Genomic DNA, 72089 nt, shown 5'->3' on the forward strand with positions numbered 1-72089 from the left:
ATGGCTTTCTAACATCTAACTCGCTTATGCTAACATAGCAATGTATGTATCTAAATCCCTGCCTTCACTACACCCCCCCTTGATCGGACCACTAACCAATAGGGATACAATTAAGGAACGCAGAGTTCAAGTTCGATAGAACGGAACTAAGGGCACAAATTGGAAATCCATATAAATGACAGTGAAGGGTCGAAAAAAAAAAAACGATAAAAGGAAAAAAAAAATTTGAATTGAAAAATTCACGGCAAGGCTCAGAGAGCCCGAATGTCAAATGAAAAACCAAAAATTTTGTGCAAAGGAAAGTTGGACGACACCCAAGTTAATCCCTCAATGTATAAGCACAGTAAGTAGCAACAGCTTCCAAGAGGAAGTAATTGGAATGTTCTGTAAAAGTGTCCGCCATCCAGTCAAGCAAGGTAAACGAACATACATGTTCTTCGACAACTGGGGCCTCTAGCACAATCAGAGGACAACTGGCGTGTTCTTCAAGATAACTTCTTGCCAGGAAATCATATGCAGCCGTACTGATGTCCCAATTCCCTAGGACTCCATGTGCCGCTCCACAGGCCATAATCCTGACACCAGAACAGTCCAACTCATGAGCCACTAAGGGACTCATTAGTCGATCATAATCCGGGGCAGGAGACACCGAGTTTGACAAGCACAAATCCAGAGCCCATTCGAATGGACAATCTAGGCAATGAAAAACAGGTTGTACGCATGTAAAGTAGGAAAACCGGAAGGACAATCCATAGGCTATGCTCAAGGTTGCCAGTGGTAATGTTCCATAGTATTCAAGCATCCAGTTATGAAGATGGAGCAGCCGGGACAGGCTGTCGTGTGACACAATTTGTGCAGCCATTGCGTAGTAAGCAGACCAACAACAGCACCCCAGCCATGAGGGCGAGAATCAACGGGAGACCGCCAAAGACGCTGGAAAAAATAGAATGAAAAAATGCCGGGATTACACAAAAAATAGTTTGGAAGGAGGTCACGAGGCCGGAGCCCACAATTTTGAAAAAATGCGCCAAGCCCGTTGTTGACAAGGCATTAAATATAGTTTGAATCAGGGCACCAAAATGAAGTGGGAGATCAGTATTCAAAAGCGCATGCACCTCGGTGCGCGTATTTGCTACGTGAAGGACAAATGTTTCCCGGGAAGAAGTCAGTGCGACTGCTTTTTGAGACAATAGAGCCCTTATTCTGCTCATCTTGCTGAACTCTGCTTTCAAGGTTGGAATGGAAGGCCAGTTGAATACATCCAGCCGCCCACGCGGGGGTGGGAAAATGACATTTTTACAGTAGACTACTCTCTGTGATACAGTCACTATGTAGGGAATTCCCACTAGCATCCCGCAGCAAGCCTCATTATTTAAAAGCAAATAACTACCGTTAGCCAGCAACGTGAAAGAAGGTACCGGAATCCCTTTCAGGACGCATGCTAAATTAGGAGCTAACACATTGCACGCGCCATGCAATTGAATGTGCCTACAGACTACAGAGTGATCAGGTGTGGAAGTGCATTCCTCACCTTTCAAATACACTTCTTTACCGTCTCTCATGCACCTGTATGTAAATGGGAGTAACCAAACTTCATGCAGGAAAGCAGTACCCAACGGTTCATATCTGCCTAGGGCATAATGTTTCATGCATGAACTGAATTTAAACAAAGGAAATGGCAATGTGATTAACCCGTGGATAAGCCACACAGCGGAATTCAATTCGGCCACCGAGAAAGGCAAAGGTTCTAACTTTTCAATATGCAGTAATGAGTATGTTGCATCTTTCATGGCCATGAATTGTTGTTTCGCAGTAAGAATAAAGGGAAGGAATAAAGATGATGTATTCATGTAGTCCCAGGGGACTTTCCCAGCCATTAACGTTTGCAAAGTCCATGCAAACTGCATCATAGAACGCAATTGATTTTGACCATGATATAAAACAGACATATCATCCTGCACAATATCAACAACAGAAGAAACAATATTGTCTAAAGTGTAAATTCTGGAAGAAAGGGTGTTAATGCTATTATCTTTGACAGCTAGGACTTTTTCCATATTGGCTTGATCAATAGCCCTCAATCTGGAAGCCGCTTCGATTTGTGATAACTTCCAATCTTCGTTATAAATAGCATAAACCCATCTTTTGGACCTGCCACCCACAGGACCCTTAACAAAATCATTCAAATCTATTTTGTCATGTAATTTAGATAAATGAAGTTTAACAGATGCCAAGGTGGAATGTTGCAGCCAAGATTGGCATAACTTCCCTACAGAGTAGGTAGTTACAGAATGAGAAGATTCAAAACGGGGGTCCACACGAACCTGCGTATACCCCGTTTTCAAACCCAGAAATCGATGTTGGCAGGAATCCAAGCTCGTCTGCCATAATAACCATCCTTCTGGATCTAATTTGGAAATATTGAAGGATGTATTAGAGATAGATGTCTGCAAAGCATCAAGGGACAGATCTGTATGATTATCCCAATTTGGATAAGCACCCAGATCCGGAGTAGAGGGAAAATTTAGTTTTTTCAAACTAGACAATCCAAAGCAGGTGGTCTGAAAGATTGTTGAATTTAAAATCAACATGTGGTTCGGGATGAGGCAGGCACGATGCAAAGCTTCTGTTCCTTGTACCTGCCACTGTTTGGAACCCCAAACTGATTTAAGATCAATAGTATCCTTCCACAGATCATAACCTCTGATTGACAAATCATCCATAAAGGATTTGGAATATAATAATTTGGTGTGTGTCAGCCTAACCTTCGAGGCAGACTCTGCTGCCACTTTAAAATAAAAGGAGGCAGGATTTGAAACACTGAAATCAGAAAAATAAGTGAATTTGTTCACCAATGTGGTGGAGCTGCCTAGCATTGGTGTTGGACAATGTTCCCATTGCATGTAATTAACAAAATTTCGATACGTATTGGCTTTATGTAGGAAATGATTGCCATAATGTTGATAGCAAAACTGCTCACCATAATTACCAGTATCTAAATACAAATCCTCAGCATCAAACGCAGCATAATGTTTCAAATCAGAACATAGTGCTTCTATGGCCTGAACGTCCCAATCATCAGAGCGGATGTTTTGCTTAACCACATCACCCATAGAAACACGAAATACATTTGGTACATTGATAACCTCAGTTAGACCATGAATCTGAAATTTAACAGCATCCCACGCCATACCATCTAACATGGGCCAGGCAGTAATATTCACAAAAGTCTGGTCCCTCTTCATGATGTGTGATGAGGAGTGGGGGGCCAAAGTTCCATCAATTAGTCTAATTGTAGATCTTTCTTTAAGGTAGTGTCCATTCACAAGACGAAAAAATACCACCACAAATCCAATGGACATGAACAAAAAAAATACATACGAGCATTAGCTAAATGTAAGTCCAAGGGGGAATCAAAAAATGTCTTTTAAACCAAACAGCAAAAATAGAAATTTTTGATGGGGCATTGGAAGTCATAGAGTTAGTGTCAAAGGAGAAACGTGACTGATTAACTGCGGTGGATTGTAAAATAGGCAATGGTACATCTGCAGGATAAGCATACTCAGTATCTTCAGGTGGACCACCAGCCGGTGATAGTAACAAAGGATCAGTAACTGTATGCATCTCGATGGCAATATCAGACACAGTGGTAGAGACTGGAGCCAAAACAGAATTTCTCAGCATCGCAGGGCAAGAAACCGCTGGAGTCATACTAAGAAAAATCGTCCACTCGCTGTAGTTTGACATTGTCAATGGAGATGTACCTGTTATCCTTGCGACCAGGAAGTGGAGGTAAAATGACTGTTCTTGTACCCTGCACGCCAAGCACTGGAACCAGGGCAAGATAAGAGGGGCCGAACTTCTTTTTGTTCTCCACCTTCTCATAGACCAGGTCACCAACTCGAGGTAGCCAGTCGACTACCGGAATCTGAACCGCAGCATCAGATGTGGAGGGCAAGTGTTCCTTCGCGAGACTGTCTCTGGCTTCTTGTAGAGTCTGCAATACAGCACAGTGATCATCTACGTCAAAGGGTGCGGCAGACGCCGCCATGTCTAGACCATCAAGGTCCGGGACAAACATTTTTATGCCAAAGAGCATCATGTATGGGGGCCGCCCACCCAGAGACCTTCTAGAGAGAATATTAAGTGCACGTTGGACGCTATACAAATGGGCTAACCAGTTCCGGCCAGTGCCTAAAACCCTAACTGTCAAGGATTGCTTTAAGTCACGGTTCATTCGCTCCACCACACTATTACCCTCTGGTCGGTAGGGAGACGAAAATTTGACTTGAACCCCCACATTTTTCATGGCTTCTTTGTACGCCTTAGAGGCGAACGCAGGGCCCTGATCAGAATGAAAGGTACCACACGCAAAACTTCCCACAAAGACACGCAAATCCCTGATGACAGTACGGGCATCAGCACTCCTTTGTGGCCATACCCACAGAAAACGTGTGCACAAATCCACTGCAACTAAGATATACTTGTTCGCAGTATCAGAGGAGAAAGGACCGCAGTGATCTAAATAAACACACCCAAGCGGTTTATTAGATATGTACAACTGAGTTTGTGGTGGGCGCGCAGCAGTTGAAGGTTTAATCTGCTGGCAAATGTCACAATCAAGAACATAAGTGCGAGCCTGTTTATATAACCCATGCCACCAGTAACGTTGTTGTAACAGAGTAACAGTTGCTGCAACGCCGGCGTGGGCAGAGGCCATACCCTCGTGAGCTGCTGTTATCAAGGATGGTCTGCAGTCCGTGTTGGGAATCAATCTGTCACCAACGTTGTTAATTCTCACTAATGGGACGCTATCAGGACTTAAGTGATAATGGTAATGAGAAGGGAAACCTCTCGGGTAATTACTTCCCTTCTCTGTAGCAGCAATAGCTGCCAAGATGTCATCATCGATCTTACTTTTGGATCTTGTAACTGCTTCTACTATAGATGTCGCCACTGCTGTTTTCGCTGCTTCATCAGCTAAGCTGTTGCCTACAGCGTGGACACCAACTCGCTGGTGCCCAAGAGTGTGAATTACATTCACGAGAGGCAGATGTTCTTTAAGTTCTGCCACTCAAACACAAAGCATTTTATGCTTAATTGTGCTACCTTTGGAAACACGATATTCATTTTGAGACCAAAAGAATAGATTGTCGTTGAAGGACTGAACACAGTAAAACGAGTCACTTACTATAAGAGTAGTGACTCGAGGATCAGCAAACTCCAGTGCAAGCACCAGAGCACGGAGCTCCGCCAACTGTGCGGTACAATCACCCAATGACTGCGTATGCACGACATCAGATTGGAATTCACCCTTTACGAAAGTACCCGCCACAATTGCGCAGGCCGCTGAATAGGCTTGCTTCGATCCAGTCGCCGGTTGCGCTGAACCGTCAGTGTAAATGACACAATGGTAATCTTCGAGCGGGCGCAAAGACAAAGGAGCAGGATGAACAAATTCATACTGTAAAAACTCCTGAGTCTGCAATGAGGCATCAAAGATATAGGTGACATCGGGCGATGTCAAGGAAGTGGCCCATTGTATCCAACGTGGATGCAACGCTTTAGAATTGGGTACACTTGCTTTCGTCACTGCCTCTAGGGCAGGATACGGTGTGACCACCAACATGCGTTTTCCTTGCGCTCGTTCTTTAAGAATCGCCATCTGCACTGCAGTTAAAACGTTCTCGACAGAGAAAAAGCGCAGTTCAGCCGAAGTGTACAGGTGTGATTTGTATGCAATGGGGACGGTGTCACCCTCATTGAACGTTAAGTACGTGAAACCCACTGTGCCTGGCACAATTCTTATTACCAGGTTAGTGTGGTTATCACGTGTCAATAAGTATTTTGAAGCAAGAAGATCAGCTTGCAACGATTACAAAATAGCTGAATGCTCTGGCAGCCAGCTCGATTTGGAAAAAGTAGGTTGTACCAAGGCATAAAGTGGCTTGATACGCTGGGCATAATCAGGAATGTACGTACGACCGAAATTCAGAAAGCCCAGCAAAGATTGCAATTTTTTCAATGTTGTAGGAGCACGCAAGCATGCGCACTTCTCCAGAAAGTGAGGAGCTAACCCTCGACCCTCATTGTTGAGCTCGTAGCCCAAGAACAACACTGTATACTCTGCAATGTGAGACTTCGCAAAGTTGAATTTGTACCCGACGACTGCAAACATAACAATGATGCGATCAACGCGACACAGATGCGGCCACAACTCGTTGTCTGTGAGATAGATATCATCAACATACGAGTACGCATCAGGGTCAATGCTCTCTAACAGAGAGACAACACGTGCGGCAAAGACGCCAGGGCTGTTTTTATAGCCCATGGCTAATCTCTTAAACTGTTTTTGATTGCCGCCAGATGTAAACGCTGTCCATTGACTGCTAATAGAGGACAGGTTATGGCTGTAAAAGCCATTGGAAATTAAACCTTTTTCTCACAAGACTATCAACGAGAGCAGAACTGTGGGTATTCTGTACAGCACACGTCCGGCAATGAGAGTTCAAATGCCGGTAATCCAAAAGTAGGCGGTACGACCCATCAGGCTTCGTTACAGTGAATAAAGGATTATTCATCGGTAACACACATGTTTCAATAACACCCTGATATTCCAATTGCTCAAGGATTTCCGCGACGTGAGATCTAGCTTCGCGACGCATGGGATATTGGGGCTGTGGCTGGGGCATAGACCGCAATGGAATCTCATGGCTGGGGGACAATTTATCCCAGCCCACCTGAGTACGATACAAAGCCGGAGCAAGCACCTGAGCCCACTCTTCGGCAAACCTTTCAGCATGCTCCTTTGGCACTGTGTGCGCAAAGGACGGGAGGATTACCTCCTCCCCTCTAGGAGCATCTAAAATGAAAGCCGGGGGCCAGTCTGCCTCTGCTAAGAGAATGTCATACGAAGAGGTCAGATTATCCCAAAAAATCTCTTGAATTGTACGTTGTATGTCACCTTCAGTTAAGAGGACTATATCATATAGTCTGTCAGGGGGAGCCACTCTAGTGTCAGCAGTCTCTACAGTAATGAACGTGTCAGTTGCTGTCGCCTCCAGATATGGATGCAGTGCTTGCCACACTACTGTAACCTTCGCTGCGCTGTCGAGCAGCGTTAGTGCCCATGTCAGGTTCCAAAGCTGCGTTCTCACCATCTGTGGCATACCTCGCTGTTAGTGCAGCAACTTTCTTCTTCTAAAACGGGGGACGTTGACGTGCAAACTTGTCTTGCTTGCCTTTACCGTCAGCCTGACGGGGTTGCTCACGTCCTTGTTGGGCACCCCGACCCTTGCCACGTTCTCCGCCACCGGACTGTGAGGCCGATGTTTCCTGTGAAGAACAAGGAGAGCATTGTTCAGTAACCTGAAATCTATCAGGTGACCTTATACTAGTGCGATCGCGCAAATCGTATGTGCGTTCACTAGTCGGCTGTACGGGAGACGCAGGACGAGACCCCTGTTTCTGTTGCTGCTTCCCCTGTTTCTTTGTTCGCCAATTTTGCTTTGGAAAAGTTGGACGATCATCTTTAACAGACGAGCTCACCTTAGTGTGTTGTATCAAGTCGGGAATGACTATAGTCGGTTTAACCCCTAAACTACTGCAGCCAATAGTTCTATAAGCCTCTGCAATAATTTTAGGCAACTCTTTGGGCTTATCGAGTTCATCGACGCGGGCTAAGCCATTAACCACTTGGAATTGTACCGCATCTCCCTTGAGATTACCAAGGGCGAGAGAGGCAACTACGTCGAACACTCCGACAAGCCGCATTCCCAACTCTACAGCCGCCTCCGGACCGTGATTATCTTGAACACGTTGAACACGTTTAATAACGGAGGGAAGCACAGCCATAGACGGAGTGCCAAAGCACTTTGAGTAGACCGCGGCAAAAACCTTACCCCAGTTGTCACAATCGGACACTTCTGGGACTAAGTCTTTCGGAAAACTAATGGTGAGGATCCTGTGTTTCTCCACAGCAGTAGAGTGTGGAAACACTGCTTCCAGTTGGTCAAATTTCTCGGCAAGCCAATAAGGCAAATCGTCCTTATTCTGGGGGCGCTTGCCCATCACCGAATTAACTATGACAGGGCTAATAACAAACGCAGGGTGACCAGCTGGTAGTCCCGCAACAGCAGGTGCCCCCACCTGCACGTTGCGTGAAACGTATTGCACTAAAGCCCTATATACTGCAATAAGGGCTGTACGGAGTGTACGCAATTCATCCACCGCAATAGTCAAATAGCGGGAGTGAGGCGTAAATCCGGCCAGCACCGGCCATGTGGCCACTAGAATTGACAAAGGGCCCAGTCTAGCCGGTGCAACCACATGGGGAAGGGCACCATTAAACCAAATGCTATGCTGCCAGGCTGAAAGGGGAATCTCTAGCGTCCTATATGGCGTATAATTTGCTGGGACCCGTGTGTGAGTATACGAGTGAAACGTCTTATCATCCGCATTCACTGCCGGCAGCGTCACCCAAGAGTAAAACAACTCGTAAGGGTGGGACGCGTCCGCATTCACCACAAAAATTACGGCCATCCCATCGTCCGGTACCACATACTGCGTCAAATGACGCCGCAAAGGCGTACGACTATGTGCTGCAATTTCGACCGCCATAAGAACACAGAGAAGAACAACAACGGATTTTACAGTAGCACAAGGGTTCAGAAATATAAGAAACCTTTTTAATTAAAAAGCTTGAAAGAACCTATTAGGCTACTAACAGGCAGGTGAAATCCATCACTCCCATTATCCAGAAACAAGAGTGAGGGAGTTGTGGACTAATATAAGCACTACTAAGGTGTTTCAAATCAAAAGACCAAACGTTAGGTGTGCCATGTTGCAGGGATTCTGCTCATGCACAGATCTATGTGCAGGAAACCAGGACCTCAGTGAATTGTGGTGTACCAAAAACTTACCTCAGAACCCAGAACCCCTATCCGACCAGCCTCAGTGTCCCATTCGTTATCCGTATTCTATCGGAGGTCCCAATGTATAGACAACCCAGAGCAAGTGACTTAGAGTACTCTCAGGAATGGTGGGAATCAAAAATACATGTTCGTTATTATTCTCATATCAGTCCACAACAAGAGTAATCAGAGACACTGTAAAGTTTAAAACGTTTATTTTATAAACTACGTGTCCTAAGATGCAGTACTTTGGCTAACATAAGCAGACAAATGATTAAAATTAAAACCATCAGCATTGTTACAATACCATAAAAAATGAAAGGAGAAATCATAGTATAAATGACAGTGGAATACAGCCACCTTCCTTTCGCTAGTAAACTAATATTAATAGACTAATAGAAGGTCTCTAGGCTTGAATGGGGAAACCCATACCGTAAAGATCAGCTTAGTCGAATCACATCACAGGATCAGCTTTTCTCTGCTCCTGGGGAAAGCTCATCTCCAGAATGTGTGTGTAAAGCATGCAGACTGCAATATTAAAAGCTCTCGACTCTCAGGTATTTGCAGCTGTGTGCGTGTTATGGCTAAATAGTGGGCCGATCAACCTGAACTCAAAAACATGCATTGTCTGGCGATCCAGACTGTTTCTTTACACAATGTTCAGACCAAGGTCGCAGTGCACGTCTAGGGATGTGAACAACAGACAGTTCTCATGTGAAGAAAAGGCAAGCAAGCAGTTTTCAAATAATAACATGTATCTGCAGTGTCATGTGCAAAAGCAGTAAAAGTGGCAAGATGGCTTTCTAACATCTAACTCGCTTATGCTAACATAGCAATGTATGTATATAAATCCCCGCTTTCACTACAAAATAGTAATGGCAGAACAGGGTTGGATTAGGATTTAAAATCGGCCCGGGCATGGTAAAAAAAGTGGCCCGCATTTGCATATTGCCTTTCCTCAAAACACTGCTTCGGCAAAATTTTATTTTAAAAAAGGGGGGGATACAAAAAAATGCATGGATTTGTTCACACTGGTGACTTAAAAACAAGTGAGGCCACTTTTGCTCCGGCCCCCTGCCCTGCTAGGTATGCATACATTAATGGGTCGGCCCTGCGAGAGAAAGAAAGTGACACCTCTGCCTGTTGCTGAACGTGAGGTAATGACGCCCATCTGCCGCCAGAAAGGCCATTCAGACACCCACTGGGCCGCTGGCTATATCCGAATAACAGCGACATCACCCAAATCTGCCCCCTAGACTGCTCCAAACAGCAGCCCACAGTTGGTACTGGGCACCGGCCCCTCGGGCATTGCACCACTGCCCGCGTTACCAATCCGACGCTGTAGCAGAGTATATATGAGTGCGTATGGCTAAATCGCTCTGCCGTCTTTCTGCATTCAGGCTGCTGTATCCCATCCACTCCCGCCTCCCAGAGGTATCTGCCCGATGCTGCGCACCAAGACCTCACTGCTCACCTTTTTGCGGTCACTGCACCCTCCACATCATGCAGCTCCGTTCTGCAAGGTAATAGGTCTCACATTTGGAACTGAGTCTTGATATCGCCATGGTAAAGGACATACTAGTGCACCTATCATCATCGCAGATTGTGTAACCGCTCAGTGCTTGCGGTGCTACTAACTCGGTAAGAAGTGTGGACACGCACTCTAAACTCTAAAATGGCATAGAGCACATGCGCCCGGTCTTTTATATTAGCAGGGTCACGTGTCTTGTGACGCCTGTGCTGGATGGGTGTGGGTGTATACCAGCCGTGAGGGACGGCTGTGGCATCAGTGTTGCCAGATTGGGCTAGCTCACGCACAATTGGGCTCTATTTTTCCAGTTGTGTGGTAAAATTTTGGTTTGTGTTAGTTGTGAGATTAGAAATATATATATAGCGCTCCAGCAAAGTAGTATGTTAAAGCGCTTTATTAGACAAATATTTACTTGGCATCCTGCTGCAACATCAATTCTAATGCATTCACCACGTGTGTGACGCGGTCCCCGCCCCTTCTTCCCTAAAGTAGCAACATTGGGCTACTTTGAGTTATAGAAAGCTTGAAAATCTGACAACACTGGATGCGGGTGTCCGTGTTGGACTGCTACCGTCACCCGGGTTGCAAAAGCCAAAGTGTCACTCTGTGAGCCAAGTCCAACAAAATGGCCAACATGGAAGGTACGGGGAATTACTGACCTTATATTCATCCATAGTTCCACACAAGAAAGATGGTGGACATGCGACATCTGTGTGGATAGGAATGTTTATTGCACATTCAGTGGATTATTGCAGCTGTAGCAATACAAGGCCATGGAAAGTTGAAGTTTCAGTTTTTGGCACATGGAGGGCAGCCAATTAGAGAAAAGCTCGTTGTCAGAGTTAGGCTGCGCCAACATATGTACTTATACAAACACTGCGACGATTCTCACGTACCTATAAATTCACTATACACTCTGCTTGCAGTACTCTAATGATGCAGTCTCTACGTGCGTACTTGTACAATAACCGAGACAAAGTTACATAACTAAAGTTTTCCCCCCACTGTCAAAGGTAAGATGGTTGCATACGCTGTCCAGAGCACTATGTAATGTGGTAGGTCCTAGGGGCAGCATGTTGCATAGATAATGAACACACAGACACAGATAGATAGTGGATCTGGGTACGGGCATGTGCGCTCGACTCCTTTTTACCAGTTATGTCATCAGTGATGTCACTGACCATGTCATGAATGATGTAATATGTGACGTCATTAGCAGTGCATTGCGGGGGCGTGAGTTATAGTCAGCTCAACTAACTATAACGGCTGAATTTCTATGGTTTTGTATGAATGAAATGTCCAACTAGCTATAACATCCCTGAAACCTTTGGTTCTTTCAGTGAATATATATATATATATATATATATATATATATATATATATATAGCGAGTTACTGCGTTTAAAACGCATATGCAGCAACAACAATGACCTACAATCAGCACAATTGGAATGTCTAGCCAGATTTCAAGAAAGAGGATACAGTAATACATGTCTGGCCAAGGCATTAAACAAAAGTAATCTCAAACCAAGGAAGACTTTATTTAAACAAAAGATGCAAAAATGTGACCCTGATACAATTCCTATCAGTTTTAGATTTATCTTGGAATTTAATCGACAGGAGTCAGCAGTACGGAACATCATCAACAAAAATTGTTATCTGATTAGACAGGATCCTATAATTGGCAATACAGTTCCTAAACGACCCTCCATAACGTATAGGAGGAACGTTTCAATGAAAGATACTTTAGTGGACAATGATCCTTGTGGCCCTCTACTCAAGGGATCTTGGCTAACCCAAAGATTAGGGTTTTATAAATGTAAAACCTGCAAAGCTTCCAGTATGGGGTGTCAACCACCGACTATTCGACCTCCTTTGGAGGACCGGCAGAAAAATTACAAAGGCCTTAAACTGTAAAACAGACTATGTGGTGTATGTGCTGAAGTGCCCCTGCAAACTGAGATATATTGGGAGTTCCATCCTACAGGGACATAAGCGGATACTCCAGCACATACGAGCCATCAAAAATAATGATCAGGCCTATCCGGTGGCCCGCCATTTTCATGAACGGCATGATAATAATCCAAAGGATCTCAAATATTTCCTATTGGATTCTGTTCCAAAAAACAAAAGAGGAGGGAACAGGGAAAAGATCCTTCGTATACTAGAAATGAATTATATTTTAAATTTAGATACGAAGCAGCCCAATGGATTAAATAGTTCAGAAGAACTACATGCCAGTTTACAAAAATAATGGCCCGCAGATCTATTAGAGTCAACCCTACCAGCAGACTGTTTTCAGCTATTACTTGACCATAAAGAATGAATGAAATTCAAATAACTGGAGTCCAACGACATAACTTCTATTGGATTTATACCCAGCAAAGGCGATCAATCAACCGAAACACCACTAATCACATTTGTATCAGAGGTAATAAAGGAGCAGGTACTATCAATTTCCGACTAATTAACAGCTGGTGTATTAAAATAGCCCTCTAAATTGGAACACGTACCTGTCGGTACTCGTACAATTCCCGGCTCCCAGCAGAAACCCGGGTAACCCACTGTTCTCAATACTAAAATCGGCCCAAACTCGAGCCTGTGAAGGAAATGGTCAACCAGCAACAATGCATTTAGCCACGATGACGGAAGACTGGACCTGGCTGTCAGCTGCACTGTCCGGGGGAATCCATGATTGAAATAGCATCCATCTCAGTCTCACAGTATGTTCCTGGAACATCAGCCGCTTTGCTGCAAAATCCCAAGTTCCTGACATGATAAAATTTTTAAAAAACTATGAGATCATATTCCTCCAGGAAACATGGTTGGAGGCAAGCATCCCAATAGAAGGTTATTTGGAATTTTGGTCCCCTGCTGTAAGACTGCATAAGAATGGCAGACCCAGGGGTGGTCTTTCGATATACGTCACCGGCAAGCTAAACATAAATATCAACCAGCTTGAATTTGAAGAGGACTGGATCACCAGCATCAGGATCAGGAGCTTTAATTCCATCAAGTATATGCTCCTGATTAATGTATATATCTCACCAAATGCCAGGGAGAAAAGGTCTAAATTGGAACACCTGATCCGGATCATGTGCAACCTAATAAGTGAACACGGAAGCACATCCTATCTAATTTAAGGCGACTTCAACACAAATCTTTTTCAAGATGCCCCAGAAGAGCTGAATGATATACATTTGGGGGATAACCAACATATCATGGATCAAATAAAGCCCCCTGGCAATAGATACATTAAACTAGGAGAATAAATGGCCCTACAATTCTGCAGCTTGGGTTATACGTTATAGAACGGTCATTTTTCCTTGGATACACCGCCAAACTGGACAAGAACAAATGGACATACTCAAACATTCTTAGATTATACTTTATGTAACAGCAAAATGTTTTCTTTGATAGAAAATTACACTATTGTTGAATGAGGAAAGAGCGACCGTCACCCCCAAGCAATTATTCCATCTGCCAGTGTCGTCCAGCATGCGACAGCAAGTTATACAACAAGCAGAATCTATACAGAGAACCTCAAAAGGTTAAAATGGTCAGACTCTTCCATACTGAGTTTAATGATAAAGTGCAGAGGCAAGGAGATCCGTCCATACTGTGCCCACTGTCGCATGAGGGTAATTCTAAAGTCAATTACTCAACAAATTCCCATCTACCTCACAAAAAATCCCAACTGGTAACCTATTATTTACTTCGGCAGAGACCAAAAAACTAAAAACCTTACGCAACTCAGCTATACAACATGCCCGGAGGTGCCTGGGGGACGCACAGTTACTCACTAATTATAAACAAGCACAAAAAGCATTCAGGCTTGCAATAACCCGAGATAAATAAAAAAGCTCTGACCAGTTTTGGTTAAAATTAATCCATGTAAGTAAAAACCCTAACCCAAAGGTATTCTGTTCTCTTGTGAATAGGAGGACAAAAGGCCCCAGAGGGCAAAGCAGTGCCAATATATGCGAAAACGAATGGGTATCATTTTTAACTGATCATTTTAAATTGACCAAAAATGAAGAGGGTCGATCTGCTGAACTTACATCATCTGCCTTCTCGACCACCCCAAACTATTCACAGTTCCCCTTGGGCACAACACGTCCCGGAATGCCAAAGCAACTAACAGACACCGCTGCAAAAATACAAGTTGCAAACATCAACAAAACCCTTTACCAGCAAGATGAGCTCCTGTCTCTGGCATCAAAGCACCAGAGGCACTGGTAATTCAAATGGCTCGAGTTATAAGCTACGGCGGGTCGGACGGACCCCCAGGCCAAACGGCCTATAGCAGGCCCTATACAAGGTGGATATCGATGTTTGGGCTAAACATCTGGCACCCCTGTTCAAAGAATATTTGTCCAGTCAGCATAATCCTGAGTCCTGGTATGGAGCCATCATCCATCCAATCTTTAAAGGGGGCAGGAGAGCTGACCCTAAAAACTACAGGATGATAGCTCTTTTGGAGGTTGAATCCTAATACTACGCTAGTCTGTTGCTTGAAGAGCTTTCGTCCTGGGCCACTGACAATCACCTCTTACCCTTTAACCAGACTGGCTTTGTGTCAAAATCAGGAACCAGAACAAACCTGCTTGCACTATCAGTACTGATGGAAAAAGCATTGGCCTTAAGAATGTAACTCCACTGCTGCTTTGTCGATTTCAAGGTGGCCTTCGACCGTGTGCCCAGGGGTCTTTTATGGCTTAAACTGCACAAATGGGGGATCCCCTCTGCCCTCCTAAAGGCCATAATCCAGCTTCACTCTAACAGCTGAATCCGTATAGAATTGGGAGATGGATCCCACGCCTCATGGAAAATATAAATATCTTGTGGGGTAAAGCGAGGGTGCGTGTTGGCACCCCTCCTTTTTTAACCTCTTCATCTCAGATTTATCACAGCTACTTGATAAAGTTAATTCCCACCCTCCAAAACTTGTCGGTATCCACACGAGCAACCCGCTATATGCATACGATCTCATCTTGCTCAGTTATACAAGGGTCGGCCTGCAGAGCCTTCTTGACCAGCTGCTCCCCTACACAATCTGCAACGGGCTAGAATTAAACCTATCAAAGACAATAACCTTTGGGAAAAGGAAGCTGCAAAGTAGAGGGTGGCATTTTAATGACAAAATGATTGAAAGTACTGCTGCTTACAAATATCTGGGGATCTATATGGATTCAAGGGCCACCTTCTCCAAACAGAAGGAAATGATCGGGTCAAAGGCTCTATCAATCAAGGTAGCACTTATGAAGCTTGCGAGGCAGTTATCTGGCCCAAGTGTGTCCCCTCTTTTAACTGTCATGAAAGCCAAAACTTCCAATTATATATCTTATGGCCAGGAATTAATGCTTTGGAAAGGCTCCTGTCAGGTGAACAAGATAACAATAAGAATCTTTCAGTGAGCATGGAGTCTACCGAAATCTTCATCCCCAGCTGAGATAAGACCTGAGCTCGGCCATAGAGACCATCGAGGGGTTGGGTCCGGCGCTTTTATCAAGCTGTGAAAAAAACTGATTACTTCAAGTGAAGGAAGCCTGGAGGCCATACTGTGGCAAGAAATATCAACCAGTCAAATGGGTCGAAAACAAACCTGCTATTTTGAACACTCATTGCAAATTGCTGGACGCGATTGGAAATTGAGGTATTAACCCATCCCAGCAGGCTGGCTTTGGTCCTTTCACTCTGACAGGGCACAATAGACAAAGCGTAAACACGCCTGGACAGTTTTATCAGGGTTTAAGCCAGGGACCATGACACCACATCTATCATGCACCTATGGAGCAGCATGGAAAAAAAGATTCCTGGCCCTCAGGATGGGTGAATGGCCTTTCTTGCGCCATCCACCGGATTGGTGCTGCTCAAACAACAACACAATGTGCAGTTGGTGTGGTTGCACTACAGAGTCGATTGAGCACGTTGTGTGCATTTGCCCTGCCTTACTCAACAATTGAAGGATGCTGCTATGGGACAAATGGAATAAACTTGGTGTTTGCTCCTGCCGCAAAGCCATCTTAGAAGCCATGAACCCAGAGCACCCGATGCTAAATATTTGGCTCACCAAGTTCGTCACAAGAGCGGCAAAAGGTTAATGCAGTGGGAGTGCCAGTAACCAAATCTTCTTCTTATTGCACTGGGTTGCCTCCCACTTATAAATGCAGTCAGACGCACCTTTTTCTCTGGATTAACATGGCTCCCCACTTCACTTCATGGCCAAAGTTTTTTTAGCCGAGACACCAGAGTCTCTTCCCTTCTCCATGTAGGGACTATACTCCTTTTTAGATGGAGCCTTAAAGTGAGCGGATCAGACAGTTGTACTTTTCTGGACTTGTGCCTTGTCTGGTTTTTTTCTGTGTTTTAATGGTATGGCTCCTTTTTAGCAATAATGTTATTCTGCCCCTCATGGCACACCTTCTTTCACTGAAATCACATGTCGTCAGGAAAATTATGAAAAATTAAATCTAGTACCCTCTTGGCTCTACGTAATTATGCTCTGTCTGACATTTAAAATTTTGTATAACCAAATCTCTTTTTATAACTTTTTATTATCAGACCGTTTTCTTATTGTAAAGATTTTATAATTGAGCAATACAGTTTATTTGTGTGTATTTGCCATCTACAGGCAGCATGACCATGTCAGAGATTGTATCAGCATAGAGGTCCAAAAGATGCTGGAGTTGGGAATCACTGAACCCTCAGATAGCTCTTTGGCTAGCCCAGTAGTCCTAGTACCCAAACCTCACACCAAGGGTGGAAAAAGGGCAAATGAGATTTTGTGTAGACTACAGAGGTCTCAATGCAGTCACTAAGACTGATGCTTATCCAATTCCCAGGGCGGATGAATTTTAAGATACCTTGCCCTCAGTCAAGTTTATGAATACATTTGACCTGACTGCTGGCTACTGGCAAATCAGACTAGCTGAGGATGCCACGCCAAAAACAGCATTCTCAACCCCAAGTGGGAATTTATCAATTTATTGTGATGCCCTTTGGTTTGAAGAATGCACCTGACGTATTCCAGATGTTGGTGAATAAAGTCCTAACAGGTCTGGAAGCCTATAGTGCATATAGCTGTCTTTAGCTCCACCTGGGAGGATCACCTGGTCCACCTCAAGAATGTTTTGGAGGCCTCACTATCAGGCCACTAAGTGCCAGATAGGGCAGAGCAAGGTTGTCTACTTGGGCCACCTAGTAGGTGGAGGCCAGGTTCAGCCATCACAGAGCAAAATCCATACCATAATGGAATGGATTTCTCCCACTACCCACACTCAGGTCAGAGTTTTCATTGGCCGGACTGGGTATTACAGAAGATTTATGAAGGGATATGGGTCCATTGTGTCCCCCCTGAATGATCTGAGATCTAAGAAAATGCCCTAAGAAAGTTCAATGGACAGAAAGCTGTCAAAGGCATTTGATGACCTCAAGTAGGCCATGTGCACTGCTCCCATTCTGCAAAGTCCTGCTTACTCTAAAACCTTCTTTGTCCAGACAGATGCATCTGAGTTAGGGGTAGGGGCTGTGCTATCACAACCAGTAGCTTTTATCAGTAGAAGGGTGACTCCCAGGGAGAAACATTGGTCAGCCATTGAGAGGGAGGCCTTCATTGTGGTCTGGGCTCTGAAGAAGCTGAGGCCATACTTGTTTGGCACTTACTTCATTGTTCAGACAGACCACAAGCCCCTCATATGGCTTAAACAGATAAAGGGCGAAAACACCAAACTTTTGAGGTGGTCCATTTCCCTAGAGGGGATGGACTATTCAGTGGAACATAGACCTGGGAGTAACCATGGCAATGCAGATGGACTCTCCAGATATTTCCACTTAGAAAATGAAGACTCAAATTGGCATGGTTAGTCTCATCTCCTTACGGTTGGGGGGGGGGTGTAGGAATGAAGGATCTGCATGTATTGTTACCCCCACTTTTTGCTTGATATGATGCTGTTTCTGACTAGTCTGACTGGGATCCTGCTAATCAGGACCCCAGTCTCTGTGCTTTCTCCCCTAAATTGGTTTGGTAAGTACTTAAGTACATCCCAGATTGGACACTGCTGTACCTATGTATATGACACTAAGGCACCCAGGGCATAGGTACACCAGGGGTCCCCCATGGGTTGAAGCTTGTATTATGCCACCCATGGGGGACCACTCAAATTGTAAGTACAGGCCTGCTATTGCAGCCTGTGTAAACTGGTTCCAGCACCACAAACGAAAGATATTGGTTTTCCTATATCTAATGTCACTGCACTTAAAACCTATAAGTCACTCCTAGAGAAATCCTTTCAATCCTGAAGGCAGTGTGCTTGATTCTAAGTGTGAGGGGGCCCCTGCATGAGCAGGGCACCCCTACAACCTACAGAGTCCATTCTCCCAGGTTGTAAGTGAGACAGCCAGATGACATATAGAGGGAAACCGCGTCATTGCGCCATGACCATTTTAAAACTGGCTGTAACTAATCCTATCATGTTTGGTATCAAACATGTTGGAATCATACCCTCACACTGTAGATGGAGTGGGAGGTATGACTCCATGCACCGTAAAGCTCCTTAGGGAGGCCCTCTGTGCTCCTGGTACCAGTCTTCCAGACCCAGATAGGAAGCCAGGGCTGCTGCCAGCCAGAGACATGTTTCTGACCTCCTGCTGCTGAGTCAAGCTCAGGCAGGGGAAGGCAGAAGAATAGGGATCCTGTTACAAGGAGGTGTGACCACCTCCCAGACAGGATTTAGTGAATTGGGGCAGGGTGGGAGTGCTTGAAAGCGCAACACATTGTGCCCTCCATGCACAGTCCAGTTCAAACCAAATCAGGGAGCCATTGGCTCTCACTCTGGGGTGAAATTGGACAATGGACAGGGGCATCCTCCCCCTTGTCCAGCCCATCCGATCCCTTTCCTTAGGGTATTTAAGGGCTTACCTGTGGGTGGGTCCCTAGATTCGTCTTGGGACAAGAGTCATTTCAGACACCACTTCTTCTTCAACCATCTGGGCACTCTGTAGTTCGCTCTGGGCATCAAGGCTGAAACTAGGAAGACTCCTGCTGCTCATTATCTTGTTGCCCTTCTTGTCTGCTGCAACGTCCATGCCTTTGCACCATACAGGAACCATCCAAGGCCTGTGGCCATCCAAGACAGGTGAAGGAATCTCCCTTGAAGTGAAGGAGTCCCTTCTCTGCATCCGTAGACACTGAAACTAAGCTGACCAGTCTGCTGATCCAGGGTTCCTCCAGACTCCAAAAGGCTCAGCAACTCAGGTTATGGTTCTTCACATCCCTCGAGGCCTGCCCTGTCCTCTCACCAAGTTTGAGGCCAGTATCCCTCGTCAGAGCCGCAGGAACCGAGCCCCTGTGCATTGCATCAACTTGCTGTTGCAAAGGCTTGTTGTCTTCCTTCCATCAAGATCTTCAGGCTACAAGTAGCCCCAACCTCAGGCATTTCCAGTGACCAAGATTTTCATGCTCACCACATCTCTTGCATCGTGGGCTTGCATCTTTTGGTGAGCAGCTCAAGGTCCACTTGCGACTCCAGTGCCATCGGCCTTTGGGTCCACTTGAGGGTCATCTTTGTATTCTTTGGGCTCCCCTGATTGCTTGGGCCTGCCCTGACACCCCTCCTTGTGGTGAGTCTACTGGACCTTGCTGGTCCCGACATTGCACCTTCTTTGACTTCCAAGTTGGTTGCAGTCGCCAAGGCTTGTTGGTGCTCCCGCTGGACACCGACCCCATAACTCTCGACATCCAACGTGGGACAGCACGTGTAAGGCTCCTGGTCTTCCACAGCATTGCCTGGTCCACACAGCTGCAAGTTCAAGCTCACCATCAGCTCTCCTGCATCGCTTGGCATCGGTGTGCATTCATCTTCTGTGCCTCCTGGTCACTCCTGAGTGGCATAGACTCTTCCCCTCTGCTTGTAGGTTCTTCACATCTGGAATCCACCTTTGAGTTACACAAGACCCTTTCTACTTCTCCAGCAGCGGCATCTTCCTGAAGTCCTCCATTTGGTTGGACTGCGGTTTCCGATGCCACTTCACACCTGTGCACCCGGCTCCCGTGGGGCAGGCATCCTGGTTCCTAAGGTATCCATGGGTGGGGTGGCCCTCCAACCTTCTATCTTACACAGGGTTTCTTCGGGGTCCACTGGGAAGGGTCCTTCTTTAAAATTGCAACCCTGACTTACCAATTGACTTGCATTGATCCTGCGGTCGTGTTCCCACTCTGCACATGGCCTCCGTAGGGGTCCTAGTTACTTACCTTGGGTGGTTACTTGGGTCCCCAGCACTTCTACCTCTTCTGGGTATTGTCTTGACTTGAGTCGTGGTTCGCAAACCACTATTTTAGTATATGGATTGGTCCCCCCTGGTGTCCTCTGTGTTTTAACTTGCTACTTACCTGTTTCCATTGACAAGTATTGTGTGCATTGAATGTATCTCCGGCTATGCTAGGAGATACCTGTATGTGTTAGTAAGTGTTACATAATAAATACATATTTTTATAAATACACTGTGTGGTTCTTTTTCACTTAATCGATGTCAATAACAGTATGTTCTGGTAAAACAAGCTGCTTTACACTCCTTCTGGGCTAAGCCTGAAGGCTGCTCTCCACAGCTACCACTTAGAGAGCTTTCTAAGGTTGTCTAAGACCATCAAAATCACCATAAGGGTTGTCTGGATTGGTGTAGGGTGCCCACTGCCATAAGCACCATATATCAAGCAAGATTTTCACACCCAAGTATATGCAACTCCGTCTTGACCCTGTGCCACATGGGAACAGTCCAGCCCGAACTGCCAAGTCAAGTCTTCCCGGGACCAGAAAAAAGCATCCTGGGACCGTTTTCAGGGTAACACCCCTCATCAGCCAGGCTAGCTTGAATCCAGTGGCAAAGTGAGCAAGGAACCCACGTCTGGGCATGCCCTGTCAACAAAGCAAACACAAGGAGATGATGAACGAAGCGCTGAAAGTTTTCAGACACTCACCCCCAGTCACAGATCTGGGTTGAATCCATCATTGTTCTTCAGCTCATACCGCCACCCCAGTTCAGACCCAGCTATATGCACATCAGTCTTGACCCTGTGTCTCATGAGAATAGTCCAGCCCGAACTGCCAAGCCAAGGGTGCATCCTAGATGTTTCCTTATGAACATACAAAGTGAGAGGACATCAATTCAGAGTACACTGTTTCGGCTATATGTCTGCATTTGTTCTTATATAACCTTGATCTGGTGATAAGTAGACACTAGTTACAGGTTGATGTTGCATCATGTGTTATAACTATGTCATTAGTCGAACGACTTGACAATTTCATAGTTCTTAGAAAGAAAAGGTCAGATGACTTCTGCATCAGATGGCAGACATGACAATAATTCTGCATAAATTGAAAAAGATGGTTACTTTCATTGCCTAAAATTGTGAAAACGGTGACCTTCATTACTTAGGATGGAACCTGGGCATACTTAAGATTGAGTCAGACCGTAAATGCTTCCCTTGTCTCATTTGCTGTGCATTAAAAGGCAGATGTGAAATTTCAGGCTCTGTTTTCCGAGGGAGCTTGGTGTTTACTTTCCTTTCTCTGACTTCAAAGTTAAAGGATTTATGGTGCAATATTGCTAGATACTGGGAGTATGAAAGGTGCTTTTTTCTACAACACAACAAAATATAAATGTATGCAAATGAACTGTACAAATATTTCAGAATATACCAGAATTAGGAAAAAACAAATGAAGCAAATTTTTTGTATTTATTTATTTTATTTAATGGATTTCTAAAGTGCAATTGTCACCTTACAGATATCCTAGCACTACTCAATAACTCTGAAGTGTGGTGGAATGAATATTTTAATTTCAATCAAAACAAATTAATACACTAAGTGATTACATTTCCACATATTATTGTTTGTGCACTATATAGTTTTATCTTTAAAACTGTATGTGCAATTGTAATGATCATTTCAATTTAAAATGTATCATCTGTAGTGGCAGTGCAATCCCACTCCCTGCATTCTCCACTTTATGCCACTTCACAATATGACACTCCACTGCACTCTCTGATACTCTACTCCAATTTATGGCATTCCACTTCATGCCTCTCCACTGAACGACACTCTATGACACTCCACTCTATGACACTCCACTATATGACACTCAATGCACTCCACTCTACGATACTCCATTTTATAACTCTTTATTCTACAACACTCCCTTCCATGACACTTCATGATACAACACTCCACTCTACACTCCTCTATGCCACTCTACACTACCCCAATCTACTCCACTCTTTGCCACTCTACTCCACATTTAAGACACTTCACTATGCAAAACCACGCCACTCTATGCCACTCCACACCATTCAACTATAGGACAGTCCACTATACAAAACTTCACTCTATGCCATTCTATGCCACTCTACACCACTCCACTCAATGATACTCCACACCACTTTACTCCACTCTACGCCACTCCACACTACGTCCACTGTATGACAATGTATTCTATTACACACTATGCCACTCTACTCTACTCCACCGCACTCTACTCTATGCCAATCCACTCTACTCCACTCTACCATGCTTTACTCCACTCTAGACCTTTCCACACTACACCACTCCACTCTATGATACTCTAATCTACTCCACTTTACATCACTCTGCTCCACTCTGCGACACTCCATGCCACTCTGCACCACTACACTCTATAAAAACGCTATGTCACCCCACTCTAGGCCTCTCTACTCCACTTTACAACGTTCCTTTATATGCCACTCTACTGTATGACACGGAAGCTGAAATAATGATGGCGATTAGGAAAATTAGGAATGGCTGGGCGCCAGGCCCAAAAAGCATTCCAGCCAAGGCTTTCAAAACAGTTCAAACATTCTTTTCCACAGTCCTCACCCCCTTATACAACTTTTCATATGCAAGGGCAAAAATTCCACACTCATGGAAAGGATCTATCCTCTTCCCTATTCACAAGAAAGGTGACCACTCTAACCCCACAAATTACAGGCTAGTGGCCCTTCTGGATGTAGAAGCCAAAGCTTTGCCAAACTACAATTGAGAGATCTACAGGACAAAATATTACCATTCTACCAGACCGGCTTCAGGATAAACAGCGCAACAACAGATAACATCATGGCCCTGGCCTACCTCTCAAAACGTGCTGTGAAAGTTAGGTACCTGCAGTTGTTCTTCTGTTTTATTGATTACAGCACAGCTTTTGATAAAGTCGATAGGGGCAAACTCTGGGGAAAATTGTTATCCTGGGTGGTACCTCCTAAGCTTTTGAAAACCATCATATCCTTTCACGAGGGGACCTGGGTACAAGTCAAATTAAGCCCCACAGCTCTATCAGCAAAAGTCGAAATCAACAATGGACTGAAGCAGGGCTGCGTCCTGGCACCCCTACTATTTAATCTTTACACAGCAGATATGGAGGGAGCCCTGAGAGAGGCAAGTCTAGTTCCACCGAGACTGGGCACGGTGAAAATGGCAATTCTACAATACGCAGATGATACCGTAGTGATGGATCACACAAGAGTGGGCCTCCAAAGAGCACTTAAAAAGCTGGGGAAGTACAACAAGGAGAATCACCTGACAGTTAATCAAGGCAAAACAAAGATAATGACATTTGGTAGATATCCGCATAAAAAACAAGCAGCTTGGAAGTTGGGAGATCACCAAATTGGGACCACCATAGCCTATAACTATCTTGGTGTTTGGTTAAACGAGAGGGCAACATCGGCAGCTCATACAAAACATCTAACTGCTAAAATCAACAGTGTAATTTTAGCAATGAGACGCCTGAGTCAACGCTTGACTAGCCTCACAGCAGATCCCATGCTGAAGGTCCTTAGGGCAAAATTAATCCCGGCCATTAACTACAGGCACTTGGCATTTCCAGGAGCTTTAGACAAACTTATAGCAGCAGCGCAGGTCAAAGCCCACAAGATTGTGCTGCAAGTACTCAGGAACGCAAGGAACACAAGATTACGGCTGGAATTAGGGCTCGGCAGACCCAAACTGGCCCTCCAGGGAGATCTAATAAAGTATTATATCAGAGTCCTTAAAGCACTGCACAACACTCACAAACATCATCTTGTAACAATTTTCAGAGAAGAGACTCCCCCTGGTACACCAAGCTGGGTAAAGCAATAGAGACCCTAAACATAGATCCCAACAGTCTGTCCCTAACAGATATCCCGCATAAGGCTTGGTCGAACATCATGAAACGGCAGGTCTGCACCATTTTGTATGAAAAGGATCTAACCGCACTCCGACATAACACCTATACGAAGGCATTGGACGAATCTTACACCCTGAGGAAAGCCCAACCACTGAAAATCCTTTTTATGAGGCTAACGGCCCTTAGAATTGGGGACTTCAATCCAGCATGGGCACGAACAGACTGAGCCATTTCATACCGCCTATGCAATTACCTTTTTACAGCAAACAAATGATTGACGGAATGCTGACAATGCAAACATTCTCCCCTAAGTGGGATGGGTATGCCCAGACTTGGGTCCCTTGCTCACTGTGCCACTGGATTCAAGCTAGCCTGGCTGAAGAAGGGTAACATACCCTGAAACCAGTCCCAGGACACTTGTTTCCGGTCCAGGGAGGGCCTTGCCTAGTAGTTGGTTCTGGACTGTTCCCAGAGGCAAGATGGCGGCTGCGTGACCTGTCCGAGAGTCACTCTCTGACCGCCGTGCTGCTTGATGGAGCTTTAGTGAAATTTACGCCCAGATGAGTCATGGAGGTGAAAAATGCTTAACCCGAACCTGAATCGAAATCAGAGTCCTGTGCCCGGATGATCTCTCAACAAGAGTTTCGTCAGCTAATACAACAAGCATCGGCATCGGCATCTGCGGTGTTTGTTATCGGCGCTGTGAGAAGCTTTACATACCTGTGGTCTTTGTGGGCGTTGTTTGCTGGGGGATGGCTCCGCGGAAACCCGCGCCGACCAGCACCAAGACCTTAGCAGCGTCCAAGAAGCTGTCTACCCCCAAGGAATCAGAGGCTGCTCGCACTCGCCAAGGAGAGGGTAGAAGGGGCGGGGAGCAAAGATTGAACTCCTGACGGGAAGCGGCATGTTACCGTTACTGACGGTACTACGAAAATGAAGACTCAGACGGTCCCTGGGATGTTTTCGGGGAAAGGGGTAAGCGGAAGACAGGTTAAACCCCTGTTAGAAGATAAAATATTAAGCAAATCGGGGTTGAGAGACATAGACATTGCTAGTAATATTGTGAGTAACATTGTATGCCACTGGATTCAAGCTGGCTGAAGAAGGGTGACATACCCATGAAACCGGTCCCAGGATGCTTGTTTCCGGTCCAGGGAGGACCTGGCCTAGCAGTTGGTCTGGACTGTTCCCATGAGGCACAGGGTCAAGACTGATTTGCATATGGCTGGGTCCAAACTCAGGTGGCATAGTGGGCAAAAGAAAAATGGATTTAACCCAGATCTTTTGAATGGGGGATCTTGTTTGCATTGTCAGCATTTCATCCATCATTTGTTTGCTGTAACACTTTTCGCCCTAAGTGGGATGGGTATGCCCAGACGTGGGTCCCTTGCTCACTGTGCCACTGGATTCAAGCTAGCCTTGCTGAAGAAGGGTGACATACACTGAAACCGGTCCCAGGATGCTTGTTTCCGGTCCAGGGAGGACCTGGTCTAGCAGTTGGGACTGGACTGTTCCCATGAAGCACAGGGTCAAGACTGATTTGCATATGGTTGGGTCCAAACTGGATGGCGTAGTGTGCAAAAGAACGATGGATTTAACCCAGATCTTTTGACTGGGGAATATTGTTTGCATTGTCAGCATTTCGTTGGGTCTGGACTATTCCCATGAGGCACAGGGTCAAGACTGATTTGCATATGGCTGGGTCCAAAATGGGGTGAGGTAGTGGGCAAAAGAACAATGGATTTAACCCAGATTTTTTTACTTGGAGAGATTGTTTGCATTGTCAGCATTTCATCCATCATTTGTTTGCTGTAACACTTTTCGCCCTAAGTGGTATGGGTATGCCCAGACGTGGGTCCCTTGCTCACTGTGCCACTGGATTCAAGCTAGCCTTGCTGAAAGAAGGGTGACATACACTGAAACCAGTGACAGGATGCTTGTTTCTGGTCCAGGGAGGACCTAGCAGTTGGGTCTGGACTGTTCCCACGAGGCACAGGGTCAAGACTGATTTGCATATGGCTGGGTCCAAACCGGGGTGGCATAGTGGGCAAAAGAACGATGGATTTAACCCAGATCTTTTGACTGGGGGAGATTGTTTGCATTGTCAGCATTTCGTCCAACATTTGTTTGCTGTAACGCCTATGCAATTACCAATGGGAATCCTAGGTTCATTTACTATGCTGTTGCCCCAAATTCACCAGCGAAGGACAGAGACTGCTTCGTCCCATTTTCATAGCCCTTGGCATCAGAACTTGCAAGGAGGCATCAGACTGGTACTTTTCAGAAATAAAAACACACCACCTGGCAAGAGCGGCAACATTTACTTACCAGATTGGTCAAGCTTTAGATGCTAGAGTATAATTGACTTTCCTCAAGCCCTTAAAATTCAGAGTCAGAATAATGCGCCAACAAGGTGTTACCGTAACGTCCATGGGCAAAGAAGACCTTGCCCGCCATTTCAAGTGCTTTGACTGGAACATTGCCGCATTAAAATTAAGTTCCCGGACTGAAAGCAGAAAGGTCCCTGCAACACAAGATTGACTGTCGGAAATGGGGTTTTAAATCTCACAGGAGGCCCTGGGAGGGGGAGGGGGGAATGGGTGGATGGGCAAGGGGGGTTGGGTTCTAATTTTAGCTTTTTACTGTAATGGTTTTAAATAATCGAACGGTCAACAATAAATCAATCAATACTGTATGCCACACTACGCCACTTTACTCTATAACTTTACTCCAATCTACACTACTACACAACACTCCACTCTACTACAGTGTATAACACTCCACTCTACTGCACTCTATGCCACCCTACTGTACGCAACTTTACTCAACTCTCTGCCACTTCACTCTATATTATGACACTTTACTTCACTCAAAGCCACTCTACTCTGATTTACACCACTCCATGCTACGCCACTCCATTTTACAACATACTATGCTACGCTACACCACTCCACTCTACGACTCTATTCACCTCTACACTACTACAGGACACTCCACTCTACGACACTCTGTGACACTCTTCTCTACTGCACTCTATGTCACTCTGCTCTATGCCAATTTACTCTACTCTATGCCACTCCACTCCACACCACTTTATGACACTTCACTTCACTCTATGCCACTCCAGGCAACTCCCCGCTATGACATGCCACTCTACTCTACGATACTCCACTTTACTCTATAACACTTTACTACAAACTATGTCCCTCCACTCTATGCCCTTCATTCTACAAATCTCCACTCTATGACGCTCCACTCCACTCTGATCACTCCACCCCACTCTATGGCGCTCCACTCCTTGCCACTCTGCACCACTCTCTACCCCTCTACTCTACACACCAGCACCCTACCAGCCTACACCTTGCCACCCTCCACTGAATGACACTCTACTCCACTCTATGACACTCTACTCCACTATATGGCACTCTACAACACTCTACTCCAGTCTACACAATTCCCTCTATACCACTCCATGCCACTTTACTCCACTCAATGCCACTCCACTCTACTTCTCTCTGTTACACTTCACTTTATCACCCTACAATCTCCCACACTTCACTCCACTCTACTCCACTCATTCAGCCTCCACTCGTTGCCCGTCCTTTGTACACCCCTCCACTCTACACCATGCACTCTATGACATTTTACTCCACTCTACACCGTCACTCCCCTCCACTCTATGACACTTTACTCCTCTCAATGCTGTCCCACTCCACTCTATGAAACTTCACTCTGCAACACTTTACTCTCTGCCACTCCACTCTACAACTCTCCACTCTATAACACTCCATTCTACCATGATCTACTCCCCTCAATGACACTCTACTCCACTCTATATCACTCCACTTTATGCCACTCTATCCCGCGATATGCAATTCTCTATATGCCACTCCACAGCCATCTTCTCCACTCTATGCCACTCCACTCTACTCCACTCAAGGACAGTCAACTCTGCAACACTCCACTCTATGACACTCTACCCTACAACACTCCACTGTACGACACTCAACTGTATGATACTTCAGTCCACTCAACAACACTCAACTCCACTCTATGCCACTCCAATCTATAACACTCTATTCCACTCGGCTCTACTCCTCTGCTCTACACCTCTCCACTGTACTGCACTCTATGCTACTCCACCCTATGAAACTCTATGCCGCTCCACTCTATGACACTCTACTCCACTTTATACTCATACATTCTACGCTCCACCAGCCTATACTACTCCACTCTTTGACCCTCCACTCTACCAAACTCAATTTTACAACACTCCACTCTACAATGTTGCACTCTATCTCACTCCACTCTACAAACCTCTGTGCCACTCAATACTAAGACACTCTACTCCACTCTGTGACACTCCACTCTACGCCCCTCCACTCTTTGTCCCTCCACTCTTTGCCAATCCTTTTACGCTACTCTACTCTACTCCACTTTACTCCACTCTATGCTATGTCCCTCCACTCTGTGACATGTCACTATTTACCACTCCACTCTATGCCACTCCACTCTACAACTCTCTAATTCACTCAATTCCACTCTATGACACTCTACTCTACCGAACACCACTCCACTACACTTCACTCTACTCCACTACTCACTCTGCACCACTCATTTGTATGGCACTCTATGCCACTCCATTCTATGATACTCTACTCCACTTTACTCTACTAGACTCTACTGCACTCTGTGCAACCCCAATCGATGCTGCTTCACTACACGCCCCTCCACACTAAGCCACTCTACTTCACTCTACTCTACACCACTCTACCTCATTTTAAACAACTCTTCTCTACTTTACTCTAATCCACTCCACTCCATGTCACTCCATGACACTCCACAACACTCCACGATATGACACTCCATTACATGACACTATACTCGACGACACTCCACCCCACTGTACAACACTCTACTCCACTCTTCACAACTTCAATCTATGACACTTCACACCACTCTCCTCTATGCCACTAACTTTTAGCCATGCTGAACAGCACCTATGCTGATGTACAATATGAACTACAAGAAATGTATAATCCCTCTAGACATATATTTCTTTAGGTAATGGCTTCTCAGAGCTCAATAATAGGGCATAAAGAACGTTCTTCTTCACACAAATCAAATTAGTCTTTCTTTCAAATTTGATTTCATTTTTTTCATTTTTACTTATTTATCTGGTATATCACTTTATATAGAAATACATAACTTTTAGCAATTAGTGTCACAATTTTTACAAAAATATAGCAATCTTCATTATCCAAATAATACAATATATACAAAGCAGTTTCTTGTAGTTTATATTGTTTTTTCCCCCCATGTTCCCTGACCACTAAAGTAATTTCCCTTTTAGGGGGACGCCTCGCACATTCCTATGCTGATGTACAACATGTCTGAAAGAGCGGGCAAAGCCAATAGCTCTAGCATGGGAGAGACCTACTGGCTTTGCCAATCAATCAATCAGTGACATTTATAGAGGGTCTCAAGGCGCTGAAGGGGGGGTGGTGCTGCTACTGCTCGAATAGCCAGGTCTTGAGGTGTTTCCTGAAGGTGAGAAGGTCCTGGGTCAGTCGTAGGTGTGTGGGGAGGGAGTTCCATGTCTTGGCTGCCAGGTAAGAGAACGATCTTCCTCCGGTGGTGGTTCTGCGAATCTGTGGGACAGTGGCGAGGGCGAGGCTGGTGGAGCGGAGCTGGCGGGTGGGGGTGTAGAACAAGAGGCGGTTGTTGAGGTATTCGGGGTCCATGTTGTGGAGTGCAACGCTTGTTCTGTAGTCTCTTTCTTTTCTAGTCTAGCATTGCTACCAGCACACAGATCTGCCAAACTACCCCAATCCTTCCTTGCAGCACCAGTAATATTCCTGCACCAGGATAACTGTCACGCAGAGCTCCGGGGAAGGTGCTATGGGACCCTAATGCAGGAAGGGTGCCTTTGGGGCCTCCACACATTAGGAAGTGAAAGAGAACCATTACTGGGGTACAGGGGGCTGCTCACATCATTGGGGACAGTTCCACTGCACCAGCTGCACTCCAAACAGCTATCATGTGCCAGTCGTCACACACAGAACTATTTTCTCTTCTAGTCCTAAGGCAGGATCAGATGCCGTTTTTTTTGGGGGGAAGTTACATCAAAGTATTTGAACAGTGGTACTGCTCAGAGTTTTTTTTTTATCTTTATTTATAATTTTTTGACATATACACAGTTTGAGTTTAATAATTCACTGCAATAACGAATCAATCACTATTAACATATCTGCATAATGACATTGTGTACATATAAATTCAAGGAATGAAAACTGGTAGCTATGGAATATATACATTTCTGATTGCGTTATAGTTTTTCCCTCACATCCAGCCATGCCTTAAACAACCATGTCTATGACCACAGTGTTTTTACCGGAGGTCTATTCAATGCTCTATTTTACGTTCTCAATTCAGCCCACCCCGGTGGGGACTATCCCTGTTGCAGCAGTGTGGGTGAGAGAGAATTTAAGCTCAGTAGATATTCTTTTAGCAGCCCCCATATGTCCTTTGGCCGGGAGGTAGGTGGCAGCATCGTGGCATAGAGTTTGCAATTTGTGTTTCAAAAAGTAAGGCTAGATAGCCAAGCGTTAGTTGTAGGGGGGAGTCTGCTGCCCCACTTGAGAGCAATCTCACGTTTAGCCAGTAATAGCGCCAGCGCAATAAATTCACGTAGGTTCTTTGGCATGTTGTATACATTACCTAGCAGAGCGGCCTTGGGAGTGGGCTCTATCTCCAAATGCGTCATCTGGGAAATTAACCTGAATGTAGCCTTCCAAAAATCCCCAATCTTAGAACAATTTCACATCGAGTGGGCAAAGTCAGCATGAGGGCTACCACATTTTAGGCAACTGTGAGGGCGATTGGAATCAATCGCATGGAGCTTCGCAGGCATCATTTAAACCCTACATAAATATTTAAGGTGCATCAATTTATGCCTGCTGTTGAGGGATACCTCTCTTGTCTGGTCGTCCAAAATTGGGTGTGCTAAATCACGCTCTCATTCCTCCCGAATTTTCTGCATCGTGGCATGGGGCAAGGGCCATGCTACCCTCATATAGTTTTGAGATTAATTGGTCCCCACTTGTGCTGGATAATAAAAGCGTCAGAGGAGTAAAGGACTCAGGCTCAAGTGGATAGTCCAGTACTTTGGCACGGAGTGCTCTACGGACTCTACTAAACACAAATTTGTCCATAAAGGATGAATCACTAAATTTTTCCCCCTCAGTGCTGGTGAATACATGTCCATCCGAGAACAAGTCTCCAAACTTAGTCATAGAGTGGGATATCAATGTGTGCAGACTAATTTCTCCTCTGTGATGGGGAGCCATCGATTTTTCGCAATGGGAATTTCCGAGGAGTAGAGGGCAGTGCCCCCAGTGACTAGCGACAATTTACACCATGCCCAACTCATTGTTGATACTGTCTGAATGTCACGTGGGTCCCGTGCGAACCCCTGAGGTAAGAGAGCATGTAGGGGTGTCGTGAGCACAAGATCTGCTTCTGATCTACTGTAGGGAATACGAGCATCGGGTGATACCAGGAGTGAGCGAAGCTGCCTTGTGCAATTAGATAATAAAGTCTAAAATCAGGTGCACCCAACCCTCCCCTCTCATGTGGTAGGGTCATGGAATCCCAGGGTATTCTCGGTCTCTTACCACCTCATGCAATCCTGATGAGATGTGATCTGAGGGTGTCAAAGAACCTATTTGGAAGTGGAATGGGGATATTATGAAATAGATATCGGAATTTTAGGAGCATAATCTTCATTAACGTGATTCTGCCTGTCAGTCATAGCGGGAGTCTCACCCAATGCTCGTTCTGCATTCCTAGATTATGTAAAGCAGGCCCGTAATTCCGCAGGATAATCTGTTCAGTGTCCCGATGAATCTGGGTTCCTAAATAACTGACTGATTCTTCACACCATGTAAACAGGAATCCACAATCCCATCTTGCAGTGCCAGTCATTAGAGGAAGGATTTCGGACTCACTCCAATTTATACCCAGTCCTGAGTAGCTCCCGAACCAGATTATCTCTCTGATGAGTGGATCCAAATTTACTTGGGGGCAGCGTACATATATTACAATATCATCCGCATATAATGAGACCAGGAACGGGCCTGTGTTGAACTGTATGCCTCTATGAAGGTGTTTTTCCTTGAAGTGTCTAACCAGAGGGTCAAGGGCCAATATGAAAAGCAGCAGGGATAGTAGACACCCCTATCTAGTTCCACACATGAGAGCGAATGAAGGGGACAATGTGCCCTTTAAATGGAATTTCGTAGAGGGAGCGGTGTAAAGTAGAGCGGTGAGGTCGATGAAACCCTTGGGGTACCCAATTTTCCCATCACAGCCAATATAAAAGGCCACTCCAAGGACTCAAAAGCCTTTTACGTGTCCAACAGGATTGCAGCAGCTGGCACCTCCAGCGCAATCCTTAGTCCAAATTTAAGAGCGATAGTGGCCGATAAGATCCACAACTCATTGGGTCTTACCGTGTTTGGGAAGGAGGACAATTACCGCTTTGCGTAGAGTTGGAGGCAGTAGCTTTTTTTCTAGGGCTTCATTGTACACTTTGAGGAGAAACGGGGCAAGTATGTCTTTAAATGTTTTATAAAATATGCCCGTGAAGCCATTGAGGCCAGGGGCAGTGGAGCTATTCAAGGCCTCTATGGCGCTAATTATTTCTTCCTTGGAGAATGGCTCAGCTAAAAATTGCTGGATAAAGTCTTCTAATTATACCGTTGCTGTCTCGTCCAGGTATGCCTTGTGGTCATCGTTGCTGTGCGTTGTGGGTGTGGAATATAAGTTAGAGTAGTACTTTAGGAATTCATCTCTGATCTCGGGAGTGTGGGTGTGTATTTGGCCAGTCTCAGAACTGATGGATGTGATGTAGGCTTTCCCTACGCAAGGCTTCAGAATTTGTGCTAGCGTGTGCCGTGGTCTGTCACCTTCGCCATAACTCCTGGCAGTGGCATACTTCCCAAGAAAGTTAGCTTTACTCTCGTCTGCCTCCCTGAACTCAGTCAGCAGTAATAATCGACGGCCAAGCCTGGATGGGTTAGGGTTCTCGAGTTGCTCAGCATCAAGTGCACTCCGTTTATTTTATTTTTTATTTTATTTTTAGAGTTTTCTATAGCGCGGACCAGACCCAGGGAAGGGTATCAGAGCGCTTTACACTGAGGGCACAATACGAATAAAACAATTTACAAGAGAAGAATAGCATACATAAAATCAACTTTAAGCAACAGGTCGAGAGCAGCGAAGGTGTCTATCGGGGGACAACAGGAGCACATTTTTAGGGTGTATATCTGGAATGGTCCAAGAGCTAGTTTATGGGAGGAATTTGCACATAAGGAATGATTTTGCTTCTTTTTTGAACAGAAGAGTAGAGGGGATTTTTCTGATGTAGGGAGGAAGCGAGTTCCATATTCTTGGTGCTGCTCCGGAGAATGCTCTGTCAGAGGTTTTTTTCTTTCTAAAGCGTGAGGGTTTCAGGAGTGAATTATCAGCACTCCTTGAATGTCTGATTCCTCCAGATAGGGTCAGTTTTTGGGATAGGTACTGGGGAGTATTGTGGTGAAGCGCTTTGTGAGTGATGCGTGCCATTTTTAGGTGGATTCGAGCTTCAAAAGGAAGCCAGTGGAGCGCTTTCAGGTGTGGCGATATGTGGTCAAATTTCCTGGATCCTGTTAGAAGTCTTGCTGCGGCGTTGAGACAGGCTTTTAATGGGGCGGATGAGATTTTGGGCAGTCCCGCGAGGGTGGTGCGTCCGTACTCCAGCCTTGAGATGACTAGGGATTGAACTGCGGTTTTGAGGTCCTGGTTATCGATAAAAGGTTTCATTTTCCTGAGATAGCTGAGGTGAAAGCGTGCGTTTTTAGCAAGCAAGTTGATGTGTGTTTACATGTTAAGGTTCTTATCTAGAGTAATTTCAAGTGATTTGGTGGGGTCCACCAGAGTTGGCATGCAGTTAAGTGCAGTGATCAAGTTGGACCATTCCTTTGTCTCCTGGGAGTTATTAGGGGGGGAGATTAGAAGAAATTCAGTTTTTTGTGAGTTTAGCTTGAGGAAGTTGGTTGTTAGCCAGTGGACGGTCTTTTCGAGTGCCATGTTCATCGATATTATGTCTTCAATGGAGGAGATCTTGATGTAAGGGTGAGTGTCGTCCGCGTACATGTGGTAGGCTATGTTTGCCTGCTGTAGAAGTTCGGTTAGCGGTTCGACATATAGGTTGAATAGAGTGGAGGATAGGGTAGAGCCTTGTGGTACACCCAGAGGGTTTGGTGATGAGCGGGAAAGATTTTTGTTCACCATGAAAGATTGTGTTCTGTTTTCCAGAAAGGATTTAAACCATTGAAGGACTGAGCCAGATAAACCCATCCTATTTTCCAGTCTTTTTAGCATTTTTTCGTGATTGACCGTGTCGAAGGCTGAGGAGAGGTCAAGCAGGACTAGTAGACAAGTTTCGTTGCGGTCAAGGGCAAGGAGAGCGTCGTCCACTATATGTAGAATGGCTGTTTCTGTGCTATGGCCGGGTCTGAAACCCGATTGGTGGGTGTTCAGAAGGTTGAAGTCCATGATGTGTTGGTTCAGTTGTTGTTGAACACATTTTTCCAGGACCTTGGCTAGCATGGGAATGTTAGTTATAGGTCGGAAGTTGTTGGGGTCGGATGAGTTCGCAGTCGGTTTCTTTAGTATAGGGGTGACCTGGCCTGTTTTTAGGCAGTCCGGTATGTGCCCTTGCGCTAACGAGGCTTTGATGATTTTGGTCCAGAGAGGGGAGAATGGCTTGATGGATGTGGGGAAGGCAATTTGAAGGGACTGGGTCATTGAATTGGTTCTTGAGTTTGGTGGTTGCTAATGTTTTGGTGATGTCAATAGGGTCGTAAAGTTTAAAAGTGGACCAGTGAGAGTTATTTTTTGGCAAGTTGTGATTTTGCGGTCAAGAGAGAGGATTTAGCCAATTTGTTAGATTGTTGTTTTAGAATGTCAAAGAGTTTCTTTGGTCTGTTCTTGGCATTGTCTAGTTCTGATCTAAAGAAGTCTTTTTTGGATTGAAGAATACTTTTGTTATAGGAGTTACTAGCTTGCCGAAGTAGTTTGAGATGGAGAGGGGAGGGATGCTGTCACCATTTCCGTTCTGATGATCTAAGTTTGCGTCTTTCTTCATTAAGGGCTCCTTTAAACCAGGGGTTTTTATCTTTGTCTGGAATTAGTTTGAGCTTAGGTGGGGCAGCTTGGTCAAAGATCTTGGTCATCGTGGAGTTGTAGTGGTTGGTGAGGTCACTGACGTTAGATATGTTGTTGGGTGGGAGGACAACTTTTTCACAGTGAGAGGCTAGGGTGTTCCAGTCGAAGATTTTTGTGTTTCTTACCCAATGTTTATTTTTGTTTTGTAGCGGGAAGGTTTTCCTGGTAGAGGAGGAAATACTAAAGGTGATGATGTGATGGTCAGACCAGTCACAAGGGGTGATCTGGATTGATTCAATTGTGTTTTGTTTAGAGATGAGCCAGTCAAGAGTAGCACCTTTAGCATGAGTGGGCTTTGAGATAACTTGGATCAATGAGTGATCTGCTAGGAAGGTTTTGAGGGCGTAGACCTGTTTGTCAAGGGGGTTTTCCCAATGGAAATTGAAGTCGCCGAGGAATATGTCGTTGGAGAGAGGGGTAGAGTTTGTAGTAAAGATTTCCATAAGTTGGTCTGTAAATACTGCGTTCTTGCCTGGGGGATGGTAGAGGATATGTAGCTAGTGGAAGTGGTTATCTGAAGATTTGACAGAGATCCCAAGGTATTCGCAGGAGTCCATGGTTTCAGAGTGAAACTTCGAAATGGTAATGTTGGATCGATGAATGCAGGCTAGTCGTCCGCCCTTTTTGAGAGGTCTGTCTAGTCTAATAATGTTGTAGTTAGGGGGGACTAAAAGGTCTAGGTATGGGGAGGAAGCTTCATTGAGCCAGGTTTCCGTTGTTGTTCTCTGAGGGAAATAGTGCCTCTCGATGCCTTCAATATCCGGGAGTGTTTAGCAATGCACACACCTCTTGTGTAGGCCTTAAAGGCTTCCCGCAAGGTCACCCATGTGCTGATCGAGCCCACATTGAGCTCGAAATTGCCACTATAGCTTCACGGAGCTCTGCTGAGAACATTGCGTCATTTAAAGCCTGTCCTGGAAATCTCCATTGCCTTTCACTACCTTCAGGTCTGTACCTACAAAAAAACCCAGGGAGTGGTCTGAGTACGTTCTAGGCAGATGGAGAGTCAACCTGAACCAGGGGGCCATATTATGCGAGACAAGCCAGTGATTCAGCCATGTCCAGGTATCGTGTAGTGCCGAGTAATGCGTGTATGTTAGATCATTCGGGCTGCGCATGTGCCATATATCTACCAAGCCCAATGAGTCCCAAAGATCTCTCAGCGCGTCGCGAGCCCAGGAATTTGGTGTCAGGGGAGTCTGCTATGCTATCCTTCTCCAGAATAAGGAGGAGATTGAAGTCTCCACCCACGCAGATATAATCTGCATGCAATGGGAGGAGCTGTGCATGTATACTATGGAAGACTTCAGGATCATCAACATTGGGTGCTTATATGCACAGTAGAGCAATGCAGTATCCAATTAACCTCCCAGTTACTAGGGTATAACGACCCTCCCTATCACTGTGCACTTTATATAGTTGAAAGGACAAGCACTTAGGTATTAATATAGCAGTGCCTCTAGAATATGTGCTGTAGTTCGCAAAGTAATGGTGCACCCCCCAGCTAGAGGCAAAAGTGGTAGGAAAGGTAGGGGGCAAGTGAGTTTCTTGCAGAAATACAATGTGAGCTTTATGACGCAGTAAATACAAAACATGTTTTTCCTTCCTGGTGTTATTCAAGCCCCTAACATTCCAAGTGATAAAATTAACGTCTGAGATAGTGGACAGCCTACACGCCATCATCCCCTGCAACATGACCTGTAGACTGCAAGCATAGAACTATATTAGCACACGATGAGTAGCAGTAAATTAACTGTGTCAGAAACAATCGAAACCAACCTGCAAAAATGGTGCCCTCCCTCACCCCCCTCCCATCCCTGCATACCCCTTTGCAGGGAAACCCCTCATTGATAACTCTGCAAACTGCATCATGTAAACTACAGGATAGGTCAAAAACCACAAGATAAGATACATCCTCATCTCAGTAACAATCAAACATGTTATACACTGGGGGTATGGCGATGCCACGCCAGAACCCAAAAGGTGCAATATTTATCAAGGTGACTCTTGCACCTCTGCATGCTGTGATTATTGTGCCTCATCCACGTTGTTCCAACATAAATGGCCGAACACTACTCATTGGAAAAAAGTTCCACACTGGCCCCTGATCCACTGTGTGGCGGGAAGCCCCCCTGATTCATCGTTGATTCTGTGTGCCTTGCTTCTTTTATAGCCTTTGCAAAATTCCTGCACCGCCTGTGGAGTGTCGAAAATACGAGACCAACCCTCTATATCCACACGAAGTCGTGCCGGATAGATCATGCCATATCTTAGCCCCAAATTCCGAAGTGCCGCTTTGACCCCAGAATATTTGTGCGTACCGTCCTGCACCCTAGCCGTAAAATCAGGAAATAGAGAGAGCATGGAGCCCTGCCGGGATAAGGTGCCAAGTTTTCTTGCCAGCCTCAAAGCAGTGTACCTGTCCCTGAAATTTAGTAGGCGGGCTATGATGGGTCTCGGCGGACAGCCCGGATTAGGTCTTGAACCCAAGGAGTGGTGAGCACGTTCTACCAGTAAGGTAGTAGTGAAGGCCTCTTTGCCGAAAAGGTCTGAGAGCACAGTCTCAACAAACAAGTCCATGCTGCCACTGTTGGTGGACTTCACTTCGGAACCCCAAGAATTTGTATGTTGTCTCGTCTACTGCGCGCCTCTAAATGTTTGTTTTTTATGACTATTTCTTTAAGGATCCGTTCCATTTTGTCTAGGCGTTTAGTGGACTGGGCTGCCACGTCCTTCAAGTCAGAAACCCTGCCCTCAGAGTTGTCTAGGCGCTTGTCATGGACATCTAGTTTGGCTCCCATGGCATTCAACCTTTTTTCAAGGGTGTCAAAGCAGTTGTCCAGCGCCCTGAAGCCAGCTCGCAGTTCCTGCAAAAGCGCACCATATCCAGCAGGAGCAGCACCAGGACCTGCTGTCTCCACTCCACCCTCCACCATGCCAATGTCAGGATTTGTGTGTATGTCCTTAGTCTTAGGGAATTGTAGCAGCCTTTGTTTCGGGTCTTTCCGACCCATGCCTTAGGTATCGGCGTTAATGAACGTGAGGTCCCAGTGAAGTAGTAGAATCAATGATCACTGGACCTCTATATGTTTATGGACGCTGCATCTGCCCCATGTCAGCCTGGTCTTGATGCACTGGAATGGCGCTGGAAGGCAGCACCTCCGTTCCCCCTGACACACTGCGCAGCACCCTGCTCAAAGGCGCTGCACCAGCACGAGCACTAAGCGCTGGCACTCTGTCACTCATGGGGCATTTACAACAGGTGAGGGTGTAGTATATTTATGAGGCGTCGTCGCCTCGGGGATCAAGGCATCTCACCCTCATAGGAGACTGCCAGCTCTGTTGTTGCATCCGCGCCATCACCAACATCGGTGCAGCTGTGTGAGGGCAGGTCACCGACGGCCCCCCCCACTGGACTCGGCCTGTCCAGCCAGATGGCTGGCCCGAAGGCTCGCCCGCAGCCCCTGTCACCGCATGGCCTCCGGGGGGAGAAGCAGGCCATGGAAGCAGCACCGAAGCACAGAGATTAAATCGCACTGGGGGGGGCACAGATCTCAGGACCCACTCACCTCGGGGCTCGCAGAGTCAAATGGCCGTCCTGTAGCTGGCGGAGCGGTCATGGCAGGGAAGGTCCTCAAGGTTGCGAAACTAGAACAGGCTGCACCAGCTTAATAGCGGCGGAGTGCAACATCGTCTTCAGGGTTCGATTTTTGTCAATCCTGGCATTAGAGGGCTGCCAGGCCGCACTACATGTTGCCTCTGGCTCAGTGCATGGCAGGAGGATGTTGGGCCGTAACTTTTGAGCGAGTGGGTAAGCGGATGAGGCAGGATTTTGGGTTAACCTGGCGGAGCTTTAGTGCCGCACAGCCATTACTGTCAGCTGACTGGCCACGCCCCGGATCAGATGCCATCATTGAAGTTCAGTGAAGGCCTGCGGCCAAAATGCTACTTAGTTACAAACTATGATTGAGAAATGGACAAATAGGGTCCTCTGAGTAATTGGAAACTCTGGAAAGTGCTATGTAGAGCTCTCCTCACAAACACCTGCCTTCATTGGCTTTATGGCACTCCCTTCTATTACACTCCACACCACCCTATGCCACTCCACTCTACGCCATTTAACTCTATGACTGACCAATCTACAACACTCCACTATGACACTCTATGCCACCACTCCACTCCATGAAACGTAACACCACTTTACTCCTCTCTATGCAACTCCCTGCTATACCACTCCACTCTATGAGACTTTTTTCCACTTTATGCTATGTCTCTATATTCTACTCCACATCACTCTACTCTACTGCACTCCACTCTATGCCACTCCAGTCCACCACTCTTTATACTCCACTCTATACTCCCTCCACTCTATGCCACTCCACTCTATGACACTCTAATCTACTCCATTCTATGGCACTCTACTCCACTCTACTCTACTCTACAACTCTCTGCTCCACTCCGTGCGTCTCCACAACACTCTCTTCCACTCTACTCCACTACTTCACTCTACACCACTCTACTGTACGCCACTCCATGCCATTCTATGCCACTCCACTCTCCTACACTCTATACCACTCAACTCTACTACCCTCTACTCCTCTCTATACCCCTCCATTCTACGCCCCTCTTCTCTACGCCCCTCCACTCTACACCACCCCACTCTATGACCTGCCACTCTATGACCAATCCACTCTACCACACTTCACTATACGACACTACACTGTACAACACGCAACTCTACAACACTTAACTCTACTCCACAACATCACACCACTATATGCCACTCTGCTCAATGACATTCTACTCCACTCCTCCACTCTACACCACTACATTGTATGCCACGCCATGCCACTCAACTCTCTCAAATCTCTATGCCACTCCATTCTGCAACACTCTTCTCCACTCTATGCCACTCCATCCTACTCTACAACACTTTACTCCAATCTGTGCTATGTCACTCCACTCTAAAACCCTTAACTCTACACCAGTACACCTTACACCACTGTAATCTACAGCACTCCACTCTAAGATGCTCCACTCTACAACATTCTACTCCATTCTACACCACTCTACAACACTCTACTTCACTATACACCACTCCACTATGATTTACTTTACTCCATTACACCATGCTACACCACTCCACTATATAGCACTCTATGCCACTCGATTCTATAACACTCTGCTCCCCTCTATGCCACTACACTCTACTACACTGCATGCAACTTCAGTTTACTGTGCATAACTCCATGCCCTCCAAACTATGCCACTCTACCCTGATCCACTCTACACCACTCCACTCTACTCTACTCTACTCTACTCTACTCCACTCCATTCTACTCCGCAACACTCCATGACACTCCACGGCACTCCACTGCATGACTCTGCTCCACAACACTCTATTCCACTTTACAAAACTTTATTCAACTCTCTACCACTCCACTCCACACCACTCTCCTCTACGCCAATAACTTTTAGCCATGCTGAACAGCAAATACGCTGATGTATATGATGGCTAAAACACACTAGTAAAGCTAATAGTTCTTGCATAGGCACAACCTGTTGGCTTTGCCAATGCTTGTTCTGTATTATGTTTCTCTTCTATTGTAGTATTACTATGGGCAATCAGCCGCGCCAAACTACTTCAATCCTTTGTTGCAGCACCAGTAAAATTTCTGCTACCACTCTCTGTTTAAGTAGTAAAATAGAGTCTTATATGGGGTAAAGAAGGCCTCTCACACCCTTGGGTCCTGTGCCTTTGCACCTACTATACTCCTGGCAGCTATGTTCCAATACGTGCTCCTATACATGTGTCAGCCCTCACCAACAGAACTATTCTCTCTTCTAGACCCAGGGCAGGATCAGAGGACATGGTTGAAGTTCAGTGAAATCCTGAAGCCATAATGCTCTATGGCACTGGTCGAAGTGCATTAAAAAAAAAGTATGGGAACTGTGATGCTGCATGCAAACGGGGGCAGGGTGAGTAAGCGTGGGGAAGAGTTCAAAGGCGTGGCTAAAAAAATGAAATATTCTGTAACTTTTTTTGGTCTCGTACCTTCAGATAATTACATATAAAATAACATATACCCTAAATGAAATGCACTATCGTACATTATGAAACCTCTATTAGTTAGTCCACCGCAGAGGTCTGTGTAACCAAAAAGGCATCAAATTGAACCCTGGTTGGTACAGTGGAGAATAGTATGTTTAGTGCTAAAAGGTCCCAGTCTGTGGCATAGGGCACTGCAAATATATCTCATTATTTTAAACTTTCATAACACACAGTAGAAGGCTGATGTAAAATGAGGAAAATGGTTTAAGACAAAATAGTGCTTCCTAAATATAGATTTCAGTTACACCCAGACTGTGCATAGTGCAGTTATTTCTCTAAATGTTCTTTAAAATCACATACTTCACAGCATAGCTGGTAACTCCCGCACAATACCACTCAAAAAGAATAGCTTGGTTATCAGGAAACTTCAAGTGACTTCATCAATTAACTCCAATAGAGGATTCCAAGCACCCTTTACAATTTCAGATTGACCAGTTGCGCAGATTTATATTTGTTTTAGACCAGCAAACTCCCTGGCACTAAGGCTTGTTTAGCTGTCTGCCCCTCCTCAGTTTCACAGCACAGGACACTCAGCTGAAGCATTTCAACTGTCTGAGTTAACTGTCCCGGGATGGGTTGCCTTGTCACAAACAAGCATTGGCAAAGCCAATAGGTTTCGCCTTTGGAGAGATTTTGGCTTCAGCTATGTGTTTTAAATATGTTGTTAAACATTGTGGCTGCTGTTCAGTATGGATACATGTTAGTCTGGTGGATTAGGATGGAGTGATGTGGGATGGTGTAGAGTGGATCAGATTTGAATTGGGTAGATTGGCGTACAGTTGGTTAGATTCATGTAGAGTTCGATAGCATGGGAAATATTGTATCGGAATGAGGTATATTGGAGTGAGGTAGAATTGAGGAATGTATCTCGTCATCCCGCAGTCTTTTTCCCCACAGGGAATCACAACTCGGTCGTTACAACGACTGCGTTGTGATTCCGCGTACCATTACTCCTCAAGTCGGAACAACGACTTACGGAGGGGGGGTGCTGGATGTTGGAATAGTATAATATACTATTCCAACACCAGTCTATGCGGACACTAGGGAAGGTGTTAGATTTTAAATCCAACACCTTCACCCCCCCCCCTCCACAAGTCGTTGTTCCGACTTGCGGAGTAATGGTATGCGGAATCACAACGCGGTCGTTGTAACAACCGCGTTGTGATTCCCTGCGGGGAAAAGTTTTGTGGTAAACGTTGTTTACCAGATTTGAGTTGGGTAGATTAGAGGAGGGTATACTGGAGAGCAGTAGATTTGGGTGGGATGGATTGTGGTAGAGTGGAGTGTGGTAAATTGGAGTAGTTAACGGGGGGTGAGTCTTTGATTTGCTCAAACGCTCCGTTCCTTATCCCCTTTGGTATCGCTTTGTTTGCCCTAAGTTGGCAGAATATGCCCAGATGTGGGTCCTTTGCTCACGTTGCCACTGGATTCAAGATAGCCTGGCTGATGATGGTTATGAACCCGAAACCGGTCCCAGGAGGCTTGTTTCTGGTCCAGGGAAGACATGGCTTGGCAGTTCGGGCAGGACTGTTCCCATGAGGCACAGGGTCAGACTGATTTGCATATGGCCATGTCTGAACTGGGGTGGTGGAGTGAGCTAAAGTATGATGATGGATTAAACCCAGATCAGTTGACTGGGGGTGAGTGTTTGATTTGCTCAAACGCTCCGTCCATCATCCCCTTTGGTATCACCTTCTAAAAGTGCCATTTTTAAAATAGTGATAATAAATCTGCGCACACCATCACACAGCATTTATTATTACTATTCCAAACATACCAAACTTGACCACGCTGCTCCCCTCATATCAGGAATTATCACTGAAACACTTATCAGGGAAACCCTAATGCATTCCTATGAGAGGGCAGTCTCACAGTAGTGAGAACCCAACATGGCTGTTTGTCACTACCAGGACATGTCACAAAGTTAAGGCTCATGTCCTACCTTTTACCTACAATGCAGCCTGCCAATAGGGCTAGCTACGGCCTAACTTAGGGGTGACTGATATATAGTAAAAGGGGGGTCACAGACGTGGCAACCACTTTGTGTGCCATGTAACAGCGGCAGTAAACTGCACGTACAGGCCCTGCAATGGCAGAGGCCTAAGACAGGTTTGAAGCGCTACTTTGGTGGGTAGCACAATTAGCGCTGCAAGCCCACCAGTAGCATTTAATTTACTGGCCCTGGGTATCTGAGATACCACTTTACAAGGGACTGACAATACGCCAAACAGGTGTAGACCAATCTTACCATGTTTACCACAGAGAGCACACGCACTTTACACTGGACAGCAGTGCTAAAGTGCCCAGAGTCTGAAAACCACCAACAACAGGTTGGAAAAAAATACCAGGAGGAAGGAAAACATTCAGGGATGACACTGCAAAAAGGGCCAAGTCCAACACGAAACCTAGCAAATCTATACATTTTTTAAAAACTAGACACCCAGAGGAGTCCAGGGTGGGGTGACTTGAGTGGCTCTCTCTGGGTTCTGTTACCCAGAATCCCTAGCAAACCTCAAACTTTGTAAAACAAAACACATTTTCCTCACATTTCTGTGGTCGAAAGTTCTAGAATCCATGTGGATCCACAAAATTCCACCCTGTCCGCATTCCCCAAAGTCTTCTGATAAAAATGGTACCTCACTTGTGTGGGTAGGCCTTGTGCCTGTGACAGGAAACGGCCCAAAATACAACATAGACATGCCACATTTTTACATTGAAAACTGACCCTTTTTTTGCAAAGTGCCTAGCTGTAGAGTTTGGACCCTAGCTCTGCCGGCACCTATGGAAACCTAACAAACCTATACATTTTTGAAAACTAGACACCAAGAGAAATCCAGGAAGGGGTGACTTGTGTGGCTCTCACTAGGTTCTGTTACCCAGAAACCCTTGCAAACCTCAAACATTGTAAAAAAAAACAACTTTTCCTCACATTTCTGTGATGGAAAGTTCTGGAATCTGTGCGGGGCCACAAAATTCCACCCACCCGCATTCCCCAATGTCTTCCGATAAAAATGGTACCCCACTTGTGTGGGTAGGCCTAGTGCCCGGGACAGGGAATAGCCCAAAACGCAACGTGGACACACTACATTTTTACAGTGAAAACTGACCCTTTTTTGGCAAAGTGCCTAGTTGTATATTTTCTGGCACATGCATCAACAAAGACTTTTGCTATTCCTAAATTGCGATTTTTAAGGAATCGCAATTAAGGAATAGGAAAAGCCTATGCATGTAGGAATCGCTATAAAAATAGCGATTCCTACAAATTCCTTAATTGCTACTCGCAAATTGCGAGTAGCAATTAAGGAATGCCGTCCCAATCATTCCCATGGGCCTCCAGGCCCATAGGAATGAATTGGAGATTGCATGAGCAAATTGCGAGTACCAGTAGGTACTCGCAAATTGCTCATGCAATTTCAAGGGCGCAAGGGTGTCAAAATGACACCCTATTGCACCCCTGAAATTGATCTGTGCACATATGTTACACACACACATGCTCTAAGGGCATGTGTGTGCGCAACATGAAACTTTGAAAAATGCACAAAAGTGCATTTTGCAAAGTTTTTGCAAATTACCATGAAGTTCAACTTCATGGTAATTTGCTCCCCCTATTAGCGAAATCGCTACTTTTTTAACTTTAATGCATTGCATTTAAGGAATCTCAATTTGGGATTCCTTAAATGCATTCGCAATTTAAGGAATCGCTATTTAGAGATTCCTTAAATTGCGATTTTTGCATTTGGGATGATGCATCCCAAATGCAAAAATACCGGTCGCCAAGGGGCAGATTCTGCTAATCTGCCCGTTTGCGAACAGTTTTCTCGTTGATGCATGTGGCCCTTTGAACCCTAGCTCTGCCGGCACCTAGGGAATCCTATCAAACCTATACATTTTTGAAAACTAGACACCAAGGGAAATCCAGGAAGGGGTGACTTGTGTTGCTCTCGCCATGTCCTGTTACCCAGAATCCCCTATGCAAACCTCAAACTTTGTAAAAAAATAATAATTTCCTAACATTCCTGTGATGGAAAGTTCTAGAATCTGTGTAGATACACAAAATTCCACTCACCCCGCATTACCCAAAGTCTTCTGATAAAAATGGTACCTCCTTGTGTGGGTAGGCCTAGTGCCCGCAACAGGAAACGTCCCAAAACGCAACGTGGACACACCACATTTTTACTGTGAAAACTGACCCTTTTATGTCAAAGGGCCTAGCTGTAGATTTTGAACCCTAGCTCTGCCGGCTCCTAAGGAAACATAGCAAACCTAGGCATTATTGAAAGCTAGACACCCAGGGAATCCAGGAGGGGGTGACTTGTGTCTCTCACTAGGTTCTGTTACCTAGAATCCCCTGCAAACCTCAAACTTTGCAAAAGAAACACATTCTACTCAAATTTCTGTGATGGAAAGTTCTGGAATCTGCGTGGATCCACAAAATTCAACCCTCCCTGAATTTCCCCAGGTCTTCGGATAAAAATGGTACCCCACTCTTGTGGGAGGGTCAAGTACCCGCGACAGGCAAGGGCCCAAAACATATTGGGGGACATCAAAATTACCTATCACAAAACGACCTGGTTTTCCAAGGAGGGTCACCTGGGTTTTTGGCCCAGGGCTCGGGGGCCATCTAGGGAAACCTACCAAACCCACAGATTTATGAAAACTATACACCTGTAGGAGTCCAGGGAGGTATGGCTTGTTTGGAACCCCCAACGTTTTCTTACCCAGAATCCCCTGCACACCTCAAATTTAGCTGAAAGAAATCACTTTTTTCTCAAATTTCTGTGTGGAAAAGTTATGGGATCACCGGTCTGACAAAAAGGTCCTACCACCCAGGGTTCCCCCAGGTCTCCCGATAAAAATGATACCTCACACATGTGGGTGGCCCAATACCATTGACAGGCAAGGGCCCAAAACGTATTGAGGAGACATCAAAATTACCTTATCACAAAATGACCTGGTTTTACAAGGCGGGTCACCTGTGTTTTTGGCCTTTTGCTCGGCGGCCATCTATGGAAACCTACCAAACCCACACATTTTTTTAAACTAGACACCTGGGGAAGTCCAACGAGGTATGGCTTGTGTGGACCCCTCAACGTTGTCCTACCCAGAATCCCCTGCAAACCTCAACTTTAGCTAAATGTTCACATGTTTTTAAGTGGAATCATTGTGCCGGCACAAATGTCCTACCCCTAGTTTTTAGAAATGTGCAGGCTTGGTAGTTTCCCAATACGGCCGCCGAGCCTGGGGCCAAAAACCCAGGTGACCCCCCCTTGCAAAACAAGGTTGTTTTGTGATAGGTAATTTTGATGTCTCCTCAATACGTTTTGGGCCCTTGCCTGTCGCGGGTACTTGAGCCACCCATGCGAGTGAGGTACCATTTTTATCAGGAGACCTAGGGGGATGCTGGGTGGTAGGAAATTTGTGTCAGCCCGGTGATCCCACATTATTCCCACACAGAAATTTTAGAACATTTTATTTTTTCCAGCTAAATTTGAGGTTTGCAGGGGATTCTGGGTAGGAAAACATTGGGGGGGGGTCCAAGCAAGCCATACCTCCATGGGCTCCACGGATGTCTAGTTTTCAGAAATGTGTGGGTTTGGTAGGTTTCCCTTGATGGCCACCGAGCTTGGGCCCCAAAACCCAGGTGACTATGACTTGGAAAACCAGTTTATTTTGTGATAGGTCATTTTGATGTCTCCTCAATATGTTTTGGGTCCTTTGCCTGTCGTGGGTACTTGGGGCACCCACACAAATGAGGTGCCAATTTTATCAGGAGACCTGTGGGAATGCTGGGTGGTAGGAAATTTCTCTAATCCCGGATGTCCCACAAGTTTCCCACACAGAAATTTGAGAAAAAATATGATTTTTCGGCTAAATTTGAGGTTTGCATGGGATTCTGGGTAGGAAAACGTTGGGGGGTCCACACAAGCCAAATCTCCCTGGACTCCCCGGGTGTCTAGTCTTCATAAATGTGTGGGTTTGGTAGGTTTCCCTAGATGGCCGCGAACCCAGGGGCCAAAAACCCAGGTGATCCCCCTTGCAAAACCAGGTAGTTTTGTGATAGGTAATTTTGATGTTTCCTCAATGTTTTGGGTCCTTCCCCATTGTGGGTACTTGGTTCACCCACACGAGTGAGGTACCATTTTTATCCGGAGACCTGGGGGAATGTTGGGTGGTAGGAAATTCATGTCAGCCTGAGGATCCCACAACTTTGCCACACAGAAATTTAAGAAAAAAGTGATTATTCAGCTAAATTTGAGGTTTGCCGGGGAGTCTGGGTAGGAAAACTTTGGGGGATCCACACAAGCCATACCTCGCTGAGCTCTACTTTTCAGAAATGTGTGTGTTTGGTAGGTTTCCCTAGATGGCCGCCGTTCCCAGGACCAAAAACCCAGGGGACCTCCCTTGCAGAACCAGGTCATTTCGTGATAGGTAATTACGATGTCTCCACAATACATTTTGGGCCTTTGCCTGTCACGGGTACTTGGCCCACCCACACGAGTGAGGTACTATTTGCTTCAGAGGACTTTCGGGAATGCCGGTTGGGTGGAACTTTGTTAATCTACGCAGTTTCCAGAACTTTCCATCACAGAAATATGAGGAAAATGTGTTATTTTTTTAACTAAGTTTGAGGTTTGCAAGGGATTCTGGCTAACAGGACCTGGTGAAAGGTGCACAAGTCACCCAATCCTGTATTTCCCTTGGTGTCTAGTTTTCAAAAATGTACAGGTTTGCTAGGTTTCCCTAGGTACCGGCTGAGCTAGAGCCCGAAATCCACTGGTAGGCACATAGCGAAAAAAACAGTCAGTGCCTAGTGGGCTTTTTGCCGCCCTGAGGGGGATGGGGTGGAGTTGCCCTGATATGCCCAGAAGTGGAGTAGAACGACTGTGGCTATATTTTTTGTGGGATGGGGGCATTGGTATTCCCATTCTGGGCAACCCCCACGTATAAAAAAGCCAGCATAATCGCTGGTGCCTAGTGGGCTCTCTGCTGGCACCCGGGGGAGGCAGATCAGGGTCTACTGCCCCCATCTGCTTCCTGGGGGGTAGCAGACTGAGGCATTTTTGAGGGGAGTGGGGGCATTGGCATGCCCATCTTGGCCAGCCCCACCCCCTAAATCAAATTTTTAACAATCCCTGACTTCTAGTGGGCTTTACCCCCGAGCGGGCAAATTAGGGGATAAAGACTAGAGTTTTGCTGAGGGGAGGGTTGGGGCATTGACATGCCCATCTTGGGCAGCCCCCATGCTTAAATCAAATTTAAAAAAAATCCCTGGCTTCTAGGAGGCTTTCTGCCCACCCGGGGGTCATATTGGGGGCTAATGCCCCCATCTGCTCCCCAGGGGAGCAGAGAGACTGGACTTTCACTGGGGGGGCATTGTCATGCTCATCTTGGGCAGCTCCCTCCCCTATAGCAATACAAAAAAATCCCTAGATCTAGTGGGCTTTCTGTCCCCCGGGGGGCAGATTGGGGGCTAATGCCCACATCTGCCCCAAGGAGGGCAGAAAGACTGGTATTCTGCTGATGGGGGTGGGGGCATAGGCATGCCCCTCTTGGGAAGCCTCTACCCCTAAATCAAATAAAAAAACATCTGTGGCTTCTAGTGGGCCCCGGGGGGTCATATTGGGGGCTACTGCCCCCATCTGCCCCCAGGGGTGCAAAAAGACTGTAATTTTGCTGGGGGTTGGGGGCATTGTCTTGGCCAGCCCCCACCCCTATTGCAATATAATTTTGAAAATGCCTGGATCTAGTGGGCTAATGCCCTCATATGCCCCCAAGGGGAGGCAGAAAGACTGAACTGCTCCCAAAAGAAAATTGGGGGAGCAAAGGCCCTTGCCCATGGAGCTGCTCCCCCTTCCTGGTGTCTAGTGGGTTGATCCCTGCTTGGGGATCACCCTCCTGGGGCGATCCCTAAGCAGGGATCCACTAGGAAGGGGTGCCATTGGAAAGGGAAGATACTCCTCTTTTCAATGATACCTCTTTTGACTTTCTACCAGCTCATTTCAGTTTCGGTTTCTGTGCAATGGCGTCAGCGTGACGTGAGCGCTGATTGTCCTTGCACAGAAACAAGAGAGACAGCCTCATCAGCAGGGGAAGCTCTTCCCCAGCTCCCGAGGCATTTGGGGGTGAAATGGAATCCCTCTGGTGCCCGCACTAGAGGGATTCCCTGTGCCATATAAGCGGACGGCCTGGAGCCGTCCGACACACATGAGCACTGGTGTATCAGACAGCCCCCGCCTGTGCAACCCACCGAAGGGGTTAAAGCGCTGTATATGGATAATATTGTAAAAGCGCTGTTTGTCTGTGCCGAGCAAAGAAGTAGCGTAGAGAAAAATGGTGGTCCGAAAAAAAAGCTGAGACATAGAAATCTAAAAAGCAAATGCATGCAGTCATGCGAACTGCCTAACTAATCCATGTAATTGAAAGAAAGTGAGATGAAAGAAAGTGAAATAAGTAAACATTTGAAATGGCGAAGCAATGCTGATCCTAAAAAAATGCCGATCCAACTAACAACTAAGTGAAATTTATGTGTAAACATTAATATAAATGGTGATTAAATGCAGATACAAAAAGCAATGCTGATGATAAAAAAAATGCCATTCTGAAACACTAAAAACAAAGAGGCATATGTACATCCTCCTACCACCATCACAATGTCACTTCCAGTGACATTGGGATGGCGATAGGAGCCTTGCCTTATTTACAAGGCAGTGTTAAGCCACATAACGTGGCTTATCGCTGCCTTGTAAATGAAGCCCCCTTTCACACTATGCTTAATGTGAAAGTGATAGGAAGTGGGTGTTGCGGTGGGCGTTCCACAGCAACACCCATTGATTTTGACGCTGCTCCCTATTTACAAGGGTAGCGTAAATAGGAGGCAGCACCAAAATTAAGAACAGGGAAAACCTGGTCTTAACTTGGGGAAACGAGGAGAACTCCTTTATTTCTACTCATCTTTGCTTTTTCCATGTGTGCTGTCTTGTGCAGCACCCATGGAAAAAACAAAACGCCTTGAATTGTTTATGTGCAGGAAGGGACACCGTCCTACACATAAACAATCTTCCCCTGCACGCAGACACCTTTGCACTTTGGCGCTGCTTTGAGAACCTTTTGGAATCGGTCCGGGCTTTATTGGGAACTCGTGCATGTTTTGCACTGTTCCCAATGAGCCCTCGTGCATGTGTGGCGATTTCTTTGCGGGAGCGACCAGGCGCCATATGTTAGCAATCATCGCGCCTGGCGCTGCTCACTCCCGCAAGGTAAAGGCTGTCCCTTTACAAGTGAGCCCTCCCTCACTCACTTGTTCCCTTGTTTATCTTCCTCCTTCTGTTTCCTTGAAAGGAGGCTTCACTCGCGCTCTGTACACATCTTGAGTGTAATTTTCTCACGCGTTCCCTTTTGTTTACACTGTGGTGAAAAAGTGCCCTTGGATAAACTGGAAAGTAAATATGCTAAAACAGTTCACTGAAGCCTCACTTTCAGAGGCATGCTCTACAGAAATCACAGCCGCGCTGCTCCCCAAAGTGATGTGTGTCAATAATGCTCTGGGTCTTTAGTGTGCGTCATAGAAAGTAAACACTCAGGGAAATTCCAAAGAGTTAGTGTCCCTGCTAATGTCGGTTTTGTTTTTTTAGCCCAGTATTGTAATTAAGATTCAAATGAGCAGTCAAACATAGTTACATAGGAGCATGCTTTATCCGAATGGCGGCAAGGTCACCTTTCCCCTCAGAACTTCTTGGTCACAGCTGCACTATTACCTTGGTAATTGTATCATAACGTTGCTTAATTAGTTTGTGAAAGTTTGGGTATACAACATTAGATTTCAAAATCACGGCACTCTTGGCGTGTTTTATAATTGAATATAAGTTGACATCTTTGGAATTTTCTGTCAAAAACGTGCAACGTGCCTTGTGCGTACTGATAAATGAATGAATGTAAAGCATGCATTAACAAAGCTTCAAAGCATGCGTTATCAAAGCCTCATGGGTAGGCCTGGGCTAAAATTCCGTTCCGCTCGCGGATATTGCGATAATTTGTCATTTTTGCGTTCCGTGGAGAGCGCGAAAATGTCAAAATTTCCGCAATCCGCATTTTACCGGAAATTTTTTGCTTGCTCGCGCTGTAAAATAATACATTCTTGGGTGCGCGCGATCGCCTTACCTGAATCCCCACGTTCGCTGACAAGTTTTCCCAATCCGGTCGCGTTCTCCACGAGATGTTGGATTGTTGGTAGCAATTTGCGCTGTCTCGCGACAGTTCGCGCCCGCAGTAATGTCATTCGTCGCGCGATCACGTCTTTCTTCTCGCGATCATGCACAGCGAGACAAGTGAAAACAAGATGGCCGCGCCCGCGAGCAACCGCATGGGTAAGTTGGCGAGCCGCGACCACGCAGAAAATACCGTGAACGGGTGGGAAAAAAACTTCCGCATCTTCGCGATATTTCCGCGTGTTTGCGGAGATTTTTAACATTTTCGCGATAATTTGCTAAAGTGAATTTCGCAAATTCCGCCCACCCCTACTCATGGGCTGTGCACTCATTCATAATTCTCGTACAGACTACTTACTCCCCACCCCCATTTGTCTGAAACTATAACAACACCTTCGAAGATTAGATTACTATCATATCTGACAAATTACCCCATGGCAGGCGAGCCCTATTGACATTTTTTTTTGCGGTTTTATAGTGCTCAAACTCGACTCAAAGGTATTTGAGCCGTTTCTGGATCTCCGAACTACAGCCATATTTCAGTAGAAGAGCAGGTAACTGCTTTACTAAGCAGCATGCAGGATGCAGCTTTGGAAAGGGTCGGTTTCACTACAGATTTTATCTGCATGTAAGGCGTACCTTCCTCGCTGTGTTAGGTGGCAATAAAAACATGACAGCATGAAAACACGTTACCACATCTAAAGGATGGGCAATGCCTAGAAAAGTAATCATTCACCTGGACACCAGATTTGGATAATTTTGTCCTCCCTCGCTCACTTGTTCCCTCGTTTATCTCACTCCTTCTGTTTCATGTTCCCTCCTTCACGCATACTTCCATTATGCTTCCTATTCCCTCCCATCTGCCATGACCATACCAATCCTCTTCCCTCCTACCCTCTTTCCTGATCCCTCCTCCTTCTCTCCGGTTCCCCAGCCCCCTCATCTGTTCCATTAATCCCTCTCCTGTTCCCTTCTACCCTCCCACCATCTTTCCCACTCCAGTTAATTCCTTCCCTGTCCTCAGTCCCTGACTATCCTATTTCTTCATCCTTTATTTCCTCTACTGGTCATTCCTTTTGTTCTCTCGTTCCTCTGTTCCGCCACTGTTCTCTTTTTCCGTTCTGTTCCCTCCTTGCTGTCCTATTTTATCTTGCATCTTTCATCCATTGCTCTATCTTCTGTTCCTCCCTAGTCTCTCTTGATCCCTCATGCCTTCTGTCCTCACTCCTTGGCTCTAACATTCCCTCCTTTCCTCTCTCCTGTGCCTCCCATTCCCTTTATGCATGTCCTGGTCTCTCTTTTCATCTCACATTCTCCCGTTTTCACTCTCACATACCCCTTTCCCCATCAACAGTTCCGTCCTTCTCTTTCTTCTCCATCTTCTTTCTCCTGTTCCCTTCTTTCCTTTCCCGTTTTTTCTTCCCTCCGCTTTTAACCTCTACAGTCCATTCCTTGCTCCTCCGTCTCCTCGTTCCCTGTCATGTTACCTCCTTCAACACCTGCTGCCTCTTGGTCTATTTTTGTATCAACGTTAATCATCAAATTCGTGTATTTCAAACAAATCCACTGCAGTGGCGCAAGAGTGGAACACGCCCTCCACTATGTTACAACAAGCATTGGCATAGCCAATAGGTCTCGCCTTTAGGACCTTATAAGTGTTTAGCCATGCAACAGTTAATGTTGTTGCACCAAGGATATTGTGCTGCATAACTAAATACTTATAAGGTCCCAATGGCGAGACCTATTGGCTATGCCAATGCTTGTTTTAATTGGTGTAGGACGGGACGAAATTCTGCATTCCAGCAGTTTTGAAAGGAGTTTAGGAATACCGGCAGAACTGATATGATCAATTCAGCCCAGCTATCAATGCTGGAGAATTGGCACAGCTCCGAAACAGGCATGGAAGTGACCTCCAGATATGACCCACGATACGAGGAAATCAGCACACTTTCGGCTATAATAAAAAAGTAAGTTCTCATTTCTGCGTGCCAGTATTTGTATTCCTTTCGCTTCCCCATCTTGCTAACGAATGTGCTCACTGGAAGAACCTGTGTTAGACTCCATCGTGTTACTTTCAAAAGAGGGGGGGGGGGGTGTTATTATTCTGCCAGGTTGTTTCAGGGCGCTCTCTTTATAATACGTTAATAAATATTGTATTCGCTAAGTATATGTTAAAAACGGTGCAACAGAAGAGGGATAAAACCCCTAAACCCTCTAGTAGTGGGCCACGGCTCACTGTACAAACAAAACAAAACTGTGCACACGTTATAATCTGTGTAACATGCGTAATAGCATTTGGTTCAAAGCAGATTCGATTGGTTTAAAGCAGATTCAATTATGCAACGTAAGACAATGAAGGACCACAATGTTCTGATTTCTGTTTAATCCTTCTGTTTATGACGAGTTTGGATTTACAGCCAGCCAACACGGGCCTTTCTGTACACAACCCATCCTTACACGGTGAATAATTTATGTAACTACGATTTAATGATGGTTGCATGTCCCATCGCGCATTGTTGGAACAAAAGAATGCACGTGATTTTGAGATCAACAATATTGTACATATCTGTGATACGTACCCCACATATGTTTTTTTCTCCAACACTGAAGAAGTCAGGGGCGAATGTGCCCCGTGACGAAACACGTGTTGGCTGGCTGTAAATCCAAACTCGTCATAAACAGATGGATTAAACAGAAATCAGAACATTGTGGTCCTTCATTGTCTTACGTTGCATAATTGAATCTGCTTTAAACCAATCGAATCTGCTTTGAACCAAATGCTATTACGCATGTTACACAGATTATAACGTGTGCACAGTTTTGTTTTGTTAGACTCCATCGTACAGGTAAATCCTGTTAAACTCCGGCAACATTTCATCCTGTTAGATAACATGAGTACCCTTAAACCTTTTGGCTTCATAGTGTGAGATTAACACATTCCTCCTTCCACATCCCCTCAACTGAGTGGCATGTTTACTTGTATTGAGAAATTGGATAGTACTTTATCTTTAATTTAGAATTTGGTGTTTTCACAATAACACAGAGCACTGTTTCAATGTCAATACCAGCTATAAAAGAACTATCCCAAAGTGAGCTATCCCAACGCAGTAAACAAAAATAGAACACATACAAGTCAGACAAAAACACAAAATTTTAGGCAGGCACAAGAAAACAGATGCACACAAATAGGCAACCACACACATACACACCGCCTGCCCTGATACAGACACATGGGTACACACCGACAGGAAAAAGGCAGAGAATTGCACAGGCACAAACATAGGCCCATACTTATAAACCAGAGAAAACAAAATATGCATTCAAATTGTTTCATTCTCGGATTTTAAATAGGTCCTCAAAATGCCATGTATTGAGAGAATAGACAGTGTTCTAAGCTGATCAGGATACACTGTTAGATATGCACAGGAGATGTGTCAGTAATGGTTAATTTCTTAACTGGTGTGCATCAAGTGAAGCTGGTTTTCCGGTGGCATCGCCTTATTGAAAATGAACACGTCTGCAAGGAGAATTTCTGATGATCTGATTTGCCATGTCCACATTACCCTCAGAAGGGTCATGCTCATTTACTGAAATTCTTTCAGAAATGTCTATTGCAATTGTGGTCTTTGGTCACTTTCTTAGATAGGGTCTGCTGTAAAGTTCATTATTTTAATCCATTTTTATAAAGAAAAATATATCCAAGGGGTACATCCCACAAACCCGCCTTGGGAGAGTCAGTCATTTGCATGGTACAATTCCATGTATGGACTTAAGACTCACCACTTTTTGCAATCACCTGCTGCCACTGGTGGATGCCTGCCCCCTTTAAACTTCTTGGTCGTCTTTGCAACGTCTCTGTAATGGTGCGGACTATCACAAATGGCCCAAATTTCCCATTTCCAGGAGAGGCATTAATTGAGCAACAAGCGCACCAGCTGCAGCTCTGTTTCGGCAGTTTACGAGTAGGCGTAAGTCTGCAACACGGAGGCGTGTCATTCATCCTACATTTTATTATCCTTGGTTATGTTGATCTCAAAACTACATGCAGAGTATCACCGATCTAGAACGCAGCTTAGTTCTGCTCCCCGTAGATGTGTCATACACAGTGCATTTTTTATACTACACGTATTCCAGAAATGCAAAGTACGTTTTCAAGAAGAAAATGTGTACATATTACGAGCTCATATCATATCACTGATCTAGAATGCAGCTTTGTTCTGCTCCACGTGGACGTGTCATACACAGTGGATTTTGTTATACTACACGTATTGCAGAATTGCAAAGTATGCCTTCAAGAAGAAAATGTGTATATTTTACGAGCTCATATGATGATGTTTAGAGAAAAAGGGTTGCATTTTCAAATGTTTCTACATTTCAAGCTGATAAAATCTACCTTACATCACTACTGGCAACCCTGCCTGGGTTGCATTTTCAAATGTTTCTACATTTCAAGCTGGTAAAATCTATCTTACATCACTACTGGCAACCCTGCCTGGGTTGCATTTTCAAATGTTTCTACATTTCAAGCTGGTAAAATCTATCTTACATCACTACTGGCAACCCTGCCTGGGTTGCATTTTCAAATGTTTCTACATTTCAAGCTGATAAAATCTATCTTACATCACTACTGGCACCCTGCCTGGGTTGCTTTTTCAAATGTTTCTAAGGAAGCGAGGCACACATCTGTAAACTTCTTGAAGTGGTTAATTTACACCCACTGGAACAGGCTACACCAACAGCAGACGCCTCATCCGACACTCAACATCTGAGGTCCTCACGTTCTGCTGCTGATGCATATAACATTCCCAGATGGACCAACCACAATTGCAGGGCAAGTTACAACACATCTTCCCTTCACAATATTAATGAACAGCAAGGAATGAAAAACAAGGAAAACAAAGAATAACAATGTGCTTAAATGTAAAAATAGGGAAAAACCAAAGGAGATGATTGACAGAGTGTTGAACATTGCAAGCACTCGCCCCCAGTCAACTGATCTGGGTTTAATCCATCATCATTCTTTAGCTCACTCCGCCACCCCAGTTCAGACATGGCCATATGCACATCAGTCTGACCCTGTGCCTCATGGGAACAGTCCATAATATAAAAATAGCGCAGTGGAACAAACATGGAAATGACCACCAGAAAGGCTAGCATCTTCACTTAAGAATGTAATCTTGAAGGTATGATGGCGACCTCCTGACTAACATTGTGACCAAAAGATTCAACATGAACATTACTATCACAACTCTGAAAACGTCTGGCAATAGACTGAAATTCCACACCACCATCATCTCTACCACATTTCGATAATTGTGACATGCTCCACACATCACCACCACTGAGCATGAAAACATTCCTCATGACCTTGATAATACATTTAGGTCCCCCAAAATTTGTTTCTCAGCTTTTTTTTACAAAAACAAAATTACCCACTTTCCAATCATGCTTCCGTACACCCATCTTAACATCGAACCTTTGTTTGTAATTCTCTTGGTACTTTTTTACCCTCCAACCATTCACCACATTACTCCTGTCTTTTACACTCAACAAGCCACCCTGCCCTTAAGCTTTTTAAATGGTGCGCAACCAGTAACATGATTAGGAGTGTTCCAATGTGCCCATAATTTTTCTCTAAGAATATGCGTCATGCGCTTTAGACTTAGTTCGTGATAGGCATTCTAGCCTTTTCCTTTATTTGCATCATTTTGCAAGTGTCTGGGAACAACCACAATTAAAGGGCAAGTTACAAAAGATTCTACATTTCAAGCTGATAAAATCTACCTTACATCACTACTGACAACCCTGCCTGATGCACTGAGGTAATCACCGCTGGCAATCTTGCACAGGCTGTCCACTAACGTATGTTGTCTATAGAATGGTAATATTGCTGTGCTGGAGCGGGTAATGCAAAATGTATACCCTCCCCGTTTGCATGTCTATACTAATTAGAATAATCAATTAACTATAACCGTATTAAGAGTTTGAAGTGATTTATTAATCAACCATACTAATATATGAATTACACGTTGGATTTGCATTTGCATGGCCTAATTAATATGTAAACTAAATTATGTATGCATACTAATATTAGAAAATTAGAATATTGCATGTTATATATTGCTTTTCTGATGTAATTGTAAGTGGCATTAAATAGTGAGTATAAATGCTTTGAATGTTGCTATCATGCTAGATAATTACATACACATAGGGGAATTAGTGAGGGTTTAACATTTTGTTACCCATTTCCATGCATTAATTACGTTTTGTGTTTGTTTTACTTAAGTTGACCATTCGGGCCTGCATAAACATGGCCATCCTACTGACGCGACTATATGGTTGATATTCCACGAGGTTCTGGGCGAAGTGCGCCTGCGTAAGAAAAGACAGCAGTGGCCTCCTCCTGACCCCAGGCAAGCTGTACCCACCAAGGTCATCCTGGGAAAGGTGCCAAACCAGCAGTCAAAGGACTTTCTTTAAAACCGGAACCAGCAAGTGTGATGACTTAATAAGCTGGTCTATGTGAGAACTTTACCGACTGACCCCAAATCTACCAATGAGGATCGACCAAAAGTGATATTTGTTACAAATCATATGTTGATTTTCCTATAAATTACCATAGAATAGTGAGTAGGGTGTGTGCACTCTTTTTGGTTTCCTGATGTTATGCTGACGGAGAGGACGGTGACACTGCAGGACAGCTGTTTCCCTGAATCTTTGACGGACTGAATTGCTGCCCAATTTCCTGATGAACTGAACTTTCCAATTAAATGGGCATAGATTGACTGGTACGCGCTTATGGTCTCAACCCAACCTATGGGACTGTAGCGTGCTGCAGGACAACCTGATTGACTTAGAGGACGACAATTTGCCAGAATAGGTAAATATGGCGATTAATGATTTGAATGACAGTTAATTTAATCTGCATTAATTAAGATAAAACTTGTTATTGATAATCGATAAAGAGTTGGTTGTTTTATTCATAGAGAATGTTTAAACTGAAATGTAAATTAGAGAATTAGAAGATCATCTTACCCGCCACTAACTTGGATTCATCTAGTCACATGAAAGGGATATCTAGAAAATTAGGTATAGGTTATATTGTATTATGAATACTTTAAGCATAGGTATGTAAATATATAGATCGTTAGGTTATAAGGTATTTCCTTTCATGTCAGCGTTTGGAACAATCATCTCTCAGAAATACAGACCAATGATGTGTGAATGTTGGTGTTATGGGCCCCACCAGTGAATGTATTGATTGAATGTGTTAATGAGATACTTGGTCTGTGAAAAAGGGAGGATTTTGAATTCCACGCTGCATCAGTTTTTCTGGTAGCAGAGTTATGGTTAGTTGTTGTTTGGGTTTGGTGATTATTGCTTGTACAAAGCTTATTGATTATTGATTGGTATTGGTTTATTTACTAACACTCTATGTTGAGTCGTGTCGAGTTCTATGTTGTTTGCACAGCTTCTGGGATGTAGGAAGTCGGAAGTTTGTAACGGTTCCGTAGTAGAGCAGAGGTAAGCGCTGCTCTCGGGAAAGACGGAATTGTCTTTGCCCTGTATGTACACAGGGGAAAGCGTGTAACGATTGAAGTTGCACAACGCATTGTCTGGGTTAGATTTGGTAGCATTGTCGCGTGTTGCCATTAGAGATATTTTCTGTATGAGAGAGGTGTGTACGATAGCAAAGGTTACCTGTGAAATTTTGGTCTTAGGTACCAGGAGTCCAGAAGGTACTCTGATAACGCTTATCACTGAAAAGGTAGCAGGTGTTCTCTGAGCTTGCTAGAAGGACAGAGTAGAGGGAAATGCTACTTTGTTAACGGTTGTTATAATTCTGTAGCAGGACAGACTGTTCGCTGTTCTCGGGAAAGACAGAATTCTGTGTGGATGTACTACAAATTTATCGTGTGAAAATGCGTGAATGAAAAGGCATTCCGGTTAATTGCAAAACTCTGGTTTTATTTCTCAGGAGCATTGGGTCTCCAACTAAGTGTCTTAATTCTAGAGAAGTGGTTAGCTAATGCTTGCTAGAAGGGTAAGGTAGAGGGATGTGCTACTTTATCAACGGAAGTAACGATTGCGTAGTAGGGCAGAGGTAAGCGCTGCTCTCGGGAAAGACGGAATTCTTGTGAAAAAGGTCTTTTACTGTTCTTTGGTTAGCGAAGCGGACAACGGTGGTGTTTTTATGGAGTTACTAACAGAATTGTAAACTTGAAAAGTTTGAAAAACTTACCGATAAATTTTGTAAAGGAGGGGTCAGTAGAAGCAGGAGTAGGAGCAGTGGCTGTTGACGTCAGAAAGACCGCGCTGGGATTGGCCAGTTAGCTGGTGACGTAGACGCTCCTGATTGGTGCATTAGTGTACGCTGCACTAGGATTGGAGAATTACAGGGTGACGTAGACGCTCCTGATTGGTGCGTTAGTGAGAGTCACGCTGAGATTGGAGAATCACAGAGGTGACGTAGACGCTCCGGATTGGTGCGTTAGTGTGAGTCGCGCTACCATTGGACAGAATAACAGTACAATTGTAAGGAGAGACTAGCGATACACGGAAGACAGGAAAATGTATTACGATCCACCGGAAAAAGAGAAAAAGTCTTGGTTTGGTAAAATTAAAAGGTGGTTTAAAAAGGACAAACCGATTGTGACAAGGGAAGGACAGTTACTTCCTCCACCGAAAACCCCCGCATCCTTTATTGTTGCGAAATATGGATATCATACTTGTATTTGGTTAGACAATTGGGTAAAATATACAGAAAAGGACGGAGTTTTGGCATTTCCAGAACATGGTTCATTTAATTTGGCAGTATTGAGAAACTTGAGAGAGAAAATGATGAATTTAGAACCGAGACCTAGACCGACGCAATTTGAGGCATTGACAGAGTGGGAAGATGAGATGCATGAGCGAGAGAGACAGAGAAGTGGCGGAAGATATATGTACAGACAGTATGGACAGGAAAGTCATGATGATCGGATGAGAAGGTGGCGGAATGCTAGTATGACTGAAGGTTTGTTTCCTGTACGATCTGCAGAGGATAATGGAGTACGAAAGTGTACAGAGAAAAGACATAATGTAGAATCAAGAGGGTATGGAGTGAATGAATCAGAGGATGATGTTCTTGATGACATGTTTTATAAAAATCAACCACTGTATCGACCAGAACCAGAAATATTAACACCAAGTGCCCCAATGAGAGAGACATTACGAATTATTAAGACAGAACCAATGTCACCAGATTTAGAGAAGAGTAATTCCATTAGATAAATAGAAAAGAAGTCAGAAAATAAAATGAATGGTGAAAATTCAGCGGAGTTGGCAAAAACCACTTTAGAATTAACTGAGAAAATAAGAGAATTGACTAAAAACTTGGAAGCTGTGACAGTTCCAGTAACGATAGGTCCAGTAATGCCTATTTTTGATCAACAAAAAGATAGCGAACATTGTTTGACAATTCCTTATAAAAGCCATAAACAGGTTGAACAGCCAAAACCGAGCCAAGATGAGAATCCATGGAGACAGACAATAAGCATGATCGAACCAAATTTTTCAAACACTCCATTCATAAGTCCGAATTTTCCGGAGAAGAGTAGAACGACAGTAGAGTCATTATTAGAACCACAAAAGAATTTGGAACAAAGTAGCATAGAAAAACCAGTAGGACCATCTACAGAAGAATTAAGTGAATGGTTAAGAAGTTTACAGAGAAAAGACAAAGAACCCCAATCAATAGATGTGGCCAAGTTACGAATGGTGCTAGAAGAGTTAATAGTAGGAACTATCCCTACAGACAAATTTAAAAAAACTTACCAAGATGAGGAATTACTATTTTTGTGCAAAAGCGTGACATGGAGAGCGAAAAACCTACATGAGAGGTTAGAAGAAGTAGCAAATGAAATGGGAATAGACATTGAAAAGGTAAAAGCTTTACAAAAACCATATCTAATTGATTTCACTGAAAAGGATATCGAAAATTTGAATACTACAGGACGGATAAGTCAGATTAAGGAAATAATCGTCTTGTTGAGAAAATGGGGAGATGTGGAAAAATGGAAAAGCAGGTGGTACAGAAAACATGATGATGCCTCAGATAAAACATTTGCAGCATTTCCTGTAAGAGAAAAAGAAAAGGTAGTAACAGAATGTCCTATGAGAGAGATTCCAGGAGGCGGATATGTACATGTCCCATGGACGAGACAGGACATTTTGTCTTTTACAAATGATTTCCCTCGACTGCGCGAAAACCCTGTCGAGTGGTATAGGCAGGTAGACAGATTTGTAAAATTATCTAAAGTATTATGGATTGATCTGAACAGTCTATTTGACATAACAGTACCAGCAGATTTATGGACAGAGTGTAAATTAATGATAAATTGGCCAACTCAGGAATACCCTAGGGATCCAAAAACAGGAGCTCCAGACCCCGGGGTAATGAAGAAATAGGAACAAGTTATTGCATTTCTGAAAAACAAGGTACCTCCTAAAGAGACAGACTGGGTAAAAATTGACCGAACACATCAAGAAAGTAAAGAGTCAGTACATGCATATTATGAAAGGTGTTGTAATCAAATAATTATCCCAAGGGCCACACTTACCAATGGCCACAATATTAAGTTAAATAATAAGCAGTTGGCAACGTAGAAGGTTCAAGCGTTTATTGGCGACAACAGAACTCTACATAGAGGAGCCTCATCAATCTTCACCCATCAGGTGCGCCGAGGAAGACTGCTGGCTCCTTGACAAAATCACACTTTTATACATAACAGATTCAGCATAGAAAGCCTTACAAGTGGAAAAACACCAGTTAGCCCAGGAACTCCTAAATGAGCTCATACCATATTTGGTTTCAGTGCACACAAAGGGGTTGCTATCTATACAGAGAAGGTCGGCAGGGTGACTCCCTTTTTGTCCCAGGCCTGGAGGAATTTGCTTGATACTCCCTACAGCAGATGTAACCTTGGGCCTCGGCCGTAATCACAATTAACCTGTCTCTGAGCTGACATAAGCTAAATCAGGGAACTGGTAGGCAAAGCAGATCACGTGATCTGGAGCACGGCTGGTCATAATCCAAGATGGCGGTAGTATAGTTTTCGGCCCTTTCTAACATGTAAAAACGAGAAGAAAAGGAATAACACTTTTTCCGAAGCATATCTGGTGTTTATGTAGTCGGAGTACTAACCTAAATACATTATGCTAACTTTATAAAGTGCCGATGAACAGGATAAATAAATTTGAATACTACATACGACCCTTTTAGCATAATGTAGCTAACAAACCTGATTAATCTTCGAAAATGCCTTCATCTATCTGCATTATGTCGTGTATCTCTTTTTGTGCTAATTGAGCACCCATCCGTGCCGGGTTCGCTTTAGGTTCAGGGAGGGCAAGACGAATTCGAGCGGCAAAATAGGAGCAACACGCAGGTCCACATTGGATGCAGACACAACAAGTAAAAAGAAAACCTACTACTCCTAAGAGGATCATGAATATTTTCCAGCCCCAGGTGGTAAGAAGGTCCCAAAACCAATCAGAAACGGACCAGGTGCCTGTGTCTGCATGAATCTCAGATGCTAATCGATGCAGCTTTTGAATGGCCAGGTGTACCGAGGGAGCGGAGTCAGGTACATACACACAGCAGGAGCTGCTGATCACTCTACATGCTCCTCCGCGATCAGCTAGGATAACGTCTAAGACAAGACGGTTTTGAAGAGTTACGAGTCTGGTCGCTTGAAGCTCAACAGTTATATTAGTCAGTATTCCAGCAGTGGTATTCACTACTCCCTCTACCACCCTGGATAACTTTCTAATCTCTTTGCTGGTCAAAACGGGTCCCCATATAGGTAGGACTCCTTTCATTATGTCAATGAAATGTTGTGCAGGGGTATCGGTCTGATCCATGGCATCTCCATCAGTGGCTCCTGATCCTAAACTCCGTTTGCTCAGTGAATGGGTCTTATGATAGTCGGAAGGGGCTATATACACAGGAGGGTATAGGAAAGACAAGTAACATCTACCTGACCATCCCCTAGGAAGTCAAGTGTAAGCATTTTCTCCACATACAAAATATACATTTGGAGGAGTAAGTATTGGCGGGCTACTGACTGTTTGTAATCTATATGTATAATTGCATTTGCTGGAACCAACAAATAGATGGCCGGTACCATGTACACAGAAGGAAGATGAAGCATTCAACACAGGGACTGGAATGACCTTGTCTTCTGACACATTTCGTTCCTGGAAATATTTGAAATACTCAGTAAAATTAAAAGACACAAAATCTAATACCTCATCCCTTAACCAAGTGTCATTTTCATATTCTGTATATACATTCATGCAAGCAGATGGATCTAGGGTACCGTCTGTACCATCTTCATTTGGAGTGAATCCCTGATGCATTTCTATATATGCTAGAATCATTGCATAATCTTTTTCGGAAAATCGGTGTTCATCAACAGTATAATGCATATATATCATCGATAATAATTTAAACCAGGCTTCACAACTGCCTAAATACGACAAAGGCATTGAAATGAACAGATCATGTTAGTGCATTACTGAGGGGAGGAGGCCACATACCCAGCAATTTGTAGCATTTGTTGAACTGTGAGTCTGGTGCAGCATTTCAATAAAAGTATTGTTTACATAGGTTTGACGATGTCTTTCTTTATGTGGGGCAAAAGTCTGGAAACGATGCTCTTCAGGGACAGGAGTGGAAGCTATCAAAGTATGCACAGGATGGCGGAACTCTAAATAAATGAACACACTTAAACATATTATTAATGATACAACTATTATGGCGATGAATACTATTTTGGCACGCAAACTCCAAGTGGAAAACACAGGCACATATGGGTGAAAAGGATGGGGCGCTAGGGGACGTTCCTCTTTGGGAACAAAACGAGCAAAAGGGTACATTCTCACTAAAAGTCCAGGTATAATCTTAGGGAAGTAATCTACGAGCAGTCCAACCTGCCAGAGGGTGCTTCTTTCCTGTGTCCGTGTTAGAGCCTCACAGGCAGCCTCCTATTGTTCCAAACAAAAATATATAAAAAAGAAAAACTTCTCGCGTTTGAGTTGCACTTGACACAACCCTTGATGAAATACTCCACCTGGGCCCCACCAACTGCTCAATGTCTCTAGCTTCTTTCTGAACAGAGCTTTACTCAAAGTTCCCGGCTCTCAACTAGTTCAGTCCAGTGTTTTTTTTTTATTCTCCAGGATTTTACTCAAGCCTTTCTTCTCGTTCTTTAGGCTGAACCTGGTATTTTTGCTTGTTGTTGGGGCCGCAGGTTGTAACGAACATGACCCGGTGTTCGAGGGTCGATAAAAAGAACTGGCACAGCGGGACCAGGCAAAAGACTGGATGTGTGACTTTCCCGGCCAGATGCAACATTCCCGGGTGTCAAACCACCTGCTGCAGATGTTTCCGAACTCACTGCACCCTCCTCTCGCCCATTCACTTCTCCTTGGGCTTCAGAGGAAGGTGAATCTTCGGCAAGCTGATCACCCTCGTGCACTAGAACTTCGTGCTGGTCCCGCTGGTCATCCGGCAGGGGAAGAGGAACCTTTTTTAGATGAGACACATGAATCCAATGCCGCTTCCCCTCGACCTTAACAGCTGTTCTTGTAGCGAGGAGTATTTGGAACGGTTTGGTCCAGCGAGGTTCCAAACTCGATTTTCGCTGGAAGTTCCGGATTAAAACCCACTGTCCAGGTTCGAGATGCTGTCCGGGACCCTCCGGCAGGGGCTGCAATACTGCTGATATGTGTTGGTGAATAGAACGAAGATCTTTAGTTAATGCGTAAAGATAATCTGTCAACATAGGGTACTCAATATCTCTAAAGGATTTTGGTCGCGGCACACCACATATATTAGCGGGCCTACCGAATATCACCTCATAGGGTGATATCCCACTACGGGAGTGAGGAGTAGTTCTCACAGACAGCAAAGCTAAGGGTAGAAGATCAGGCCATTTCAGCCCTGTGGTGTTTTGCAGTTTCGCCATCTTCAACTTCAAAATCCCATTGTACTTCTCCACCAGCCCCGCAGATTGAGGGTGACGAGCAGGGTGAAATTTTTGTCGTATGGACAGGCCCTTACAAACATGCTCGATAAGGTCGGCATTAAAATGCTTCCCATTGTCACTCCAGATCACCCGTGGTAACCCATAGTGGGGAAAGAACTCTTTTACTAGAGCCTTTGCGGTGGCTAGGGCTGTATTTTCCTTTGTGGGGTATGCCTCCACCCATTTACTGAACGTACAAACCACCACTAGAACATATTTGAGATTGTTTACTCGTTCAAACTGAATAAAATCCATTTACAGTACCTCAAAAGGTAGGGTAGGGGGCGCGAAACTGCCTTTTAGGACAGGGATACTACCTCCTGGATTATGTTGCAGGCAAATCATGCAGTTCTGGACCAGATGCTTTGCAGTCTTGTGGATATTGATATTATACCACACAGGATCCAGTACTGAACAAATACCTTGAACCCCCACGTGTGCAGTACCATGTGCCATGGACACTATTGCGTTCACGAATGCATTTGGCAACAACCATCTACATCTCTCTGATAGGTCAACCCAACATCCATTTTCGTCTAGTTTCCCTATCTGCTCCTGCCAGTGTACTAATTCTTCAGGGGTCGCTTCTAGCTGCAATTCCTTTACGCTATCTATAGTGTTATTGAATGTCTCTGTTTCTATCATTCCTCTGCATAGACTGGTTACAAACATAGAGGTGGTGTTGGACTGGGCAGTTTCTTTGGCGATTTTGTCAGCGAATGAATTTCCCTTGCCTACATCATCAACTACAGTTTTATGGGCACTACATTTAACAATAGCAATTTCTTGTGGCAAGGTCAGAGCAGCCAACAATCTCGCAAACTAACTGGCCATTTTTTATTTTCTGACCATGGGATGTAAGACAACCTCTCTCTGCCCACAATCTACCAAAACTGTGTGCTACACCGAAAGCATACTGGCTATCGGTGTAGACATTTATCTTCAAACCTTCGCCTAATTCACAGGCCCTGAGTAGTGCAACTAACTCGGCAGCCTAGGCTGATTGGTAAGGTACCTTGGCTGTCTCAACTATTGTCTGGAGCGTAGTGATCGCATAAGCAGCGGTGGTAGTGCCATTAGGTAACTTAAAACATGATCCATCAACATACAATTCCCCTTGAGTGTCAGATAAGGGAGTGTCTGTCAGATCTATCCGTCCCTTCGTTTCTTCCTCTGTTCGAAATATGCAATCGTGCATGTCCTGATTTCGGTCTTCCACAGGGAGGGGTAGTAACGTGGCAGGGTTCAAAGTGACACATCTTTTAATGGTGATGTGGGGTGCAAACAGGGTCAATTCGTACCCTGTAAGACGCGCACTAGTTAAGTGCTGAGTCTGGGTCCTGTTCAATAATACGTCCACAGCATGTGGCACCATCACTGTTAGGTCCGTATTCAGGACGAGCCCTTCCGATTGTCGAATCGCCACCGCAACTGCAGCCGTGGCTCTTAGACAACTGGGAAGTGCTCTGGCGACATTGTCCAATACCGCCGAAAAATACGCACAAGGTCTTTGCTTACCACCAAATCCTTGTGTTAACATTGAAAGCGAGCAACCATCCACCTCATGCACGTAAAGCACAAAAGGCTTCTGGTAATCAGGGGTACCAAGCACGGGAGCAGAACAAAGAGCAGATTTCAAAGAAGCAAATGCATCCTGACATTCAGCAGTCCAAGGTAAAGGCTCATGCACGTCTTTAGTCGTTAAATGCAAAAGAGGTTTAGCCAGAAGGGAGTAATTAGGGATCCATTGGCGACAGTAAGATGTTATGCCAAGAAAAGCGCGGACATCACGTTGCGTGCAAGGAACAGGCATGTTAAATATAGTTGTGATACGTTCAGGAGTTAGTCGTCTTCCCTCCTTCGACAGGAGATGACCTAAATAAGTCACCTCCGGTCGACAATATTGAAATTTGGATAATGATACCTTATTACCATGTTTTGCTAAATGCTGTAACAATGCAACTGTCGCATCCCTGCAACCCTGTTCAGTATCAGAAGCCACTAATAGATCATCCACGTACTGCAACAGTACGTTACCTACCGGCAAATTTAGGGTGTCCAACAATGTTTTAAGCGCTTGACTATAAATACTAGGGCTTTCTGTATAGCCCTGTGGAGCGCGACAAAATCTGAAGCTTCGGCCTCCTAATGAGAAGCCGAAAAGGTACCTGCTATCCGGATGAATGGGAATACTGAAGAAAGCATTTTTCAAATCAATGACAGAGAAAAACTTAGCTGTAGGAGGAATCATAGTTAAAATAGTGGTTATATCCGGCACCACAGGATATTGGGGCACCACAATCTTGTTTATTTCCAGCAGGTCAATCACAAAACGATATGTATCAGCATAATCAGGGTTTTGATCTATCGAGGCTCGTTTAAGAATTGGAAGAATAGGACTATTACACGTATTGGAGACTGTCTCCTCCACTACACCAGTACGGATTAGATCATGAATGATGGACAATAAAGCTCGTTCACCCGCTGGGGCAATTTTGTACTGCGGGATTCTCGGTAAACGGGCATTCTGTTTTAAAGTAATTGAAATTGGGGGTATTGCCAATAGACCCACATCAGTGTCTCCGGTAGCCCAAAGTTCCCGGGGAATCTTCGCAAACTCAGGGGGTAAGGTCTCTGTTTTGGAGAAAGATTGTATCGGAAGAGAAAAAGGCTGCTTGATAGTCAAATAAACACCATCTGGAGAGCAATATATACAAGCATATAATCTCTTCAGTATTTCCATGCCCAATAAATTCTCGCCACACTGTGAGGTTAGAAGGAAGGGTGAATCTATAGTAATTGGGCCCAGAGTAAGAGAAAGGGGTTGGGAGATGGGGCTTACCACCGGAGTTCCAGAGAAACCTACGGACACATTATTCTGGCCAGACAGAGCAGCCCCAGGGACAAGGGCACGCGAAACAGAACTGTTCATAGCTCCTGTGTCAACTAGAAACATACCCGATGTCCCCATTAAACGTGCGTGAACATAAGGTCCGTTTTGATCTATCGGAATTGACACATGTCCCCCACTCTGTCCTCGGCTATCCTATGCATGAGAATAGCCTATCGATTCATCGCTCACACATTCTCCATTAAAATACTGCTTTCCCTGACCATTGTCAAAACAATTCTGACTATTTTCACCTTGTCCGAAACCTTCCTGCCTCGTATGTCCACCCCGATGACCACCAACACGTCCTCTTCCCTGGCCCCTCGGAACGTTATTTTGCGCATACAACAACGGGCACTGGGAACGCCAATGTCCTTCCTGTTTGCAAAATGCGCATTGATTGATTCCCAAATCAGTCTGTCCTACACTCTGTACAGGGCCCACCCCTCGCTGAGCAAAATTCTGTGTTCCTCGACCCCTCCCACGGCCCCACTCAACTTGCTGCAACAGGACTCGTGTCTTTAAATCCTTCAATTTCTTTTCCGTCTTTTCCTTACTTTCATTCTCTCGGTGCTCATAATATTGAGCCATGCTCAAAATGGTCGAAGGGGTAGATGTCGTCCAAGTACTTTCTGCGGCCTGGAGTCGGGCCGATACCTCTGGTAGTAAATTAGTTACAAACCTATTGACAAACAAACGTACACCACCTTCCTTGGAAAGATCCTGTCCACTGAAATCAATGAACACCCCTTCAAATCTCGTAAAGAAATCTGACACACTCTCATCCTTCTTTTGTTTGCACGCTGTCAATTTATCCCAATCTACTTTTCTGGGAGGTATTAGCGAATGCATATAGGTGATTATTTTTTCGGGCAGGGCTAGTATTTCAGCTCTAGGGTTATCCCCTGGCTTACGATCCCTGTCCCAGTCCCTCAACTGCTCCCATGTTCCCCCAAATTCTGTCACATGGTCTTGGTCATGTACCTGACGCCATATATCCACCGGCACCAATAGAGCAAAGAATAACTCAATATCAGCCAATGTCATCACCGCCGAAGAGGCGGCTTCAGTGAGTTCTTTATAGTATGCCGTAGGATTCTTTCTAGGGTCAGGCAACTGAGTTTTTAATGACAGTACTTCGCTGCGCTTCCATGGGGTGTACACCCATTGTTCCTGGAAACGGGCGTCTACTCTCGGGCGAATGACCGTCCCTTGTGAGTCTATTATTTCAGTTATTTCCGGGTGGTAAATAGGGTGTACTTCACGCATTGGGTACTGTGTCAAACCTATGGGGGTAGCAGCTTGTAGCCACATTCTGTAATTCACCAAAGTATTAATATTCCCATATACCGCTTCTGGACTTAACTGAGATTTGTGCGCTTGGTCATGAATATCATACAATATTGCCGGAGCCCTTCCCTCGCTATGAACCTGCTCCCATAACGATATGAGGCGTCCAGCCATGTGCTTTAACGCATGCTGTTGCATCATGGGCTCATAGTCTTTCATTGTGCTCCATATGTCGGACAGAGTATAAATAGGTTGTCGCATCCATTGGGACGCCTGTACTGCAATGACCTCCCTTTCCTCGGTTCCTAGAGCTGATCGAGTGAACAGCTTTTTACCATCAAGGAAACCGACCAGATGTACTGGAGTTGAAACAACTGCAGAAGGGGTTGCACTCGCGGAAGAAGAGGTCAGGGTGGAAGGAGAATGTATTGACCCAAGTGGCAACTGAGGAGCTTCAGCTGTCCCAGTTGACAACAAATTGGGCAATAAAGCCATAAGTTCCGAGACAGACGAGGACAACTGAAAAAGATCAGTTACAGGCGTGGAGAGGGGAGGGGACGGAGGCGCCGACGCAACCGAAGTTTCCGCGGGTGTAGCTGAAACTAGTGCAGGGACGACTGACCCCATCTCAGCCGACACGGCAGTCGCTGGTACCGCCGGATATAACCGTTACGGAACATATGGGGTTGGTGGTCGCATGTCCAACAGGTCTTCTATTTCATCCTCGGCGTTAGGCCGAGCCACATAGCTTTTATCAACCTTCAGTCTGAATTCACGATTCACACAGTCAATTCCATTTTCCACCCGAGCTCTATCATATGCCACAGCTTTCTGAGTAATGGTCTGCCCCGCTTTAGCTCTAGCCAGCTTTCCCTCTCTCATTCGCCTTTGCTTTGATTCTTTCTGCCAGATGTTTAATGCTTCGAACATAGACTGCCTACTGCGTCTAGAAAATAACTGGTCCTGTAAAAAGGCGATTTTCTTTTCATCAAATGAGCCAGTTTTTGGCCATTGCAATTCTTCATTACCTTTGGTGTACTTATGTCATAAGGTATTGAACAATGTAGGAGCAATTCCATGCTTCACATACATGTAATGGCTAGGACTGCCCTCCGGTGGGGCGGGCTGACTCTCAGCCAGGCGAGAGTCGCAAGTCCGACAACAGCAACCAAAACAGTTCAATTTACTAAAACACGGCATATTGGTTAGTAGACAGACACAAACAACATACAACGAACTCTTATATCACATATAACATATATGTCGACATTTCATATATCTAATTTCTTTTCTGCAGTTCACCCTATCCAAACTTGATGCATCCAAACAAACGAACCGAGCCCGTCGACTCCCGTTCGTGGAGAATTATTTAAAAAAAAGGACCGACAAAATCACAACAAGGAGCCTTCCAACAGACTGGCACAAGGCTATCAGACAGGAGAAACCACAAACTGGACTACGAGCCATCCCATGACTTCCCTGGTTCACCCCAGAGACTGTTCTGATGTGGTCCAAGCCGCACTTCAGATGTGTCTCATGGCTACCCAGTTTCAGCCACAGGCTTTCCCGAGTGCAATCCGGCCGTGTGCTACACACAGATAACAACTAGGCATCTGATCAGTGTCTCCA

This window comes from Triturus cristatus, chromosome 6, assembly GCF_964204655.1.
Source record: "Triturus cristatus chromosome 6, aTriCri1.1, whole genome shotgun sequence".
Lineage (NCBI taxonomy): Eukaryota > Metazoa > Chordata > Amphibia > Caudata > Salamandridae > Triturus > Triturus cristatus.